Source organism: Eschrichtius robustus, chromosome 11 (genome assembly GCF_028021215.1).
Source record: "Eschrichtius robustus isolate mEscRob2 chromosome 11, mEscRob2.pri, whole genome shotgun sequence".
Classification (NCBI taxonomy): domain Eukaryota; kingdom Metazoa; phylum Chordata; class Mammalia; order Artiodactyla; family Eschrichtiidae; genus Eschrichtius; species Eschrichtius robustus.
In genome coordinates, this window is record NC_090834.1 from 94,006,209 (window position 1) to 94,078,297 (window position 72,089).

The window sequence follows — 72,089 nt, forward strand, 5'->3', positions numbered from 1 at the left end:
TTTGAATTATTTTCTATTTTATTATAGTTTGCTAGAGAAATTCCACAGAAAAACTCCCAACTAGGATAACTGAAGAAATGGAGAAAATTGAAGTGACCAGACATTTGCCAGGGTAGCTGGGGAGCTTACAGTGCAAACACAGGTCAGATGGGAAAAGAGAGCAACCAACAGTCACTCATACTCATGGAGATAAAAGAGAAGGCTGTGAAAGCAGGACTAACTCTCCTTAATTAGAAAAGAAGCCTAAGTAAGCACAGGCTTTTATTTTTTTCTAAATGGGAAAGGGGATGCCAAAGATAATTGTTTTGTCATCAAGGCAAGATCAAATTGTTGACCCTCTAATTATATTGGGCAAAATAACAACGGATCTTACTGATGGCTTTCCTAATTCTGGAGCTCAGAATCAAATTAAAATGGGAGATATTATGCTTATGGTCTAATTTGCCCAGAGTTCATTATATTGGAGGTTTACAGAGAGCTTTGTGACTAATCACTTTGCATTGTCTACTTCCTCAATATTAGAGCTGATATCATCTAAGTATAATCAAATCAGATCAATGTCAAATCAATGATCTGATAGAACCAAGAGTGAATTTAAAGCATAGCTGAGCCTGAACAAGTTTAAACATGCATACGCTTACTTGTGCTCTGTAACTTTAAATAAGATTTTGAGTTTTTCTGGAATTACAGAGTTGTGCATAGTATACTCAAGTTTGAAGAAAAATATAGTTCCTTATTCTCTGAAAATGACATATTATCTTCATGCGTACCTCTAGCCACTGTTGGGTAAGAAGAGTAAAAAGGAATCAAAGTTAATTTTTTTGAGAGGGGAGGGTCAAGTCTGGTTTAATTTTATAATTTGAGGTATACTTTGAGGCGGTTAGTTTCTTGGAGTGTTTAGGAGATGAGTTTCCCTAGGATAAGCACCCAGTGTTTTAGATTATCGTTGCTCCTGTTACAGTTCACTTTAGTGTCTGCTGGTATGAAGGGGTTGAATACACACATGCCATCAAATGAAGAGAGTCTCAAAACTGACTGAAGTGTGTTCTGCTGTTCCCTGGACCGAAGACTCTTAAAGTGTGACTGGCCCATCGTGGAGCCTCTGCTGTTGTCAGTTTTTCATATTTATCTGCTTGGTCAGGGTGGGTCTTTGGCTGTTTCACCTCCGTCTCAACTCTTACTGCTGCTGTCCCTTGGCTCCAGGTCTGGCAGTGATGTCCATAGACCCTGTCCACGTGGTCTACTCTTCAGCCCTTACCTATAAGGTCCCCATTGCCCCTCTGGAGAGCCCCCTCTTCTGCCAACCTCCTAAGCCAGATGTTGAACTAACTCCCATGCCACTATCCCTCCTAAAAGAAAATGGACACATTCACACTATATGGGAATAAAGGAAGCTACACTCAGACTCTTTTCCACGTAACAATGTCATGTCATGCCACTGAGTTTACATTAATGGAAAACCCATATCACTAGCCCCTTTGGTACATCAATATTATCTCCCAGGGTTTCATATTGGTTAAAGGGAAAAGCTCCCTGCTTTCAGTGGTCCCTCCATTTAACAGATACATGTCACCCTCCCTGGGCTGGCATTCTTATCCCTTGCTCTTTCATTCTATTCTAGGGTGCTAGCCTCATGAGCTAGTTGTAAGCATAGGTTTCTTATCTATACAATATGACATTATGATCTGGTTCCAGAATTGGTTCATGATATGCTGAGAGAATTTAGAAAATCTTCCATCTTTTTTTCAGTCTTGGATTACAAGCTTTTCTGTTTGTTGCAAGATGATTTGGGGGAATTCTAGTAGCTGAATAGCAATTCTTTATTACTCTTTGCATGTCACCCATAACAATTCTGTACATGTCTCACCCAATCCCTAATGGGGTTATCCCTGGTAGTAGGAGGGTGTCTCAAGATTACTAGGGAGAAGGTCATGTAGACAAAATGAAAAATAGAAAGACATATTAATAATTTCAAAAATCTTAATTTTTTGTGTTGTCTAATTTCCATTTTCCCCCTTCCCCTCTCCAAGCAGATCTATTTTCTTCACTTTGCTGCCCTGATTGGTCCCATCAAGAGGCTAACTACACGCTGCATCATTTATACTCTCTTGCTCTCCAATGTCCAGTTCCTTTAGGCCAATGGATGGTACCAAAGGGAGATTAGAGAGGAAAGGGAGAGAGATGTCTATTTGTTCTCCCTTCACCTGCCTTGTTCCACTATGGCTGGCAAGGTCTCCATTCCCTATGGTCAGGCATCCATTAGGCTAACTCTCTTCCTTGACTCCAGTCACAGATGTCCTTCCCTCTTTGATCCTTCCAGTCTAGAAAGGGAGATGTTTTCTCCCTGTGGCTAGGTCCTTGGTGTCTCACCATCCTCTGTTGGTTCCTTTAACTCTGCCTACCCCGTTCTAAATAGTCCCCCCACTAGTCACACTTCAGTTAAACCTTTCTGAATATTCCCATCTTACTGAAACCCTTACTGGTACCTGTCTTTAAATTATCAATTGAAATAGTTCATTTATTATTTTGACAACTATGTATGCTGAGTATCAATCCCTGTGCTGAGAAAAAAACCACCAGGTAGGAACAAAAGGAAAAGTCCTTGATCTCATGGAGCTTATCACCTAATGAAGGACACAGACAATCAACAGTAAGTTTATTATGATGAAGTGGTAATAATTGCTATAAAGAAGAATAAAGAAGGAATGGGGTGGGTAAGAAGGTGATGGTGAAGGGAGTGAAATTTTCAAAGAGTAGTCAGAGAAACCTTCATTGCTCACTGATAGAGTGATGAATGAAGAGAATAAGGGAATAATATGGGCTGAACTGTGTCCTCCCAACATTCATGGGACCCTAACCTTAATGTGACTGTATTTGGAGATAGGTCCCTTAAGGAAGTAATTAAGGTTAAATGAGACCATAAATGTGGGGTCCTAATACAATAGGACTGACATCCTTATAAGAAGAGACATCAGGAGTGCACTGAGAAAGTCCATGTGAAGACATAAAGAGAATGTAGCAGTCTACAAGCCAAGGAGAAAATCTTCAAGAGAAGCCAACTGTGTCAATATCTTGATCTTGGACTTCCAGCTGCCAGAATCATAAGAAAATTAATTTCTTTATTGTTGTTTAAACCACCCCATCTATGGCATTTTGTTATGACAGCTCTAGAAGACGAATACAAGGAACAAGCCACGGGATATTTAAAATAAGACCATATCAGGCAAAAGGAATGGCAAGGGTAACAGCCCAGAGGGAAGATCCTTGGCAGATTCAAAGGAAGAGTAAAGGGGTAATGTTCCTATAGCAGAGTAGATAAGGGAGAGATTATCAGGAGATAAGGTAAGAGAAGTAATGGAGGTCCAGATCTTTAATAGCGAGATAAGCTTTATTCCGTACACAAAGAAACTCTGATAGCTGAGATGGGACTAGAGGAGGAAGAGTAGGAGGCAGGTGATCAATGAGAGAGCAACTGCAATAGTTCAATGAGGCACATGTGGCTTGGATAAGGATGTTAAGGGTGGAGATGGTAAGAAGTGGTTAAATTTTAGATTATCTTGAAAGTGAAGCTAATAGAGATTTTTGTTTGTTCATTTATATTTGTTTAATTGATTAGATGTGTATTGTGATGTAAAGAAAGTTGTCAAGGATGAATGCCCAAGTCTTTGTCCTGAGCAACCAACACATAACATTTACACTTACTAAGATGACAGGACAACGGGAAGAATCTAGCGTTTGGATGTGGGCATGGTTAGCTGGAATCAGTATCCAAGTGCAGATGCAAAGTAGACAGTTGGAAATATGAAGCTGAAATTCAGGGTAGTGCGTGGGGGGAGGTGAAGTAGAAAGTATTTATGTGAAGCACTACACTGATATACAGTGAATGCAGCAAAGATAAATCAGATCTTGCACCTGTCTCCAAAAAAACATATGATTTTAGTAGAGAATACACATTTAGTAAAGCATTGACGATTCTATGAAAAAGTTGCCACGAGGGGGAAGAGTGTATTATGACCACAGGAATTTTCTTGGAATTGTTTGCATGTCTCATATATTCAGTTCCTGAATTGTTTTAACAAAATACAGTTGATAAAAATGTGCAATATTTGTACTTTTAATACCTATTCATTTGTTTTTCCATTATATACCTTGTTTGCTCCTCCATTGTTGGTTAAAAAAGAACATTTAAAATATAACATCAACTAAACTGTTCCATGCTGAAATTTTATATCACTTTTTTAAGACTTTTATAATATCTATATATAGTAATTACATCTACTGCATGACAATAGCCAATTAAACTAACCTAAGATGATATAATACTCTATACAGAAAATTGTCTACAAAGTATGGGAGGGAGTCATAAAGTGGGAAGATTGGTGGTAAGAATGCGATGAACAGAATGTAAGAAATACTTTCAAACTCCTAAATGTTGGCTAAACTAAAACTACATTTACCTTTGAGTTACATAGAAGAACTCTAACTAGGTTTTCAATTAATTACATTTAAGGAGACTCAGATATCTGAGATCTAATTTTACTTCCAGTAGTGATCGTTACCTAAGCTTTAGGTTTTTTTTCCCTGGTTTCTACCCTACCCATGCCCATCCTCCTTCACCAGACAGGTGTGAAATTTGCAGACCTTAACAACAGTTAATCTACAACTGGTTAGTTTAACGAAGCAAAATAAAAACTTTTCTAGTTTGAATATTTCTTATCATTTTGAAAATTATACATTTAAATTCCTAAAATTATGATGCTGCATGTATTTGACAGTAGGTATATTAGTTGGAGCCTACCTAAGAGCAAAGCCTGATACAAGGACATAGGTACAGGTAAATTATTTGGAAAGCTCTCTGCAAAATCAGGAGAGAAGGGTCAGAAAAATGAAGCCAGGGAAGGAGGATTTAGGATGTGTTTAGGGAACTGGTATGGGCACCAGGGTCTTGATTCTCCCAGTATCTCAGAGAATTTAGGATTGTTCTAAAATTGTCTGTAAAACAGCAAAGGGCTGAGACATCATTCCAAGGGAATGTGACATGTGTCATAAAAAGCCTACACTAGCTGTCACAATTCAACCATTTGTTTCATGATTCTGCTGTAAAAATAAAACTATCCTCTAGAATCACAGGAATACAAAGGATTCACAGTGAACTAGAAAAAAAAAAAAAAAAAAAATCCTCTCTAACATGGGTCTTCCAGCCTCTGGTCTTGCCCAACTAAAACTGAGTTTGAACAATTCCAAAGTTAACTCAGAAGATCATCAACATTCCTAAAGCTTTGCATATTTTCACTGTGCCACCCTAAACATGTCACTGATGACTGTCCTCCTGATCTAACTTCAGCATCTCAGGAATTGCAAGCAGAGATTTAAAGACACGGATATTGGAGAAGTATGATAGCTAGCTGTCGGATAGGCAGTTGACATTGTCTGCCACAAAATAGGTCTCACCGTATTTGTCTGTTTAATATTTCATTTAAATATACAAATTTGGCAAGGTTGAATTAGTAACAAAAAATATACTTCCATTTACAACAGATAAAATTTGATGCCAACACAAGAAATATTTACTTCTTGACTTAAAGAATCTATTCATATTTTAAGCCACTATCTTTTTCCTGTGTCATTTTCATGGATATTTTGATAGCTCTAAATCTAAATACAGATAATCCTATATGACAGATCCCAAATAAATTTAAAAGCCTCAATAGTTAAAGTTTCTCTTGCCGTTATAAATGGATGCATTCTCTGTTCATTATCCCTTCCAAGTCCCATATTAGCTTCCACCAGACATGTATATTTCAAATAAAGCTAAAGCAAAATTCTAGACAGTTATCTGCAGAAAGGATGAGCAAGCTTATTTATGATTCATTTGCCTTTTTAATCTAGGCTCTTCATTGGAAGCCTCTGATACTGACAGTTTGAAGAGATAAATAGGCCAACTATGGTCATTACACAGAGATATACTCAAGCGCATCAGAATATTCTTGTCTCCTCTTTTAATTTACATAATTTCTAAATATGCTAAGAATGGAAAGCATTGTTCATTGATGGCAGTTTTTACTACAGAAAAATCAGCAACATAAAACACATTGTGGCTTAACCAACGTTGAGAAAGTGATTGCTATAAGTTTTTTTTTTTTCATATCTCCCTTGTCAGAAACTTTTAGTTTGAATGCAGCTGTTTTCATCAAATGTTCTATCACAGGAACATTTACAAGTGGTCCTAGCAGGCCACTCTCTGAGGATCAGATTTTATATCAAAGATTCAGGGGATGCATATATCTTTTCAAATTAATGTTTTTGGTTTTTTTTGATATATACCCAGGGGTGGAATTGCTGGGTCACATGGTAGTTCTATTTTTAGTTTTTTGAGGAACCTCCATACTGTTTTCCATAGTGGCTGCATCAATTTACATTCCCACCAACAATGTACAAGTGTTCCCTTTTCCCCACATCCTTGCCAATGTTTGTTACTTGTGTTCTTTTTGATGATAGCCATTCTGACAGGTATGAAATGATATCTCATTGTGATTTTGATTTGCATTTCCCTGATGGTTAGCGTTGTTGAGCATCTTTTCATGTGACTGTTGACCATCTGCATGTCTTCTTTGGAAAAATGTCTATTCAGTTCCTCCACCCATTTTTTAATTGGGTTGTTTGGTTTTTTGATGGTGAGTTGTGTGAGCTATTTACATATGTTGGCTATTAATCCCTTATCAGTCATATTATTTGCAAATATTTTCTCCCATTCAGTAGGTTGTTTTTTCTTTTTATCCGTGGTTTCCTTTGTTGTGCAAAAGATTTAAATTTGATTAGGTCCCATTTATTTACTTTTGTTTTTATTTCCTTGGCTTTAGGAGACAGATTCACAAAAATAGATTCATGCACCCTAATGTTCATAGCAGCATTATTTACAGTTTCCAAGATATGAAACAACTTAAGTGTCCATCAATATACGAATGGACAAAGAAGATGTGGTAATATATACCCACAATGGAATACTACTCAGCCATAAAGAGAATGAAATTCTACCATTTTGCAGTAACATAAATGGACTTGGAGGGCATTATGCTAAGTGAAAAAAGTCAGACAGAGAAAGACAAATACTGTATGATATCACTTATATGGGGAATCTAAAAAATACAACAAACTAGTGAATATAACAAAAAAGAAATAAACTCACTGATATAGAGAACAAACTAGTGGTGACCAGTGGGGAGAAGGAGCAGATGGGAAATAGAGGGGTGGGGGATTGGAAAGTACAAACTATTGGCTGCAAGATAGGCTCAAGGATATATTGTACTACATGGGGAATATAACCAGTATTGAGTAATAACTGTAAATGGAGTGTAACACTTACAATTGAATAAAAATTTTAAAAATAAAAAACAATTAAAAAAATGGTAGTTCCTAGGGAAGAGGAAATATTTTGGGCTGGTGCAACAACCAGTGGGCGAGTGGTCATTATAGAGATAAAAACCTAACTTGATTATTTCCCAGATAAAAAGTGATCCAAGTGACAAATAGGAAGAGCAGAGGAAAAACAGCTTGGGAAAGACAATGTTTTTTACTGTGCAGAATCAAAAAACAAGATGCTTTCACCTATAAGGTGGGGGGAAAGAAAGAGGGAAAAGAAAGAAGGAGAGAGAGAGAATGGAGAAAAGGAGAGAGAAGGAGAGAGGATGAGATGGAAGGTATAAGGGAATGAAAGAATAAAAGAAAAATGAGGGAGTGAAAAAAAGAGTTAAAAAGGAAGGGAGAAAATGAAGGGAAGGGCACAGGCAGGAAGGAGGGGAGGATGCCAGACCTGTGCCAACATTCAGACCCTTAGGGTGCCCCGTGATGCAGGAGATAGGCAACAGCAACCAAGTTTCCTCCCTTTAATAGTATTAATGCATAATAGCTGTATGTTATCAGATGCTACTTAAATATGTCATCAAGAGAAAATGCTAGCCTAACTCAGGTTACATCTAATTTCTTTGGAAAATGTTTTCTCCAAAGTGGCTTAGAAAAAAGGATTGGTCTCAAATAGGGAAAGCTCTCTAGGTTTTATAGCTCCTCTTTTAACTATTTAAAAACCAGAGGGGTAACCTTAAATTCTCTCTCTTTAAGGGGTCCCTATTAAGGGCTATGTGGATAGGCTTTAAAGAGACATTAAGTACGGGTATTATCAGAGCTTCTAAAAAACAAGGAAATGACTCCTATACATTTAAATAAGAATGTTTGGTAACAACATTGAATGGTTCAGTGGAATAAGCATAAACGTTCAAGTCTAAATTATCTGGGTTCTTTGTGCTATACAGTCGGTCCTTATTAGTTACCTGTTTTATATATAGTAGCATGTATATGTCAATCCCATTCTTCAAAGAACACTACTCAATACTCTGTAATGGCCTATATGGGAAAAGAATCTAAAAAAGAGTGGATATATGTATATGTATAACTGATTCACTTTGCTGTACACCTGAAACCAACACAACATTGCAAATCAACTGTACTCCAATAAAAATTTAAGAAAAAAAAACAAGACTAAAGATATCTTTAAAAAAATATATCTGGGTTCTTTTTTTGGCTTGCTGTCTGGGGGAACTTGAAGAAACAACAAGGCTTTTTCACCTCTAATTACTGCATCAATGAAATAGAGTTAATACCACTAATTTCAGAGATGCTGTGGGGACTTGATATGATGTAAGCCTAGCACCCCAGCCTCTAAGCTTCAGCCTCCAGGAGTGGTTTAGTTCCATCAATGTGCAAGTTGAATATTGCTCTATATTTATCTGTTTGAGTTACAAGATGTTTATCAAAAAGTATCTAAGTTCAAATCACCATGCTAGGTGCTAGAAAGTGGCTTTGCAGACTTCACCTGGATAAATATAAAATCTTTTATGTTATTTTATGTTTTGGAGTGAGGGGTAGGACTTAATAAATGATGCTTTATACCCTAGAAATTTGTCTGCTCGTAGATTTTATTATCTCTTCCGTTCACTAACCAAATTGTCATGATCTGAATTGTGAGAGAGCTGTAGTTTAATTCACACTGCTGTGTATATATTTAAACACCTGTCTTTTCCCATAAAGTATAAACTTTTTTAGGGCTGGGGCTCTGTGTTACGGTTCTTTAAATTTCCTGCAATACCAAGAATATTATGCTACATGTAGAGAAATTGTTGATAAAGTACTAGGGAGTTCTTACTAATTCCATCTGGAATTAGAAAACCAGAGAATTTATTATTATGCACTCTCTTGGACAGTTATATCTGAATTTGGGAACAATCATAAACTAACTCCAAAAAGTCTTATTTATGGCTTTAGTTCCAATTTATTACTCAAGTGCAATTCACTCTGCCTCCTTGTAATATTCCAAATCACAAAGGAAGCATGTATTCCAACTTCAAGTCAAATTGCAATTGACAAATGCTTCTTCAGATCATGAAAGAGCTATACACAGAAAAATGAAAATTTCTGGAAATACTGGAAGGCAGATAGTTTCTAGAGGACGTTGTCCTGTCTTACAGAGGAACAAATATTGGAAATGTTAGAAAGTTCAAATATATGCCAGTCGAAACAAAGCTACAGACAATCTATTGCATTTATGAATTATAAATATATATTATAGGCTTCAATTTGTTCATGAAAGTTTTATAATGTATATTTAAATTGCATTTAATAAACAAAATTGCAAATTAAAATTCTTTTCTTTTTTATTAAGATATATAAAATTACATTGGATATTTTGTATCACTTTTATGCTATTTGCAAAAAAAAAGAAAAATCTTTTTAATTAAAAATATTAAAGTAAGTTTGTGTTGCTTAAGCTAGTATTTTTTTTTACTGATACACAATTTAATAATTACCTTCATGTAAGAAATTAAAAAACAAACAGAAAATCTTAATTTAATATATTTTAATACTTATTTATATTTTAATCTCTTGTTTCTTAATTTGCATTATAGACACTTTATGTTTCCTCTGATAATTTACCTGTCATTGTTTTTTAAGTTCAGTGATGGCATAAGCAAAAATGTATTAAAAACACTGGAAATGGAGTTCAGGAATTTTTGCTTTGAAATCAACTCTGTTGGTGATAAGACCAAATCATGTGACCTTGGGGAATTTCTGTCTACACTGAGCACAGTTTCCTCATCTGTTAACATATCAGAAAGAGTGAGAGAGCTCTGGTGGGGTCACTTTTACAAAGGCATTGTTATTGTTTTTATTATTATTTATTATTATTGATTATTGTTTCTTGCATTACCAAATGTGTGACTGAGCCTCAGATATAATTTATGATCATTAGTCAACTTAAAACGATTGACAGAATATAATAGTTCTATAAGATCAATGATTGTAATAGTGTAACTCTAGATATGGGCAGAAGCAACAAGAGGGAAAAATTTCCTGGACCATAATAGACTAGTAAGACAGGTGGTCCGGAGGTTTCTGGCTACTGTTAACAGGCATTAGTCTGGTGATAGCACATTGAGAGTCTATCAGTGAAATCCTTGCCAAAACTGGGAATGAGCATTTCTAGCACCATGGGGCAAACTGGTCACAAAATGCCTCCCAAATCTTGGTCGAAATTAAGACCAAAAGGGAAAGGATTGTAAAATAAACAATGTTGCCCACCATCCAGTTCTTCAAGAATCAAGTCATTAGCCACTGCAGTTGCTGACCTACAATACACCCCGAAAGGAATTCAGGGTGAAGATCAGGATGAAACACTCTGTTCTCTGGGGAAACTGGCAGAACAGGCCTTCCTAACTAACAGGCATAGTTAGATTTTTTCAGAAGAAATTTTTTATGAACCTGGATTCTTGCATTTCCCATACTTAGAAAAGCACTAAATTCATTAATTAAAATGTCTATTCCTTGTGTGTAGCAGCAACCTTCTACTGAGATGTGTGTTTGATTGCAGGTACCCCCTTCTCCCAAATCACATAGATACTGACCTTCCTCTCTTACCCTTTTGGAACTGTTCTCAGAGCTCTCTGAGAGATTGTCTCCTGGGTCATAATCCTCAGTTTGGCTCAAATAAAATTTTCTATTTCTTTCTTGGATTAATTAATAGATTAATTAATTTTTTCTGTTGACAAAAATCTACCAGAAATTGAAGGGATAGAGAAACAGTTCAAAAATGCAATAAAGAAACAATCAGATAAACCCACAATATGTGAGAATCTATAAAACAAATTTATTTCTCCAACAAATAAAAACTTAAGTTGAGGGGAAGAGTAGTATTATAGAGAGAATAAAGGGAACTTAAACAGTTTTAATAACCAAATGTAGTATTTGGACTTTGTTTGGAAATCGATTTGAACCAAGCAAGTGTAAAATAAATTCTGTGAGTCAGTTGGGACAATTGAAATATGGGCTTGATGTTACATGGTAGTAAGTAATATTAATTTTTTAAAGATTGATATTGTCATGTTGGTTAACAAATAAAAGAGAAGTCTATACCAGTATAAAGTCTTTATGAAAAAGTGGAAATATATGAAAATATGAGACAGTATACTGTCTGGGATTGATTGAAAATACTCTAGCACTTAAACAAAAAGTTGGGAGGGAGGGATACAGGATACAGACTGGCAAAAAGTTTATATTTGTTGTAGCAAAATGAAGTATACAATATTTCATGATAGTATTATTTCTATTTTTATATTTTGATAATTTCATTTACAAAAGGTTATGTTTGCTAAATGGCCCTAGGGAAATCTCACACACGATTTGCTAATAGTATAAATTTAAGATAACCTATGGTGAAAATTGTCATTCTACTAATACTTTATACAAACTGGATGTCTCAAGGTAATATTAAGCTAAATTATATAATTTACATATCAGCAACCCTTTGGAATAAGCCATATTATTTATAGAAACTGTCAAAATCAATAAATATAAAATCATATTCATAATTTCATTCTGAAAAGTCACATATATTTAACCTTGGCTTGCCTTGTAATGTGTACCCCAATTATAAATAATCCTTAATTTTATAGATGAAAAATTATAGATATTGATAAAAATATGGATGTGACTAATTGATAGAACTTCTCATTGATAATATATATGCAAATCTATCTAAAAGCTCCTTTTTAGAGAGCCATGGTATGTACTAATTACTCTGATAAAATCTTTAACAAAGATAATGATTTAACACTGTGCATCCTCCCAAATTTTTAAATTTATTTGACAATGGAATTCATTTTTCTCATAGCATGTGCAACACATATGTGCAAATATGTGCATGTAGTTGATGTGTATTCTTCAGAATTTTTACTCAACCAATAAATATGATTTAAACTAATATATTAGTATTAAGAAATCTTTATTATGTCAAGTCTCATCAGGTAGACTAGCTTGAACGGCTTTACTTAAAAAAAAAACTAAAATAGAAGTCACTGTCTTTTCAAGATTTAATATTCAGTCATATCAAATAATTGTTACATTACTAATATATAAATTAAAATAAAACTAGGGACATAAAAATAGAAAAACAAAATATATAGTGTCTCATTTTAGAGTCATGTTTTATATTTTTAACAATATGATATGAACTGTTTGATAATTACATTCTGTTCCATTTGATGGGTGAAGAATTTAAAGAAATCTGCTGAGATGTCAGCATATTACATAAGAAAATGAGGAATCAGAAAGATGCATAGGCAGAATGGCAATATAGGTAAAGTAGTGAATGAAAATATTTTCAATCATTAAAGGGGTAGGAGTCAAGCAAGCAACAATTGAATAGATAAAAGAGAGGTAACTGGAAAGCCTACATAAAGGTATATAATAGTAATCTCATGGGCCTTAGTAATAGGATTAACACAGGGAATAATAATAAAAATTAAAAATAAAATAAAAAATAAAAATAATGAAATTTAATTAGTGGCATTAATTAGTGATATCACATAAACAGATCCACAGATCCCAATGATACTTCAATCATAATGGAGTTCAGTAGAAGAATCCTACGGAGATTAGATCAATATCCAGACATTCACCAAATTTATCAAGTATCTGGGCTCTGAAATATGCTCACTTTCTTACTTTAGGTAAGACATTTACCCTCTGTAATATGTAATATCTAGGTTTAAGACTAGCATCTATTACAGAGTTGTAGTCAAGATTAAAGGGAATAAAGTATGTTCTATGTATGCCCAAACATACTAACCATGAAAAATGTCATTGGTTATTATGATCATAAATATTATTATTTATCATCCATGCTTTATGTTGAAGACACAGGATTATTGAAGCAGTCTTTAACACCTAGTAGATACCCAGTGGAGCAAGGGCTATATAAAAGTGAATTATTTTTAGATTAGTTTACTGAAAACTTTCAAGCTTGCTTGCATATTCACACATTCTTTAACAAAATTGAGAAATAGCCTATTTTCTCTTCTCTAGTCCCAAAGCAGAACCCTCATGGAAAGTGGGCAGAGTAAATGAATACTTTTTTGAGTTGGGTGTGTTTATGAATAGGAGAGTAATTGATGCTCCTGTGTCATAACTGGAATAGCCTGGGCCTCATTTTTCAATTATTTGAATCACCCTCCCCAGGGAAGTCACTAGGCTACACTGGGTGTAAAAGCTTATGGAGCAAAAAAGATGAAGAAGGGACTCATTGTTAATGCATGCCTACTAGAGATAAAGTGGTGTCATTAAAACTGAAGCTTTTTACAGTCATAATTTCTCAAGGCTTATCCATGATAAAAACCAACATTTTCACTTGAGTTTATTTCCTACTCATCTAGTTGGAGAGCCCTTGTAAGCGTCCATTTCTGGAGCATCTCTGATGCAGGAAAATGATGTTGAGGACATTGGGCTGTATTAGCATCCATATGAAGTTCATTTTAATTTGATTAAAGTAAACCACTCAGGCAATCTTTCTTTCTTCTTACATTAACATTACACTAAGAATATATCAAGATTAAACAGCATATACATATTTGTAAAAAGGATAGTTAGCTTAAAATATTTCAATTTGCTTCTGTGTGTGTGTGTGTGTGTGTGTGTGTGTGTGCTTGGATCTATGTTATATCAAGGAGATTTGGACCAAAAACATTCAATTTTTAAAATCAGATATTCAATGTGTTTTGTCCCCAAATTGAACCACTGCTCAGTTTTTTTCTTTGCATGACAATATTTCTTATTACTCAGTCTTACCTAATGCACAGTGCCCACTTTCAAAGGGAGATATTTCTTACAGTTTTATCAGTCATGTCTATGCTTTGTCAATGGATATTAAAACCAAGAGTTGCAAAGTGTAATTCTTGGTCCCCACCTCACAATTCTAACCACATTCAATAGAAATGTCACACTATTCAACTGAGATTTCTTATCATTTAGATGTTGGAAACAGAATTTCAAATTGGTATCAATACTGAGGACCATTCAAAGCATAAAAAAAATAAAATTTTATTTTGCCATCTTTATTGTATAGAACTGAAAGTCTCTTGAGAACCCATCTTATCCCTGGTTCCAAAGAGAAAGCTTTACAGTTGTCTCATCTGATTATCAGACACAAGAAAATGAGGGTGCTGCATATTGACTATTCTCTTACTGTGTTAGTTTCCTATACTGTCTACAAATTATAACAGACTTTGCAGCTTAGGACAACATCCATTTATTATCACATAGTTTCTCTAGGTCAGAAATCCAGGCAGGCTCAAAAGGGTCCTCTGCTCAGAGTCTCCTCAGGCCAAATGCAAAGGGTTGGATGGGCTAGTCCTTTCCACATTATCTGGAGAAGAATTGTCTTCCACACTCATTTTTGTTGTTGGCAGAATGCAGTTCCTTGCATCAGTTGGACTAAGGTCCCATTTCCTTACCTGCTGTCAGTTGGGGGCAGTGAGGTGGATGTGGGGCTCTTCCCTGATCCTTAATGCCAAATACATTTCTTTTAACATTGCTCTTTTTATCTTCAAAGTCAGCAATGGTACATCAATTTCTTTTTGCACTTCAATTCTCCCTGACTTCCTCTTCTGTCTCTGACTTTAAGAACTTGTGTGATTAAATTAGACCTAGTTGAATAATCTCCTTTTTGTCATATAAGTAAAGGGTATTCAATGAATGAGAGATTTTTTTAAAAAATCATTCAGGTAACCAGAGTCTCTATACACCAACCCTAGACTTGCTAGAATATACATTTTATCAGAATATACAATGGTTAAAATATGTATGCTCTACACATAAATGTACATATAAAATGTAGGCTTTGGAATCAATTAAGCCCAGGTTCAAGTTTAAGCTTAATTATTCAATAATTAGGTGCTTTTTGTCTCAGTTTTTTTAACCTCTAAAACTCAATTATTACCAATTTTATAGGGCTGTTGAATTGATTACATGAGATAAAGCATGGCAGTTAATACAGTAATTAACATAGAGGGAGCCCTAAATAAATGATTCTCACATAATGTAGAAATTTTATCATTATAAAGAGTATTTATTCAGCAACTCTCCCTAGCAGAGTCCATCTCATCCTTTGGTTCACTTATTTCTCTCCTAAAATGCCTTCTGTCCTCAAGCATGCACAAAAAGATGCCTAAAATATCTCTTTGTCACGTACTCCTCCAAATTTTTCAAGACTTTTTCAAGAATTCCAGTGCAACCCTACACATCTATACACAGAATGTATCATTTGTAATAAGCAGTATGCATGTCTTGCCATCTAATTTAAAAATTCACATTCCAAATTTTCCTGAATCGAAATTAGGGTGCCTTGATTACACTAAATCTTTAGTGTCAGGTATGTGATATTGAAACTGAGCAGGACCCTGCAGGGCCTTCCCAGGGACAGATCCCTGGTATCCCCTGCCTGCCTCTTGTTTGTAGAAAAGCTTTAGCCTCCTGGGGCTTCCCTGAGTTCCAAAGAGCGCATTTAATCAGAGAAGTGAGAAAATGCAGAAACAAAGGAAAACATTCATGCAAGACAAAATGATAATAGTTTAGCCATAAGACAAAAAGTCAGGACTTTTAGTTCCTCCTCAGAGGCTACAGATAATATCCCTAGCCATATCTTTGAGTTGTTTTGCAGATAATAAAATCCCCACCATGTGGAAAAAGTTAACTGCATGCTGACCACCAGCGTGTAGACCCGAAACCTGTTGGAACCAGGAGGTTGATGATGTTGACTCCCAAAATACCACCCAGTTACCTAACCACCAACCAATCAGAAGAATGTCCACAAGCTGATCAGGCACGCTGTGGCCATCTTCTTCACCTTGCCTTTAAAAAAACTTTCCCTGAAAGCCATCAGTGGGTTCAGGTCTTTTGAGCATGAGCTGCTCGTTCTCCTTGCTTGGCCCCAGGTTGGATGTCTTGCAATAAATGCTGTACTCTCCTTCACCACAACTTGGTGTCAGTAGACTGGCTTTACTGCAAGCAGGCAAGTGGACCCAAGTTTGGTTTGGTAACAATATCTCACCTACCAATAAGACAGTTGTCTATAAACTCCCATTCATTAGCAATTAAAATCTTGTCCAATAAGGAGTTGAATTTGGGAAATTTTATTTACAAAATGGTTTTTCCTTCCCAAAGGAATGGAAGGAAAACCATCAGCACCTTTCACTCATCCCCTATTCAATTCATTTCTGCATCTGGAACAAAGTAATAGAAGAAAGTGCCATTAATACAAATGCACTGTAAATCTTGATTTTCAAATACTAACTCCTGACCTCACAGGGATCATTTATTCAGCACCAGGGATCTCTCTCCTTCTCCATATATATTCTCTTTTTTTCCTGATAAGTGATCACTATTCACTTCATTCCTGAGAGGCACAATTATATTTCCCATTGCAGTCATGATTATACAGAGTATTTTAAGCTGCCAATTTAATCCAAATGTTTATTAAACTCTTTCTGGGGAAAGAAAATTAAATTATTTTAGTAAAACTAGACCTTTATTAGTACACCAGTAAGCATGCAATGTTTATTACAGCTCAGAGATTTCAGCAAATGCCTTTTAACTGAACTTGTTTTGTAGCTGTCCCCTAACAATTTTGTTAAATTCAGTGGTAATTAGCAATTAGGCACCTACATGAACTGGGATGAATATTACTGAATGATAGGTGCATGAGCTGTGTGGAAATACTGACAATGAGGTAAGGAAATGTGAATGGACTGATGAAAATGATGTTTACTTCCTGTGATCTCATCCATGCCCATAGGTTTTAATACCATCCATAAGCCAATAATTCTCAAATTCTTATTCCTTGGCAAGCTTTCTATGAGTTTCAAACTACTTGCAATCTCCTCTTTAATGTCTAATAAGCATCTCAAGTTTTATGTACAAGTCGTAACACAAATACTTTCTTCACTACATACTCACCTCTAGTCTTCCTCATCTCAAAAACATAACAAATAACACATCAACATAATTGTCTGATTGAAAATCTGTGAAAACTGGTAGATTTTTAAAGAACCACAAAACAGCAAGTTATTTTCTTGAAATTCTTCTGGCTTTATGGTACATAAATGGATACTACCTAAGTCAGATATCCTGTAGAGTATATTATTGTTAATTTTTCTTGCATATCACCCTATTTAAGAAATAATCCTAGAATTTGATTGTTTTGTGCTAATGAACTTGCAATGATTTCAAAATTAATTAGCAAAATTATTTTCTTAATATCTAAAGTACAATTCTCTTTAGGAAAATATTCTACATATTTTTGTTTGGTGATAATATGAAACAAATTTCTGAAAAAATAAAATTTCACTCTATGTATTAACAACAAATATAGGATAAAATGTAAAAACATATACCATTTATGATAGTACAAAAATATTATAAACCTGGGAATAAATTTAACAAATGATGTAAAAGATTTCTACACAGAAACCCATAAAAGCTGTGTTTCACAAAAAGTAAGATTTATCAGATTTATTGGGCAGAAGATAATATTTTGAATTTGACACTTTCCCCCAAATTTAGATTTAGTTCAATTTCAATCAAAATCCAATAAGAATTTGGGGAAATTTGACAAGGTAAAACTAAAGTTTATTTGGGAATATAAGTGGTCAATAAGAACAAAATATTTATTTTGAAAGGATAAGATGAGAAGACTTACTTTACTGAATGCCAAGACTAATTATAAAGCTATAATAAATATGGCAATACACATTGGTACAAGAATAAAGAGATAAACGCTCAGATACAAACTCACATATAAGTGGACCCTTGAATGTATTACTGCAGAGTGATAGACAAATAATAAACTTCTCAATAAAAGTTGCTGGAAAATTACCTACATGGGAAAAAAAAAGTGTAACCTAATCCTACTTCAGATTTTTTGAGAAAAAATTGTGGTAGGCTTTCAAGAGATATGTAAAATAATGTTAATGTGAAAAATAATATGTATTTTAGGAGATTATTTAGTAAAACATGCTTTTGACTTCAGGATAGGCAACACCTTTTTTTAAAATAAGCACAAAGAAAAATTTTAAACTTAAAGAGAAAAGATAATAAGCTGGGCTACATTAAAATTAAAAACTTGAATTCATCAAGAGACTGCTGCCAAGAGAATGAAAATGCAAGCCACAGAGTGGGAGAAATTATTTGCAACAAATATAGCTCACAAGCTACACACACACACACACACACACACACACACACACAATGTATATATATAAAACATACATATATATGTATATATTCCACATATCTGTAATATGTAAGTATAAATATCCCACAAATGAATTTAAAATAAAGAAAACCAGTAGGAAAATGAATAAGATTTAAACCAGTATTTTAAAAAATGTGCATTGGTATTTATAGCTACACAATATGTTTGTAATAACATAAACTGGAAGCAACACAAAAGTTCATTAGTAAGGGAATGAATAAATAGAATATTCACATATAGATATAATACATCAGGGTAAAGGAGTGAACTACCACTAGATGCAACAATACAGATAACTCTAATAAACATGTTTAGTGAAAAAAGAAAGTACAAGACCATTTAAAAATTCAAACATAAGCAAAATTAAGCAATTTTTTTAACATGCATAAAGTGGTGTGATGGTAAATTGGCTCCTCAAAAAACAAAAAGTCATGATTTTTAGTTTATACTGATTTTTGTGGTGTAAATATTGCCATCATGGCTGATTTTCTAACTAGCAACATTGCAGATCTGAAAGTGAAATTGGGAAAAGATGCAAATAATAGGCTCTTTGGCGCCAATATTCAGTGGTCCCAGCATACCACTGCATTCACAGGTGATATAGTAATTAAATATTTCTACAAAGCAAAATGCAAACTTTTAAAAAGTGTTCATTTTTTCAAAAAGTTAAAAAAATGATTTTCAGACACATATACAATGAAAACATGAGAAAGATTTTATTCAGCTCATTAATGAAGGAGGGAACTGATCAGATGGTAAACCTGGTTCAAACAAGAATTAGAAGGTAAATGATTTTAAGTCCACTGTAAAAGGCATTCTAAAGTACTCTACTTAGTTAGCAACAAAAATGATTAATGACCTACAGGACAGTACATAACCTTTGGGGTTATTTTTCTACTAGACAGAAATTATTTGCAATTCTATTGGATAAGATCTACAAGTTAACAGGTAATTTATGAGTGTGTGAGCCTTTATTTAATAACAACATCAACCACAGTTACATTTTTCTAGAGTGTTAAGTCATTTGTTGCAGAAGTTTCAATATAAATTTGAAAGAATATACTGTCCACACTTCTGCTTTATTTCCAAGTTGTAAATAATTGTTCTTAATGACCCTGCCAATTTGATAATATATAGTCTCCAAAGGTTATTCTTGATCACAAAAATGACAGTCCCTCCTAGAGAAATGGAAATAAAAACAAAAATAAACAAATGGGACCTAATGAAACTTAAAAGCTTTTGCACAGCAAAGGAAACCATAAACAAGACCAAAAGACAACCCTCAGAATGGGAGAAAATATTTGCAAATGAAGCAACTGACAAAGGATTAATCTCCAAAATTTACAAGCAGCTCAATATCAAAAAAAACAAACATCCCATCCAAAATTGGGCAGAAGACCTAAATAGACATTTCTCTAAAGAAGATATACAGATTGCCAACAAACACATGAAAGAATGCTCAACATCATTAATCATTAGAGAAATGCAAATCAAAACCACAATGAGATATCATCTCACAACGATCAGAACGGCCATCATCAAAAAATCTACAAACAATAAATGCTGGAGAGGGTGTGGAGAAAAGGGAACCCTCTTGCACTGTTGGTGGGAATGTAAATTGATATAGCCACTATGGAGAACAGTATGGAGGTGCCTTAAAAAACTAAAAATAGAACTACCATATGACTCAGTAATCCCACTACTGGACATATACCCTGAGAAAACCATAATTCAAAAAGTGTCATGTACCAAAATGTTCATTGCAGCTCTATCTACAATAGCCAGGACATGGAAGCAACCTAAGTGCCTATCAACAGATGAATGGATAAAGAAGATGTGGCACATATATACAATGGAATATTACTCAGCCATAAAAAGAAAAGAAATTGAGTTATTTGTAGTGAGGTGGATGGACCTAGAGTCTGTCATACAGAGTGAAGTAAGTCAGAAAGAGAAAAACAAATACCGTATGCTAACACATATATATGGAATCTAAGATTAAAAAAAGGTCATGAAGAACCTAGGGGCAAGACAGGGTTAAAGACACAGACCTACTAGAGAATGGACTTGAGGATATGGGGAGGGGGAAGGGTAAGCTGTGACAAAGTGAGAGAGTGGCATGGACATATATACACTACCAAATGTAAAATAGATAGCTAGTGGGAAGCAGCCGCATAGCACAGGGAGATCAGCTCGGTGCTTTGTGACCACCTAGAGGGGTGGGATAGGGAGGGTGGGAGGGAGGGAGACACAAGAGGGAAGAAATATGGGAACATATATATATGTATAACTGATTCACTTTGTTATAAAGCAGAAACTAACACACCATTGTAAAGCAATTATACTCCAATAAAGATGTTAAAAAAAATGATAGTCTTAATAGGTTTTGGCTTAATTATTTACATAAGAAGTGTTAATTAACCATATAAACCTCTTTGAGTATACAGTATTGAGCACATTCTGAAGCAAGAGAATTAATTTCTGTCTCAAAATTTCGTTAAGGAATCTCAAATTGTATAATGTGAAAGCCTTTATTATTATCTCTTTCATCTTGAAGCTAACCAAGAAAAAATATTCTCTCCACTAGATTTCTCCTATAGTGCTTTTTGACTTCAGTGATTTTCTCTCTCCTCTTTTCAACTAAAAGTATCAAACTAGTCTGATTCATCCAAGGATTCTTCTTAATGATACAAACTTTCAATCTTATATAAAAAGGTTTCTGAGCTAGCAGTTTCTGACTCTCTTTCTTTCTCGAAAGACTAATATCATCAGTGCTCAAACTCTGGACTCAAGAACTCTCTACAACTCCTAAAAAATTCTGAAAAAGTTAAAGTGTTTTCGGTGGGTTTATCTCTCAACGTTTACTGTATTAGCCATTTTTAATATTTTTTTATTAATTTATTTAAAAATAGAAATAATAAATCCATAACATAAAAATGTCTATAACACAATGTATTTATTAAACTGTATTTTCCAAAATAAAATTGTGAGAAGAATGGGATCATTTTATACTTTAATATCTCCTTAATAAAATAGATCTCCTTAATAAAATATGTATCTGCATTCAACCTGTCAAGTTTATGTAGAACATCTGTCCTCACTAGATATGTAGTTAGAAAAACAGAGAGTATTTGAATAGCTTTTTTAGATTATTGTAGATATTTTCCTTTGATACTAGTTCAAAAACATGATATGTTATTTCTAAAGGTTATTTGCAATGTGGAATTTGATATCATATCAGTAAATTTTTCATACTGTTTCTTTAAAATCCATTGATGTATTCTGTCTTTTGAATGGATCTTTTATCTGTCCTTCCTTTTATAAGATCTTCCATTGGTCATTTGGAAAATATTAGTTCACTGGATTATACAGATCTTCCAAATGTAAACACAACTGATCATACGATATCAAAAATTGTATTAGTTAATATCACCAGTGATCTCATCAGAAAAATCTCTTACTACTAGCAAGTTCTTAAGATCATGGTGACAGATACAAGTTTTCCAAAATTATAATTTTTGTTTGAAAGCTCAAAAATTTTTAATAACAAGTGCTGTCGGTCGGTTTTTCCTTGACTTAACAGATGTACTTATTCACTTTTAAGAAAATGTCTGCTAAATATCCAAATGTGAATAATTATGTCTATTTATCATTCTGTCAAGTAAAAATGGACAATGATGAGGTTATGGGGATAGCAGTAGGTACAGCTAGTAAGAGGATAATACTACTACTGAGAATATACTGAGTCAATGTCTGAATATGTATGTATTTACATACAAAAGCTACTACCTTAAAAATTCTAACAATCATAAAAACATTTTCCATTAGCTGTCTGAAAAATATTCTCATCAAATATCATGCAACATCTAGACAGATCCACTATATTCCCACAAAAAATGAGAGTAAAAAAGCATATAATGTCTTAATATTATTACGAAAATAGTTTTGACCTCATAGACAGCACACTTTTGAGAAATACTGAGCATGATTAAAGTATTAGAAATTTAGTTTATCTCCTGGAAATGTTGGAATATTTAATTTATATACATTTATTTATGAACCAATTAAAATATTCTTATTTTAAGAGAATTTTAATCTAATTTATTAATAGTTTTGAACATAGAAAACATGTTTCACATTCATACAAGGAGATATAAAGACCCTTTCCATTTACAGATGGCAGACCTACAGAAGGCTTAGAGCTTACCCTAGTCAAAGTAAACACAGAAGCATAAAAAAATCACAGTTTCATATCTCAAAGAGCCATTCTCCTTTCCAGTGGGCAGTAAATCTCACAAATAGACTAAAATGAAATAGTCTGAAAAAACTTGATCCTTTGTCATCTCTTATCCAACAAAGAATAGATCCCATCATCCACTTGACTGAGATCATCAAATGGTCACATAAACCAGGATACAATCTTTGCTGCTTCCATAATGGAATAAATTATCAACTGTGTACAAATCAGCTTGACACATACCTGCGGTGCTCTCTTTGCTATACAGGTGAGACAACGTAGTATATCCCAGGATGAGATACAGATTAATAAGTCCCTGGGCCTTGTTATGGAAAAGGCATGGACATGACCATGGGTTAGGCATGATGCAAACAAAATAACACATTCAATAAGAAAAAAAAGAAACAAAAAAAAATCAAGATTACAAGAAAGAACACAAACTTAGAGAAATAGAGTCAGTGAAAGTAAGGTCCTAGTGTTACCTGAGAATCATTTCAGGGGCTATGAAAAGATTTGCCTGAGTCCATGAAGTGTGCTTCTCAGACAAGACGATTTAATTGTCTCTGGCAGGTGAGTCCTTTGAACTCTTGGTGGGTTCTCCAAAACTGTCAAAATACAATTTATAAACACTTTAAAATGTGATTAAATATATGTCAGACTTAGGCAGTTTACTAATTAATAAGCATGTTCAAATGATATTTTTAGGAACAGAGTGTTTATAGCCCACCTGGGAAGACAGTCCAAAATATGTGTACTAAATCAAACTGGTTAATAGCTTACAGGGCAATAAAGTTGTAATGTTTAGAGTTCTATTTTCTACCAGAAAGTTATTATTTTGACTAGACAGGTCTACAAGTTAACATGTTACTTCTGTAGTCTAAGCCCTTAACAGCAAATAGTCAAATCAAATAAAGTAAACTCTCCTAAAAAATTAAGTGATTACTGGGTGCTTTAAACAATTACTCAGTAAGATATTTAAAGGTCATGCTCTTCACATTGTCCTTACTCCCAAAATTTAAATAATTTATCATACTTTATAATTTGCATATATTTGCAATAAATAGTATATTATACATTTTTTTGTCTCTAAAATATTATTTACATACCCATTTAAACTGGAATATGGAAAATACCTTTCTAATCTTTTGGGTCCAGGCTAGTGAAAGTTAAATGACAATGTATCCAATCTTTGTTTCCTTCACATTTCACAGAACCAATTCAAGTATAGTTCTCAGCTTGGAACTAGTTGAAATACTGAGTTCAGACCAACTAACCCTGGGATTCAATAACCAAAGAAAAGATACAACTTAAAAGCCTTTGACAAAAAACAGAAGAACAACTATTTCGTAACTATTGGGTGTCAAATGAGAAAACTTAAAAACAAGAATGGTAAAAATGTGCTTATAGCTTTCTATCATCTTTTTGAAGTCACTTATGCAAGTTCAGAAATCATCAGCCCCATAGTTTTAAGGACTCATAACCCAAGATGCAATTGTATTAATAATTAAAGCTTCTTACAGCTATAGAAAGTAACATACAACCCTACTTGCTTGACTGAGTGGTAAATGATTTATTATAAATGATGAGTATTCTATTTTTCTTTCCTGATTGGCTTAAGTCCAGGAAATGAAAATGTTAGTTATTGACATGTGAAGAAAATGAAATCAGTATGCTGAAGTGATTCTATTCCAGTACTATAAATACAACTAGTGTTGCTTTAATGTGTTTTAAAGCTAAGATAAAAGCCACCCCTGACAGTTTCATTTATTATCTTAACATGGAATATTCTGCAATCGAATTTATAGTGCCCTGCCACTAATAATAACCAGTGAGACATTTGACTAGTAGTTCCTCAAATAAAATCTTGAGTATAATCTTCAAACTTAAAGTCTGCAGATTCCTCAAATTCTGCCCTTTCCTCAAGTTCTTTATTTCATCTTATGCTAAGATCGAAGGCAGAAAATTGTCTCTAAATTTCTTTGCAGCTGTGAAATTTTATTCTAGAGACGGAACACCAGGGGAAAACCACCCTTCCTTTCACAGTGTTATTCCTAAATTGGCTTCAATTCAACTTAAATAAAAACATTGTATATATGAAACATTATAGATTACTTGGGGGAAAACTAAAGGAAAATATGTCTAGATACTGAGGGAAAAAAATCTTTCAAAAAAGCACAAAACTTTTAGAAGGGACTACTCACATACTCAGTTCACATCCAAACTGCATGCCTGACCTGAAGTATGTCCTCTTCTATGTTTGAGAAAGAGGACTTGATTGAAATTAAAAAACAAAGAAACAAAGAAAAAAACACCTTTCTTTTCTCAGGGTGTGGCTTGGCTCTGTAACTTCTATCAACCTCTCCTCATCCTTCGTTCCATCACCCACATCAGCAGGGTAAACCAGGACACAGTTACGTTTTCATGGCCAAGAATAGCCAAGGTATTTTTCAAGAAGAACAAAGTGAGCCAGTACAAGATATTGATTTCTATTATAGAATTATAATTTTCAGAAGAGTGTGGTAATTTAACAAGAATACACAAATTGACCAATGGAACACAATGAAGATGCATACATACATGGTAAACTGATTCATGAAACAGGTGACACCACAGTACAATGGAGAAAGGATAGTATTTTAAATAAAGGGTGAACACTCTTTGACATAAATCACAGCAAGATCTTTTTTGATCCACCTCGTAGAGTAATGGAAATAAAAACAAAAATAAACAAATGGGACCTCATGAAACTTCAAAGCTTTTGCACAGCAAAGGAAACCATAAACAAGACGAAAAGACAACCCTCAGAATGGGAGAAAATATTTGCAAAAGAATCAATGGACAAAGGATTAATCTCCAAAATATATAAACAGCTCATACAGCTCAATATTAAAAAAACAAACAACCCAATCCAAAAAATGGGCAGAACACCTAAACAGATATTTCTCCAAAGAAGATGTAGAGATGGCCAAGAAGCACCTGAAAAGCTGCTCAACATCACTAATTATTAGAGAAATGTGAATCAAAACTACAATGACGTATCACCTCACACCAGTTAGAATGGGCATCATCAGAAAATCTACAAACAACAAATGCTGAAAAGGGTGTGGAGAAAAGGGAACCCTCTTGCACTGTTGGTGGGAATGTAAATTGATACAGCCACTATGGAGAACAGTATGGAGGTTCCTTAAAAAACTAAAAATAGAATTACCCTATGACCCAGCAATCCCACTACTGGGCATATACCCAGAGAAAACCATAATTCAAAAAGACACATGCACCCCAGTGTTCATTGCAGCACTATTTACAATAGCCAGGTCGTGGAAGCAACTTAAATGCCCATCGACAGACAAATGGATAAAGAAGATGTGGTACATATATACAATGGAATATTACTCAGCCATAAAAAGGAACAAAATTGGCTCATTTGTAGAGACATGGATGGATCTAGAGACTGTCATACAGAGTGGAGTAAGTCAGAAAGAGAAAAACAAATATCGTATATTAACGCATACATGTGGCACCTAGAAAAATGGTACAGATGAACCGGTTTGCAGGGCAGAAATAGAGACACAGATGTAGAGAATAAACGTATGGACACCAAGGGGGGAAGTGGCATGGAGGTGTGTGTGATGAATTGGGAGATTGGGATTGACATATATACACTAATATGTATAAAATAGATAACAAATAAGAACCTCCTGTATAAAAAAATAAATAAAATAAAATTCAAAAAAATAAAAAATAAAATGAAGGGTGCTAGGCAAGTTGATATCCATACAGGAAATAAAGGAACTTTGTTCTTATGACAACAAAAATTCAATGCCAGATATGCTGCTGACATTGTTATGGAATGTAAATTAATACAGACTTTTGAAGAAAACATAGAGAATGTCTCCTGAACTTGGATTAGGCATAGCCATCTCATGCTCAATTTTTAAAAATACTTTTAAAAAAGGAAATAAAAAATAAATAGCAATGTATGAAGAAGATTAAGAACATTTTTCCATCAATAGATGGGTTATAAGAATGAAGAGTCAATACATAGAATGGAATAAGATATTTGTAGCACATATATTTGACAAATATCTAGTTCTCAAAAGATAGCAAAAGAAACTTTTACAAGTTGTTTAAAAATCAGTAGAAAAAAACAAACTTGAAGAGGTACTTTATAAATAAGGATGCACATAAATGGCCAAAAAGCAAATGAAGAAGTGTCCCACTTCATTTGTTATCAAGGAAATGTAAATATAAATTACAATAAAATTTCACTGAATACCCAAGGGACATTCTAAAATGTAAAAGGAATCATAGCAACAGGTATCAGGGAATTGGAGTAATAGGGAATCTCATTATACACTGCTGGTGGGTATATAAATTGTTAACAAACTCTTTAGAAAATTGCTTGGTAGTACAAACCCACACTGAACATAATCTATTACCCACTGACTCCATTTCTGTGTGTGTTACTAACAGAAATGTGCACACCAAAAGACATATATTAGTGTGTTTATAGCAGCACTATTCATAAGGGACCCTAAAATTGAAACAACGCAAATCCCAATCAAGAGTTGAATGAATCAAATACAATATAGTCAAACAATGGAATGCTCTACAGAAATGAGAATGAATGATTTACACCTACTTGCAACAACATGGATGAATCTCAGATATATTATTTTGAGCCAAAGAAGCCAGACACCAAAAGTATATGATTCTATTGATGTACAGTTTAAAAACAGGCAAAATGAACCTATAGTATTAAAAATCAGAATAGTGATTACCCTGGGGGAGAAATGAATAGATGATTACATGTTAGATTTTTCTAGGATGCTGCTAGGATGTTCTGTTCCTACATGCCAGTGCTGGTTACAGGTGTAGTAAATTTATAAATTAATCCCACCACTTCTGATTTGTGTATTTTTCTGTATATATATTATACTTCCACAAAAATGTCAAAAAAGGAGAAAAAATATCTTTAACGTTTTTTCAAAATCTTTCACCAATGCATTTCCCCAAATTGCAATGCTCAGTCTAGGAATAATATCATTTTTTAAATTTTTATTAATTTTATTTATTTTATTTTTTGCTGTGTTGGGTCTTTGTTGCTGTGCGCGGGCTTTCTCTAGTTGCGGCGAGCAGGGGCTACTCTTCGTTGCGGTGTGTAGGCTTCTCATTGCGGTGGCTTCTCTTGTTGCAGAGCACAGGCTCTAAGCGCTCGGGCTTCAGTAGTCGTGGCTCGCGGGCTCTAGAGTGCAAGCTCAGTAGTTGTGGCGCACGGGCTTAGTTGCTCCGCAGCATGTGGTATTTTCCGGAACAGGGCTAGAACCCGTGTCCCCTGCATTGACAGGCAGATTCTTAACCACTGTGCCACCAGGGAAGCCCTATCATTTTTAACATGGTGTGTTAAAGGGGCAAAGTAATTTCAGCAAAAGAGTTGATTCAGACTAGGCTATGCCACACACACACACACACACCAGAGACACCCACTCACATACATCTTCTAAGGAAATAAAATTATTCTCAGATTCAATGAGGTCTAAATCCATGTTAATAAAGAATGATCGTTTTCCTAAAGCAATAATCGGTAGAAATATGACATGCCAGAAATGAAAAAACTCCTTTATATTATTATGCAAAGCAATTTCAACCTTATTTATAGCTATATCTGGTTTTTCCAAACTCTATCCGGAGACATAATTGTTCATAATAAAGTGTCCTGTTATTGTGATTTCTCCCCCAAAACACCATTTATTTCTCTTCATTCAGACTATACAAGAAATCTGCTAAAGAAGCTAAAGAGTTTTCAGTGTTTTACTAACTCAAGATGGAAATGATTGGACAGTGCGACACACACTGCTCCCAAGTAAGTGCTGGCATTTATGACTAACTTCCCCGTAGCACCTCTCATCCGATTTAAGAGGAGTTAAATCTCCTATGTGCTCCGAGCCAGGAGAAACCTACAAATGTTGTTGAATATTTTTGGCATAAAAGAATTAAATGTATCTTAAAGAGAACATTGCAAACTAATGGAAAAGTATTTTTCTAAAATACAGTTTTTAGAAAAGTGGTTGGAAAAAATTTAGTGTGGATCTTTACATCATAGAACAACTAAACTATATGCCACCCGATAAATTTAGAAGTTATGTGTAAAAATGAGCAGTCTTAAAACACCAAAACCAGTATAAACAAAATGTAAAATGATGACGCTCTAAGGGAAAATAATCGGAGATGAATAGGGTGACATATTAAGTACACATTTTATAAATATGTTAAACCCTGAATAGTCACAGATAACATGAAAAGATTAAAAAATAAACTTGTAAATTTTGTAATAAGTATGATCGAAGTTAATTTTTTTATATGTAAAAATGTCATAAATCTAAACGTATTAACATATACAGCAATAAAAATAGAAATAGATGTGAAAGAATGGGTACAATTTTTTAAAGAAGTGTTTTACTTTAATATCGACATAATTACTTAATTTAAAATAACTAAATTCTATTTGCTGCCAAAAAATTTTTTTTAGGACTAATACTTTGTGAAAGAGGGTATGGTGTGACCAGAAATTATTACTGCTGATGAAAGATAAAATTGTGGTGCTGGTCTGGAAATGATTTTGGAAGTCTATATAGAGAGGACAAAAGTATTTTTCTATCCTTTGTGCCAGAACTAAATTCCTCAAAACTTCATTCACAGGTGTGACAATTTAGGTGAGAATATGCATTATAGAATTGTTTATAGGGGAAAAAAAGAACTAACCTACAAATTAATAGATGAGATTGTTCAGTAATTTATGTTGCCCATATCTTATAGAATGTTATTCATCAAATATTTTATACTTTTGAAGAATATTTAGTATAGCCTAATGCTAATAGCAAGTATTGAGTTGAAACAAATATACAATAATGTATTTGCAGGATAACAGTTTAATGCCAATTTTATAAATATATATCTATTTCTACCTTCATTATTTTTTATCCATCTATTTATTAATCATCTGAGTAGTGAAAAACTTTTCATCATAACAAAATATTAATCTTTGGATATTGGAATTATCAATAATTTAATCTTCTTTTTATATTCTTATATTGTCCAACATTTCTCAGGGAACACTTTTAAAATCAGAATCAAATGTTGAAAATAAATGGCCTCATTCCTCTTAAGTTTTTTCATCTTTGCTTTTCTTATCTTACTGTACAATGTACACGTACAATGTATATTTGTACAATGTAGCCAGTTGTACAATATACATGTACAATGTATATTTGTACAATGTAGCCGGCACAGAATAGCACATCATGTATAAAAGGAAATTATTTTGTTAGTCATTAATTCATCCTCTAGATCATATTGGACTACTCCTCATTATATTCCACAAATAATCATGTATTTAAACTACTAAAATTTCATCAAAAGTCTTTACTATTTCCAACCTCTCTGCAACTGATAAATCATTTTCTCAAAGAATATAGTTTTTCTGCTGATTTCTGTTTCCAAGATCTTAAAACTTAATAATTAGATCTAAATTACATATAACCATGCAAATCTGCATCTTCTCAAAAGTAGTTGAGGTAAACAAAATTAAATAGTTCTTAGTAATTGAATATAACCTGTCAAAATTATGGCAGACAATGAAACTTTTTTACATATTTCCAACCTAGAAATTTGTTTTAAGTGGCATCTGATTACCTTTCCTTTCCTTTCTCCAAGTCAAAAATGAAGTCTACTTTACTGTAATATAACCGGTCATCTGAAATAAATGCCATATTTTTTTCATAAGTCAAAACCTGTGTACATTACCTTCATGAACTTCAGCATTCAGACTCATCAACATCAGCATCAGAAAGGAATACAGGATTCCAAATTAGTATTTCAATATCTCTTTGTTAATGTGAAAATCATTTACTGAAGCCTAGCCAATCAAAACAAAAAGAAATTGGATGTACACCAGGATTGAGGATTTCTGCCAATGTTTCCTTTATGTAAATATCACCAGAAAAAGAAACAGACAAAAATATCTCCAGAATCTGCTTAGACTTTCAAATCAAGGGTCACCTGGAAATGTTCTCTCACATAGATGATTGCCAAAATTTGTATACTTATTAGAGAACTTTTTCAAACAACTAGATTTCTTATTGCACATGAACTCAGAGGGCCTCTGTGGGTTTTGCAGTGGTACTGAGCTGGACTCACATCTCTGAGTTGTCATATTCCACCGATATGACCCTAAGACTACAATGTCCTCTCTGTCAAGAATGACCTGTCTCTTCCTTTCTGTTTAGAGAATCATCTCATTATTCAAAACTCAGAAAAAAAAGAGAAGATAGCATATTTCCAGGAACTTTTGGTGTCATTGAAGGGAGAATCTCTCTACATTGAAAATTAGAAATAACTATGAACAAGCAAATGGTAAACTGATCCATACAGTATGAAACTACATAAAGTTGAGTTTGGAGATATTAAGAACGTTACTATACAAATGAAAAATGAACTTTAATATCTAGTTTGGGCATAAGATAAAATAGCTAGCATTTTATTTTCATATACAAAAATAAAAATAAAGTTATGACAAAATTAAAATTCCAAAGTAATCAAATACTGCCTTTTTCATATGTCTTTTGGAAATGGTAGGCACACAGCAGGAAAAAACAGCACTGAGTGAATGGAAACATGTAATAAGATAAAGGAAAAAAATGAGAGGATATGAGAAATGATGTAAGAAGTTACAATTAATCATGGTTTCACCAGCCTCAGAGAGACGATTTTGAAATGCAGGCTTTCACTTGACAGTAGCCCTTTTCCTCTCTGAGGAGTGGCCTTTAGAAACCCATTGAAGTTTAAGACATCATCTGAGGGTGAGAAGGACCTTTTATTCCTTATTATTTATTTTACCTTCACTTCTCACCACCCTCACATATGTGTCAGCAGGAGGAGGAGGATATTCTGCGAGGTTTCCAGCAGCCATGTGTACTTTGTGGCAGATATAGAGGGATTATCAAAGGACACTTGTTAAATTCACATAGTATTATGTATTATGAAAACCACAATAAAAAAATGTTGATTTAATTTTGCTAAGGTTCCTTTTTGTGGCCACATTTAAAACAAAGATGTGTTCATAGGTGACGCATGATAGAAAATGTGCTTTATTTACAGCTGAGCCGGATAAGCACACTGGGTTGTATTTATCACCTAAAATGACACTACAACGTGGTAAGATGTAAACACAGATTACAATTCACTGGGCTCCTTAAATATGCATAAAATGTGAACTGCTCTGTATAGGTGCATTTCCTTACTGAAAAGAATCTCATTTGGTGGTAAACTAGGAAGTCAAAATGCAATGATTAAACGTTTATATAATTAAGACAGAAAAAATGAAGACGATGGGGACAAGGGATATTTCTTATCTATCTCATTCGAAGCACCAAGCAAAGAATCAGGAAAAATGTGGCACTAAATAAATCCGTCATGACTTTAATCATTTAACAAATATTACATTTCTACTATGGCAGTCTTCTAAATGTGGGAGAGGGAGGGAATGGGATATAAAGATAAGGGAATCATATTCTAGTCATAAGGATAGTGTTTGTTGAATGAATGACTATACCCACCTGGGTAAATTCAACTAAAGAAGGGGAGAAAGTCAGATAGGCATAAAGATTTGGAAAGAGTCTTTTTACTGTATGCATATTATCTATACTTTAGATTTAGAGAACATTTATTTTATCAAAACTTTATATTTACAGATTATAATTTTACCTCACAGCAACACTCCAAGAAGGTATTAACATAACCATTTCATGGATGAGTAAGGCTCAAAGTAGTGAATTGTATTGCTTAAATTCCCATAACTATTAGGGGTCAAGTAGAATCTTGAACCCAGGTTCTGGTGGCTTCTTTTGTTCTCCTTTATGGAAGAAAGTGCATCTTCCCTACTACAGGCACACCTGAGAGATTTTGTGAGTTCAATTCCAGATCACATCAATAAATTAAATATCACAATAAAGTGAGTCACACAAATTTTTTTTGGCTTCCCAGTGCATAAAAAGTTTGTTTACACTATATTCTAGTCTATTAAGTGTGCAATAGCATTATGTCTAAAAAAACAACGTACATACCTTAATTAAAAAACAATACTTCATTGCTAAAATATGCTAACCATCCTCTGAGCCATTAGCGGAGTCCTAATCTTTTGCTGATGGAGGTTCCTGCCTTAATATTGATGGCTGCTGACAGATTAGGTGGTGGTTGCTGAAGCTGGGGGTGTCTGTGGCAATTTCTTTAAATAAAACAACAATGGGGCTTCCCTGGTGACGCAGTGGGTAAGAATCCACCTGCCAAGGCAGGGGACATAGGTTTGAGCCCTGGTCTGGGAAGATCCCACATGCCGCAGAGCAACTAAGCCCGTTCGCCACAACTACTGAGCCTGTGCTCTACAGCCCGCACGCCACAACTATTGAAGCTCGTATGCCTAGAGTCCGTGCTCCGCAACAAGAGAAGCCCGCACACCGCAATGAAGAGTAACCCCCGCTCACCGCAACCAGAGAAAGGCCGTGCACAGCAACAAAGACACAGTGCAGCCAAAAATAAATAAATAAATTTATAAAAAAAAAAAAAAAAAGACAACAATGACGTTTGCCCCATTGATGGACTCTTCCTTTCACGAAAGATTTCTCTAGCTCACAGTGCTGTTTGATAACATTTTACCTCCAGCTGAATTTCTTTCAAAATCAGAGTCAATCCTCTTAAATCCTGCTACTGCTTTATCAAATAAGTTAACGTCATATTCTAAATCCTTTCTTGTCATTTAAGCAATTTTCACAGCATCTCAACCAGAAGTAGATTCCATCCCAAGAAAACACTTTCTTTCTCATCTATGAGAAGCAATTCCTCATCTGTTCAATTTTTATCATGAAATTGCAGGCATTCAGTCACATCTTCAGGCTCCACTTCTAATTCTAGTTCTTTCCACTGCATCTACAGTTACTTCCTCCACTGAAAACTTGAATCCCTTAAAGTCATCCATGAGGATTGGAATCAACCTCTTCCAAACTCCTGTTAATATTGATATTTTAGCCTCTTCCCAGGAATCATAAATATTCATAACGGCATCTGGAATGATGAATCCTTTCCATAAGGTTTTCCATTTACTTTGCCAAGGTCCATCAGAAGAATCGCCATTTATGGGCTATAGCCTTGTGAAATGTATTTCTTAAATAACACCTGAAAGTCAAAATTACTCCTTGTCCCATGGGCTGCAGAATGGATGTTGTGTTAACAGGCATGACAACAGCATTAATCTCCTTGTACATATCCATCAGAGATCTTGGGTGACCAGGTGCATTGTCAGTGAGAAGTCATATTTTGAAAGGAATCTTTTCTGAGCAGTAGGTCTCCGCAGTGGGCTTAAATGATGTTGTAAACAGATTGCACCACCATCTAGACTTTGTTGTTCCATTTCTAAAACACAGGCAGAATAGATTTAGCATCATTTTTAAGGGCCCTGGATTCTGGGAATGGTAAATAAGACCTGGCTTCAACTTTAAGTCACCAGATGCATTAGCCCCTAATGAGAGTCAGCCTGTCTATCCTTTGAAACTTGGAAGCCAGGCATTGACTTCTCCTCTCTACCTATGAAAGTCCTAGATGGCATCTTCTTCCAGCATAAGGTTGTTTCATCTACACTGAAGATCTGTTGTTTAGCCACCTACATTAATTATCTGAGCTACATCTTCTGGATAACTTGCTGCAGTTCTACGTGAACACTCATGGCTTCACCTTGAACTTTTATGTTACAGAGATGGCTTCTTTCCTTAACCCTCATGAACCAACCTCTGCTGGCTTCAAACCTTTTTTCTGCAGCTTCCTTACCTCTCTCAGCCTTAACAGAATTGAAATGAGTTAGAGCCTTGTTTTGGATTAGGCTTTGGCTTTAGGGAATATCGTGTATGATTTGGTGTATCCAAACCACTAATACTTTCTCCATAACTAGCAATAAGTCTGTTTTGTTTTCTCAACATTTGTGTGTTCACTGGAGCAGCACTTATAATTTCCTTCAAGAACTTTTCCTTCGCATTCACAACCTGGCTAACTGGTGCAAGAGGCCCAGATTTTGGCCTATGTCAGCTTTCAACATGCCTTCCTCACTAAGTTTAATCATTTCTGGTTTTTGATTTAAAGTGAGAGACTTGTGACTTTTCCTTTCAGTTGAACACTTAGAGGCCATTGTAGGGTTATTAACTGGCCTAATTTCAATATGGTTTCGTCCTCAGGAATAGGAAGGCCCAAGGAGAGGGAGAGAGATGGGGGAACAATCGGCTGGTGGAGCAGTCAGAACATACGCACAATATTTATTGATTAAGTTGACCACCTTATATGGCACAGTTTGTGGTGTCGTGACACAATTACAATAGTAACATCAAAGATCACGGATCACAGTTCACCATAACCAATATAATGAAAAAGTTTGAAATATTGTGAGAATCACCAAAATGTAACACAGAGACATGAAGTGAGCAAATACTTCTAGAAAAAATGGCACTGATAGTCTAGCTTGAAGAAATGTTGCCACAAATCTTCAACTGGTAAACAACGTTCTACCTGTGAAGTGCAATAAAGCAAAGCACAATAAGGCGAGGTATGCTCTTACTTTCATGGAACCTGTCAGGGTTGTATTCCCATTAAGTCTCTTCCTGTGAAAACTAGTCCAGTGAAAAGAATATTGTACCTGCATTTGAAAACTCTCAGGCTCTATCTGGTATTGCTGTTGACAAGCAGCATGCCTGTGGTCATGCGTGCTCATGTTCAGTTTCTTCATTTCTGAGGAGACTTCTACAAAGCTTCTATCCCACTACAATCAATGGTCCGTCATCTAGCACAGACAGAAAGAAAAGTAGATTTTACTCTAGTTTTCCTTGTTGTCTGTTTATTAGTGTTCCTTGGGGTATTCTGCTTGTCACCCACTTTTCCCAAAGTCTTGAAGAGGAGTTCCTTAGGATCAAGGCCTTGTCTGGAACTCCTGGTCTCACTGTTTCCTCAATAGGACTCAAAATTCTTCCGACTAGTGCCATTGGAGAGGTTACTATAGGGCAAGTCACACTTTATTTACTGTTCTCTATCTTTATTTTCCATGACACTATTATATAAAACATACAGGTGTATAAGACTTAATTAAAGCCTTGAGAAAATGAAATGTAATTACAGTGTAGGAGGAGAAAACTTAGAGATATGTGCCACATAATAATTTTCTTACAGAATAAGGGTACTTATTCAAGAGGTTAAGCTTTAAGGAGGCGGGAGGGGAAGAAGGTCTCTTTATAGAGAAAGACTATTTTTATCCTAATTTCTTTCATTCAGATTTTTTTCTCTCTTCAAAAATTGATCTAACCTCTGCTATTTTGCTAACCCCCTCTACCCACAAAATTTCATCTGGTACCAAGCTCCATATTCCTCCTTTTTTTAATCAGGCGAGATTAACACACTATGGGTGTGTCAGGACAGCTTCAGTAGGATAATCAGGGCTTTCTATTTGAGAGAAAAGTATATTAATTACATTCTGAGAAGTACAGGAAATATCTATTCTTCCCTGACCGGATGACGAGAAATGATATAAATCGTCTCTGTATATAGTAACTTTAGATTTAGAACTCTTTGACTTCACCCCCTTATGCAGTATTATTTGTAATCTTAATACCACACAGTCATCACCAACTTGTACTTTCCATGGAAATGTGCTTTTTTGTTGATCTTAGAGTCCACAGAGCCAATTTTATAACTTTCAAACAGGATGCAAGTCCCTTCTCCTTCTGGTCTTCCCTTGGGAATTTCCAAGACAGATACTTTGTCAAAGTACTTACTTCTCTGCTGTCCTAACACTCCATGAAGTGCTTTTCACCTTTATCAACAGTTGTTTCGGTCATTAGCATTTGAATTGCAACAAGTTCGTGCCAGTACTCGTCATCACCTAAACTCTTGTTCAATTTTTCCTAAAGATCATTGTCTGCACTTCTCCTGATTGTCTGTTGCAAGTTCTCAAGCAGCTCATCTGGTGATACTCAGCCTACCCACAGTGCACTTCAAGGCATGTATTGTACTCTTCCAGCATCAAGTATTTCCAGCATCAAGTATTTACATCAAGTATTTACAGGTGACTACCTGACTCCTGTTCTCCAGTGTTCCTTTTTTTTTCCCAGGTAGTATGGCAATTTCTCCCTTATTTTCAGTTGTACCCACAACATAGTGGTATAGGTCCAAATATCAATACATTTTGAACTTCTACACTTAGCTCCTTGGTGGCAGGAAGCCCCTATCATATTTATTTGGATTGCTGTTAATAAAGGGATTTTCTTTTCACCTTTCATCATCCCAACCTCGGCTTTGAACTTAAGGGATGGGAAATGAGTCAGATAATGCTCAGGATATCTTTATTTTGTGCCAGGGATCACTATTCTCTTGTTATACTGTTGTGAAAATGTAAACCAAAATATATAAATTAATCAAAAAGTTGGGTGGGATGAACTGAAAACCACCAGACGAAAACCAAAGGAAATGTCTTTAGTTTGACTTGTTTCCAATTGATTAAAAGTCTTAAACTGAGTGAAGCTGTAGATTAACTGTGTTTTTTGTTTGTTTGTTTGTTTGTTTATACTGCAGGTTCTTATTAGTCATCAATTTTATACACATCAGTGTATACATGTCAATCTCAATTGCCCAATTCAGCACACCACCATCCCCACCCCACCGTGGTTTTCCCCTCTTGGTGTCCATACATTTGTTCTCTACATCTGTGTCTCAATTTCTGCCCTGCAAACCGGTTCATCTGTACCATTTTTCTAGGTTCCACATACATGCGTTAATATACGATATTTGTTTTTCTCTTTCTGACTTACTTCACTCTGTATGACAGTCTCTAGATCCATCCACATCTCAACAAATGACTCAATTCCGTTCCTTTTTAAGGCTGAGTAATATTCCATTGTATATATGTACATCTTCTCTATCCATTCGTCTGTTGATGGGCATTTAGGTTGCTTCCATGACCTGGCTATTGTAAATAGTGCTGCAATGAACATTGGGGTGCATGTGTCTTTTTGAATAATGGTTTTCTGTGGTTATATGCCCAGTAGTGGGATTGCTAGATCATATGGTAATTCTATATTTAGTTTTTTAAGGAACCTCCATACTGTTCTCCAGAGTGGCTGTATCAATTTACATTCCCGTCAACAGTGCAAGAGGGTGCCCATTTCTCCACACCCTCTCCAGCATTTTTTGTTTGTAGATTTTCTGATGATGCCCATTCTAACTGGTGTGAGGTGATACCTCATTGTAGTTTTGATTTGCATTTCTCTAATAATTAGTGATGTTGAGCAGCTTTTCATGTGCTTCTTGACCATCTGTATGTCTTCTTTGGAGAAATGTCTATTTAGGTCTTCCACCCATTTTTGGATTGGGTTGTTTGTTTCTTTAATATTGAGCTGCATGAGCTGTTTATATATTTTGGAGATTAATCCTTTGTCTGTTGATTCGTTTGCAAATATTTTCTCTCATTCTGAGGGTTGTCTTTTCGTTTTGTTTATGGTTTCCTTTGCTGTGCAAAAGCTTTGAAGTTTCATTAGGTCCCATTTGTTTATTTTTGTTTTTATTTCCATTACTCTAGGAGGTGGATCAAAAAAGATCTTGCTGTGATTTATGTCAAAGAGTGCTCTTCCTATGTTTTCCTCTAAGAGTTTTACAGTGTCCGGTCTTACATTTAGGTCTCGAATCCACTTTGAGTTTATTTTTGTGTATGGTGTTAGGGAGTGTTCTAATTTTATTGTTGTACATGTAGCTGTCCAGTTTTCCCAGCACCACTTATTGAAGACACTGTCTTTTCTCCATTGTATATCTTTGCCTCCTTTGTCATAGATTAGTTGACCATAGGTGCGTGGGTTTATCTCTGGGCTTTCTATCTTGTTCCATTGATCTATGTTTCTGTTTTTGTGCCAGTACCATACTGTCTTGATTACTGTAGCTTTGTAGTTTAGTCTGAAGTCAGGGAGTCTGATTCCTCCAGCTCCGTTTTTTTCCCTCAAGACTGCTTTGGCTATTCGGGGTCTTTTGTGTCTCCATACAAATTTTAAGATGATTTGTTCTAGTTCCTTAAAAAATGCCATTGGTAATTTGATAGGGATTGTATTGAATCTGTAGATTGCTTTGGGTAGTATAGTCATTTTCACAATATTGATTCTTCCAATCCGAGAACATGGTATATCTCTCCATCTGTTAGTATCACCTTTAATTTCTTTCATCAGTGTCTTATAGTTTTCTGCATACAGGTCTTTTGTCTCCCTAGGTAGGTTTATTCCTAGGTATTTTATTTTTTTAATCTAGAAGAGATGCCAATTTTTGTTCAGTAAAACAGATAACCACAAGGTTATCTTTTTTTTTTTTAATCTTTATTTTATATTATAGTTGATTTACAATGTTGTGTGAGTTTCGGGTATACAGCAAAGTGATTTAGTTACACATATACATATATCTATTCTTTTTCAAATTCTTTTCCCATTTCGGTTATTACAGAATTTTGAGTAGAGTTCCCTGTGATATACAGTAGGTCCTTGTTGATTATCTATTTTATATATAGTAGTGTGTACACCGTTATATTTTATTGCTCTGTGAGATATTAACAAGTTTTGTATGTAACCAGGCAATCTTATTCTAACATTACTTTCTTAAATTTACTACAAATAGCCTAGTATCTTAAGTGTTGTGTGGACAAGTTTTAACATATTCCCAGTTTCCTCATGAATTAATGAGTTAAATAAAATCTATGACAAAAGTTGTTTTTCAATGTGCCTGAAAGTCATGATTTTACCTTTTAAAAAATTTAACTTTAAACATTCTGCTCCCACCAGTGGATTTCCATTTAGGATATTCTGGTTCATCCTTGTGTGACTTCACTTGACGCTGCCATTCTGATTTCTAGTAGTACTGATGCAACGGATGATTCTACACTTAATGGGCCTTACAGATTTCCTTTTTTAAAAAATGTTTTAAATTATTTATTTATTTTTTGCTGCATTGGGTTTTCGTCGCTGCATGAGGGCTTTCTCTAGTTGAGGCGAGCAGGGGCCACTATTCGTTGTGGTGCACGGGCTTCTCATTGTGGTGGCTTCTCTTGTTGCAGAGCATGGGCTCTGGTTCACGGGCTTCAGTAGTTTTGGTGCGTGGGCTCAGTTGTTGTGGCTCTTGGGCTCTAGAGTGCAGGCTCAATAATTGTGGCACACAGGCTTAGTTGCTCTGCGGCATATGGGATCTTCCTGGACCTGGGATTGAACCTGTGACCCCTGCATTGACAGGTGGATTCTTAACCACTGTGCTACCAGGAAAGTCCACAAATTTCCCTTTAATTCACCTTTTAGAGTCATTCAACTGATGCTATTACACTTCCCAGGCCTCTGACCCACCAATTTTGATTTTTTATCAGTTAAAAAAATTCAACTAAAAATAACGTCTGATTTAAAACTTCATGAAAATATACGTAAAATATAATTTAATTCTGTGAAGCTCATATGCCCTTTTACAACAGAAGTCCAATCACATATTTTGAATACAAAGTTAGTTTCATCAGTTCAAATATTTTAAGAAAAAAGTTTATTGATCTGGATTATTGACCCAAAGTTTCCAAAATTAATGAAGATTACTCTTTATGGAACTGTAAGTTTGGAGCCAAGGGCCAGGAGAAGCAGCCATTTGAACAGATTTGTACTGGAGATACAGTGTATTTAAACTTTCATTTTAGAATTTTTGGTTACACAGTCACTGGGTGTTATGTATATATATCAGCATTCAGTGCAAGTTTTTATATGAGGAAAACCAAAATAAGTATACAGCAGAAACTAATTTATTCTGATTATTATTATACTTGGAATTCTAAAGCTCCTGCTCCAATAACATATGCATCCTTGTTACTGTAATTTTGTCATGTTTAAGAGAGAAAATTTCATATAATGGGCTGAATGTCATCCACAATACCATGAATCTCTGATGTCTGAAAGTAGAAACGTAAATGATGTGATGACATCGAGGCCTGGATGGGACTCTCAAGAAACTCGTCCTGCAGACCACTCCTCTACCTGCAAGAAGCCTTCTCACTTCCCAGTCCTGTATCACCACCACCACCCCAGGGTTACAGGAGACACAGTTGAGGATGCCTGCCTGAGAGCATTCTAGAAGCTGTATGAACTCCCATATTTTCATAGTTATTTCTCTTTTTTGTTCTCTTTCTGATAAACATGGTGGATTTACCTTTATAATAGTGATATAAAGCTTCCTCTTTAAATAAATTTAAATTAAAAATGAATTCATACAAGAGAACTGTTGAGTAAATTATAGTTCTATTGGCATATGGCTAGAACAAAGCTTGAAACTCAAATAAATGCACAAAAGTAATCTTGTGCCTTTGTGAAAATCAAAGATTGATACTTAGGGAATGTAAAATAGGGATAACACTTCTTTGTATTACTTTAAGATTTTTTTTTTTTTCAGTAAATCCCATGGGGAGGTTAGTAAACAGTATAGTCAATGGAAAATATACTCAGGCTTTTTGGTTAGGCAAACCACAGCTTAAATGCCACCACTGTTTAAGGAGACCTTGGTCTCAGGGTCCTCATTTATAAAATAGGAATCTTATCTCATGAGACTGGTGTATGGATTAAATGACATTGCACACATAAAGTGAATGGTGCATAGGTCCTACTCATTCATTACCTTTGACTCCTTCTTGAATAATGATAGTAGCTGTTTCTATTTCTTAACGGCTTATGAACTGGAAGTAGGTCATTTTACATTCCATTATTTTTTTGTAATGTGTCAGCAAAATAAGGAAAAGTCAGATATTAAAGCCCCATATTACCATGGCACAGGGAAATAAAAGTCTATGTCAATGGCAAAAAAAAAAAAAAAAAGAAAAAAAACAAAAGAAAGAGAAAGAAAGAAAGAAAATTGTATATCATCCACTGAAATGCCAGATGGACACACCTGATGGCAGCAAGTAAGCAGTAATGGCAGAGAAGTGTATCCTGTGAGAGATTTAAACCCAGGCATATCTTTTCTTGGTTCTATGAGTGAATCCCAAATGACAATAGTACTAAGATATCTGTGACTTTTTTTTTCTTTACTTCTTACTGTTTTTATCATTTTGTTTTTGTTTCTAGTTTGTACACAGACAACAAGTTATTCTACTACAGTAATAATAAAAATCAAATATTTGATTTTATGGTCTAAATATTTGATAATCTCCATCAAAAAGATTATAGAGATCTATTCTATGTTGTTTGAGCTAGGAAGGAATATATGGCTTGTTAGTCTATTTATTTGTTAGTTTTTTAAAATTGCTTTTTAGCCTGTTGATTTATTTGTGAGTGTATATCAATTAAGAATTGCATATGCACTGAGAAGGAAAACAGCTCTTTGAAATCTGAAAAGATGATTTTTCATTTGTGTTTACTTTTGACTCAGGGTTTAGTTTGTAGAATTGAAACATAATTTGTCTATGTGTCTGTAACTGAAGAAAGCTTTAATTTTGAGTGTGAAATATTTTCCTAATTCCAGAAGGTACAAAGTAGATTATAACATTTCTCAATTAAATAGATTATCTTCCAATTGTTTTATAGTTAAATGTATGCACATATAAAAATTAGAATAATTTTACATTTCACAGTAAATAAGTGCAATGAATCAATGATCCTTTAAAAGTACTAAGACATATGTTTATTACAAACACTGCTATCATAGAAACATTTAAAGAGTCCAAGATCATATAATCAATGTGAATTTTTAAATTATATTACTTAAATAATTTTATGTTTAAAAATAAATGATAACTATATGTTTGTTACTTGTTTCAACATGGCATAAAATATAAACCTTTTCTAAGATTATAAAAATATTATCTATTTTATAAGATTTATAAGAGCTTTATTTTTTATAAAATTTGGATTTGTTTTCACATAAAGAGATAAATTAGTCTGAAATTTCTAAACTTCTCATATTGGTTTACTAACATTAAATCTATATAATGTTTAGGATCATAAAATATGTAAGCATGAGGGGCTTCCCTGGTGGCGCAGTGGTTAAGAATCCGCCTGCCAATGCAGGGGATACGGGTTCGAGCCCTGGTCCGGGAAGATCCCACATTCTGCGGAGCAACTAAGCCCGTGCACCACAGCTACTGAGCCTGTGCTGTAGAGCCCGCTAGCCACAACTACTGAGCCCACGTGCCACAAGTACTGGAGCCCGTGCTCCACCACAGGAGAAGCCACCACAATGAGAAGCCCGCGCACCACAACGAGGACTAGCCCCTGCTTGCAGCAACTAGAGAAAGCCCACAGGCAACAATGAAGACCGAACGCAGCCAAAAGTAAATTTTGAAAAAAGAGAACAACTGTGAAAATGATTTTTAAAAATGTAAGTGTGGATTTAATTAAGTTGAATCATAATTCTGACAAGATTTTTTATAAAAAATATAAATATGTTTTATAGTACATCATACTGAACAAAATTTCGTAGATCTTTAGATAACCAAAATCCTTCAACTAATACTAAAATGAGTTAGTGAATAATCTTTAAATTCTTAATTTCCAAGTGAGACTGAATAGTGAACAACTGGTTACATAGCATAATTTTAATTTGATATTATTTACTTCTTATCTTCATGTGGTATGGAGTGGCTGCATCCTTGGTTCATGGTAATGAACCTGTTCTTTCTTGCCACCTAAATAAGGCAGAAAACGGATGTTTGTAGCTATACTTATGTTATATGTATCTATGAGCTGTGGTAATTTGCTAAAATTGTGCTTAGGTATAATAAAGTTTCAGTACCATCTTCCAGTTTCCTCTTTCAATAGAAGATGGTAATTTCAGTTAAAAATTATAACTAATATTGGGTATTGAGACTATACTAGGAGTAATAATCATTGAGAAAATCACTGTGTATGTAAAATTGAGGCACTTGCTTTCAAAGAAAAAAAGAGAGTAATTTTGTCTTAAAGTACAAGTTTGATCCAAAATAAGAAAAAACACAGAAAAGGAAAAAAAAAAACTTTGCTGTGTACAGCAAGTAGTAGAAGGTATGAGGGAAGTTAATTTTGTTTGCCTTGGTTTATAATACCTGGGCTTGAAAGGTTCTATGAAAAGTTTTAAATTTTGGCAAAGTTAAGTCAGTTTCAACGGACTTACTCACCAGATAATTTAAAGAGGTTGGGGGAGACTCATGAAAATTTTGCTGTCAAACATGCATTGATGCAAAATTAAAATTTGGCTCTTTTCTCTGTCAAATTGAAAACTAAGTCTTAGAAACTCTTAATGGATAACAAAATATCATTCTTTATCTTCTACATAAACTTCCCACGTAGCAGAGATGCCATATCTTATCAGAATAATATGCTCTGCTTAGGTTTGACTTTATATGCAACTGGTTAATTTAAAACAAAAAAGGAAAATATTTACTCACTTATGGAAAAAGGAAAGTTTCTTACAAAACTGTTATAACTTTTTATGTTTATTTAAAGCATTTTATCACTTTAAGTAGATAGCCAAATACTGTTTCTCCGCATCAATGGTCCTATCCTGAGTCATCAAATCTGTTCTAATTTTTTGGTTTGCCTCAAATATCAGATCCCAAATTTAGAAAAAAATAAAACAATATATTTAGGGGGTCTTTACAGGTCTTCTAGACAAGCACAAATATCTGTCGCTTTACCTTATAAAAAAAGAGATGATAGTAACAATTTGGGTTGTTTGCTGTGTTCCATATTTCATAATTAGCTTAACATTATTGTAAAATCTGTGGGGGAAGAATCATCAAAACAGCAGAAACACACAACCTTTTCCTTAGTAAAGATTATATAGGTCAAATATTATTAAAATCAGTATTTCAGAAATTATGCAGCACTCAAATAATTTGCCAGAAGACTTGCTATAAACTATAGGCTGGATTTTGTGATACTGATTTAAAAAGGCAGTCAAAATGCCTACTGAAAGGACTTCACCAGACACTCTAAATTATTGTTGCTTCAAGGAACAGATAATTAGAAGTATCTTCCAAGCTGACAACGCTTAGGAAACATTCATACAATACAGGTGGTCTGAGTCAGTAATTCTAGAACTCTTTTCTGTCTGGAAGCAGACCTACTTTATGAAAGCAGACCACTTACTCAAGATGCATAGTTACAAAAATTACAAATTACATAATGAAATGATGAAGGAAATTCAATTGTGGTGATATTTTGGAAATATTATTGGTATCATTTTATTGTTCTAATTTTATGTATATATGAGTTTTATAGACTGAATGTGTGTTCCCACCCTGCTGCCCCCAATTCATATGTTAAATCCTAATGACCAATGTGATGTATTTGGAGGTGTGCCTTTGGGAGGTGACTGAGTCATGACTGTGAGCCGTCATGAATGGATTCATGCCCTTATAAAAGAGACCCCAGAGAGCTCCCTTGTCTTTTCCACCATGTGAGGACACTGCAAGACAGCTGTCTGTGAACCAGGAAGCAGGTTCTCACCAGACACTGAATCCACTGGCACCTTGATCTTGGAATTCCAAGTCTACAGAACTGTGAGAAATAAATTTCTGTTGTTGATAAGCCACATAGTTTATGGTATTTTTTTATAGCAGCCCACATGGACTAAGAAAATGAGGAAACCCTTTTAACTCTTAATATAGTAGGTTATGCTTTTCCAAACTGAAATTAACCGTTTTAAATAAAATTTGTTCTCAATAACTCTTCAGAATTGAGAGAGAAATACTTTACAGAATCACCTTACATTTTCCAAGCAATTGCTTTATTTACATAGGCTCAATGAAAATCCATCCTCTTTTTTACCAAGGTATATAATTGGACAAATAGACTCATAACTTGTCAAACTGATTGTGTAACCAATATCACACCTGTAGTGTCATATTGGAGAATAAATCTCATTTAATAAGATACGATGAGCCTTTTCCTAAGAAACACAGATACTCCACCCAATATCAAGTAACAGTCACAGAATTTATGCTCTGGCCTAAAACAAACAAAAAATCTCCATGAAATACATGAAACATGGCTTATCAAGATACTGAACATCAGGCAATTTTGAAGTAAATTAACATGCAGTAAACCATTACCTATAACTCTATTTTTCATCCTTTACTTCATCATTCAGTTTCCAATTGCTTTTGAAACTAGCCTGTCTCAGTCTAGATTGGCTTTCTAGCAATTCAAGTCAACATTTATTCAGCTTATGCCTCCAGTACTGGTACTAGATAAAGTAGCAGTGGTATAAATTTGACATTTGATTATGACCCAGTGAAGTATATTCAAACAATTTCAAGTCCAATGGTGGATACATTTATAACAATAATCAACAACAAAAGCAAATTAAAACAAAATAAGTATGTGGTTTTAGATGAATAAACCTATGAATAAACCTTTTTACCTATGTAAAAAGTATTATATTCCAGGCAGTGTTCTAAGGTAGATAGAGAGAAATTGAAAAAATATGGATAATTATTTTATACTATAAACTATTTATATAGTTTATAAATAGTATATAGTTTATATATACTATAAACTATATTATAGTTTATAAATAGTATAACTATTTTATACTATATAGAGTATAATTTATACCCACAGCAACCTTAGGTTTTACAGGTGAAGGAACCTGGGCACAGAAATGATAAAACTGCTACATGGTAGAACCAGGATCTGCATTTAGTTCCAGTATTTCCTGTTGTATTTATCATTTACATTGATACTTTTATGTGTTGTATAAAATTTGGTTGTGCTCAATTTTACTTATTTCTAATTTTTAAATAAAATTTATTTATTTATTTATTTTGGCCATCAACAGAGGAATGAACAAATACACCATGTTATATTCATAGGATAGAATACCATCCAGCTGTTAAATGATCTAGAGCTAGGCATAGCCTCACAGATGTGTCATAAAAATATGTGTATAAAAGCAAATTGCAAATGGATATGAAAGTATTACATAGACGTCAATCATTTAAAAATTCACAAAACAATACTATGTTATGACTGGACACTGACATAGGGAATTAAAGTACTAAATTATGCATTGGAGGACTAACAACCAACCTCAAGATAACAGTTACCTCTGGGGATTGCTGACAGTGAGTGGGTGGGGAAGGAGAGAAACTTTAGAGGTAATATTTTATTTCTTTTTTAAAAAAAGAAACCTAATATAAAACTATATATATAACCTAAAATATGTATATGTAGATATGGCAAAATGTTAATACTGGTTAAATCTGAAAAAAAAAAATTTGGCTGTGCTCATTTAATGAAGTAGTTGGCACATAAAAGGAACATAATAAGCACCAAAGATCCACAAAAAGCTAAAATAGCCCATTTATTCAAGGAACCAAGAAAAACCTGGCATATCTAAGAAGTGACATATTTTGACATGTATTAGCATGTTTTCTGATGTTTCTGATCAGAAGGGCAAAGTATGAATGAGTCATTGAGGAATGGCCATTTTTCATTCATAGCCATTGCTGTTTTGGAGTTGGATTGTAGATGCTGATTATAAGAAAATATAAACTCATTCATGAGAATTGTGTTCTCTCAGACAAGCAAAAGCCTACTGCAGAATATTTTTCTTCTCACCAAAAACAGCTTGCATTAATACCAGCTTCTGTATTTTCAGTAGTGTTTAATGGATAAAGATTAAAGGATTATTTTTTTCACTCTATAATAGGTAAGGTTATATTAGAAATTAAAATTATTGATGAAATCTAAGATTATTATTCAGTGATCTGAAAATTATAATAACAAATAACAACAAAAAGGAGAAGCGAATATTCTAGAGATAAAATAATAATGAATAAGGGTAAGATACTGCCAGTCTTACACTACAAAAACAGAAAAACACTGTATGTGGCAATATATTTTTTCTGATTACCCCACCTCCTCATCTCTGTACAATTTTCACTAAAAAGTCTCAAAAAATTAGTAACTATGACTCAGATCCAAGGTAGGATGCATGCCATTAAATAAATTTTAACAGAAAAGTGACAAAGTCTTTCATCAGTAATCACTTTTGAGGCTGTCACAATTATTGAAAGAATAAAGGAGTATAATTTAGATTGGTGATGTGGTTATTTTTTAATTGCTCTGTTTTTACTTGGAGAACATTGGAAGCATTGAACTATTATACTCCTTTGTTCTCTGCATTGTTGTCCTAAAAATTAACATTTCTCTCGAGTATGCAAATACTTTGTGTTGCTAAAGAAATCTGAGCTTTGTCATAGTGAGGTTCAAATCACATCGTGTTGAATTCTAGCTCGATTTCTAGATCAAAATAGCATGAAGTTAGGAATAACTTAGTTCCTTTTAAAGCAGGTTCTAGATAAAACATTGTTCATTTAGAAATTGACATTTCTTAAATTGAATCTATAATTTCATGTTAAAAAATAATAAAGTGTTTACAATGAAGAGAAATTAAACTGAACAACACATTTCCTCAAAAATTAAATAGAACATACTGTTTACTTCATTATTCCTTATGACAAAAAAATTGACATTCCAGAAAAAGATTTCTTAAATAACATTCTAGAAATCTAAGATTGATTGATAAATTATGTAATCTAAAAATGAAGGGTACTATCCTTGTTCTGATAACCACCAGGTGACAGGTGAAGTGCTAATTGCTTTATCTAGTTTAATTCTCCTAACTCTTCTAGGAAATAGTTATCAGAAAAATGAGAAAATTGAGTTAAACTTAGTCTTAAGCTAAGATCACATAACCAAGAAATCAGCCCAAGAAGTGCTTGACACATCCATCCAGACTTATTGTTCTCAACCTTATTACTTTCCATGCAAGATTCCACAAGTATAGAAAAGAGTAATTTCTATTGTAATAATAAAATAAACCACAAAATCTCAGTAAATCAAGATTTCAATGAATAAAATGTATCGCCCATGCTTAAAGAAAAAAATATTTAATGACCCTTGTTTAAGAATTGTAAGGCACCCCTTATTCAAGGGAGGTAGACATCGAGATGGGTGTAGGAGCCACTGCAACAGGGCCTTGCCCTGGGGGAAGAGAGATGAGATTCAGCTCTGATTTCAACAAGGATAAGTGGGAACTTATAACTAAGGAGCAGGGTGGGGTGTCAGTGAATGGGAAATTACTGAGAAAACATCAGGAGTAAGAAGGAGTCTTGTTAGACTAACTCAACAGAATTCTTGCTGAAGACAGGCCAAGGTGATGAGATATTGAGGGTGGTCGGACACTGAGGGTGGACGGGGATTTTTGCTAAACTGACTTAGAAGGATTCTTCTCAAGAGCAGAGAGGGAGCCCAATGTCCACCCAGGTCCAGCAGGGGGCTCAAAGGAGCCTGATTAAAATTACATTAAGAAGAGTGTCTTTGTCATCACTTATACTGAATGTCTGCCAGTGTTCATAGAGCAATTCTGAGTTTCAGAATGATGGAAGGTCTACTCTCTGTGGTCTCACTCTCACTGTTTAGTCCCTTTGGTGGTGAGGTCAGACAATGAAAGCTGAGGGACAGGCATTTGATTTCACCAAGCTTCACAGGGATTGTGAAGTATAAGAAAATGGAATATTCGGTGACGTTACATACATTTATATGGTACTTTACAGCTGGACAGGACTTTAGTGAGAATTTAATAACATTTTTTTTAAGTTTTCCTACTGGAGCCCTTTCTTTCTTCTACCTATTAAGAAAGAGCCTAGAAATCAGATCACTCCGAAATCTCACTCCTGGCCCAATGTGAAGGACTAAGATGTATGTTTATGTGTCTAAATATGTGTGTGTATGTGTGAATGTGTGTATTTGTATGTATGAGTATGCAAGTTAAACCTTGCTTCAAGGGTGGGAATGAACTGAGTGTGTTCCCCACACCCCAAAGAAGTTCTGTCTGCTAAAGGGTATATAGAAGTCTTAGCCTAAGAGTTACGGTACCATCCCGCACTAGCTGATGATGGTTGATATTTTTCCCTGTTGTGTGGACAAGTATAACAGAGCATGCAGATAATAAGGATAAACTGTTTTAGTCAACATCATGTCAATTCCTTCCATCCCACCTTAAATATTGAAGAGTAGAGCATGCAGCAGAGTCTGAAATTTCTTTGCACTCCAAATTAAGCTATCAATATACTCATTTTAGGGGGGCTTTTAAATGTTTACATGTAATCTCTGCTTTTTGCTTTTAAATCCATCCTTCCATAGTCTCCTTTTCTGATATATTCAGTTGCCTGAGCAAAAAATACAAAATCACTTTTTTCCAATCATTCTTTGTTATGTTCCAACTTGGTTTCCAAACTCTTTCAAAAATCTTTACCCGAGTATTCGTTTATTTATTCATTTCCAAATACGTTTTTGAAATGATGGTTATATGCCTGCCACTATCTCAAATGCTAAGAATATTGAAGTGAACAAGACAGACAGTATTCTAGCACACAAGGAACTTACATTCCAGTGGTATAGATATAGATATAGGTAAATATAGAAGTAGATGTAGATGTAGATATAAAAGTAGATGTAGATATAGATATAGATACAGAAGTAGATATAAATATAGATATAGAAATAGATGTAGATGTAGAGATATATATTCAAATACATACACATATAGTTTAAAAGTATATAAACATTCAAATGAATAAAACAATTCATCAAAGAATCTCCTAACTTTCAGTACGTTTCTCCTTGAGTATTTCCCCTGGACAGCTGATTTGCATGCTCTTTTCAGTGCTACAGGAAATTCAAATGACACAGTCACATTTTTAAAGCCTCCATCTTGCTCTAGGGCATCCCATGTTGTCCTTATTTAAGATATTTACTTAACATACTTTAAATCTCAAATTTTATTAAAACAATAGTTCTATATAGGCTCTAGAAGTTTTTCTCATTTATGTAAGTACTTTTTCGAGATTTTATTTTCTTAGTCTCTTAGTATTATTTTATTTGAACGTGTTTCATCTTATCAAGTTTAGCAAGATCCACTAAGAATGAGTATAATTTTTCTGTGGGCCCCTAAGAAACACTGGAAATAGAACTGTTACTGAAATTTCACGTGGCTGCCCTCACTGGGAATCCTGAGATCTAGCAGGGAATGGCCATTCCAGGTCACAGATGATTTGCTCTTCACCTAATCATCGGAGGTCCTAAAGAAAACATCGTTATCAGTGTTGCAGGCTCTTGTTACAAAGTTAGATTATTTTCTATTCCCTTTCCCCTAAACCCTAATCCAAAAAACAAACAAAAAAAAGTATGTAAGGGTGAGGAGATCCTGTTATATGGAGGAAAAAAAAGGCGGAAAGAAGAGAGTAAAAACAAAAGCATACAAACAAACCAACCCCTGGTTTGATTCAGAAACTATTTGATTTTGATAGCCCCAGTCCTAAGCAGTAATGGAAACAGAATATCTTCATACATTAAAAACATCAGAAATTATTAGACATTTTTATCTCTAGTGTAAAATTGCATATACCTAAATGGAAAAAAGATCTTTTTAATCCAAATGATAAAAGTAAACAGGACACCACAGTACACTTCTGAGGCACTGCAGAATGTTAATTTTGCCTCAGTCTTCTAAATTTGTTCATGTACTTGTTCTCACTATTTTCTTTTTACCCCATTAATGACATAGTCATTCATTCAGTTAGCATGACTTGATTGCTGATGGTAACATCGGCTATTTTTCTTTTCCCGTTATCTATCCCATTTTACTTTGATGACAGCATCTTGATTTTCCTTTGGGAAAAATCACCCCTCCTTTCACTTCCAACACAGTTTTCAGAAGGCCTAGATCCGACCTCCTTCCTTTGGTGGTGTGCATTTGATTTTACTTCTCCAATCAGCATATTTCATTTATCTTGGTCAAGTGTTTAATTCCAAATTGCTCATTGATCAACACTGGACTTTTAATTATATAGAGCAATACATTTCTTGTTTTTTTCTTAAATTTTTGAGCTTTCTGTTAATTGCAGACAAAAGAATTCTGACCAATAAAAGTACCCATTATGTGGCAGGTATCATGCTAATTTTCCTGCATCCTTTTAACGTATAATTTCCAAAGTTATTTATATGTGGGTTTGGAAAATGACATCCATCCTCCACTTTTCTAAAATAAAACAAACTTCAATACCGTGCTGTTTGATATATATTTTAACACAATTTTAAGTTTTTCACTCTTTTTCTTTGACTGTCTTAAAATTGTTTTATAATGTCATCAGTTCTTTAATAAAGTGGTTCAGGACTTTGGTTGGCAAAGTTTTTGCAAGCATAAGTATATTACCTTTGTTTTTTGCTTCCTAACTTTAGTCTCTTTTTACCATTCATCCCCCGACTGCTCACACAACTTCTATCCTGAGCTGGCCAATGGAAATCTCTTAGGGTTCTGTGTTTGGTTCATCCAGTGTTTACATTTATTGTCAATTAATTTCAGGAATTTGATTTCAAGCACAAATAAAAGAATCCTCAGTTTTAATAAAATCAAGCACTACAAAATTATTACCATTATTTCTAACTATCCAATGGAGGAAATTTTAGGGTCAAAGTTGGGATGAAATGAGAAATAAATAAGATCCTACATAGTCATTTATCTGTTGAATCTGCACTGTTGAAACTGGTTTCAGATTCCACACTGGCCTGAGACAAGTCTCATGTAAATCTGTGGTCATAACAGGTGATTAAAAATAAGAGTGCTTCGCCTTTGTATTCCTCAGGCAGTCCACTTCCCCAGACCTAAACATAAGCATGTGTTTGCACTGTGGAGTTTTCATTTATTTCAGTGGGGATATTATCCTTCCCATAATGACTAGTTCCAATTTCTGATTGAATGTATGTCCCCCATACGGCAAGGAGCTTAACGCTGTTCTCGTCTTCAACATCTTTAAAGATTCCGTGCCCTTCCTCTCTCCTTACATGCCGTACAAACTGTTTCCTTAAACGAGCTTTAGTATTACCCAACACAGTTAGGAGTCAGCAGGATGCTTTTTCAAAGGGCTGAAGGGGAGGGAGTGGAGCGGTTCATACTTCCCCTAAGTATGTTAACTGGAAAGCTCTTCCACTCATGTGATATACCGAAGCACTTCAACAACTGCTCCTCTGACCCTGACACTTTAAGTGGAAGCTCAGCTCAGCTCCTATTAAGAGAGACACATAAAGCTGCCATTGTCACAAATTCAGCCAATAATGGATAAAGTGGTAATTAAATTAAGATGGCTGTTGGGGAGAGAGGTGGCTTCATAACAAAATCTAACATGCCTGAAATTCACTTTCCCACTTCCCATCTCTACCAATTAATGCAGCAGCTCAGGATCGAGTTATTTATATTCAGCCTTCCAAGTCACCTTGCTGTAAGAGTTGTCTCTAATTGCTAAAAAGTTTGCTAGAAAGAAAAAAAAATCATATATATATATATATATATATATATATATATATTTTTTTTTTTTTAACAAGCCTATAGCAGGAGTTTAAGAGGTCTTAGAAAAAATAACTTCTCATAAAAGAAGAAATGCTTGGAGTGAGTTCTGAAAGGAATACCAATGAGAGGGACTAGCCAAACACTCAACTGCAGATCAATTATCTTCAGTTTTGCTCTGTAACTGAATTAGTCTCATACCAAAAGAGCCAGGGATGGCTGCAGAGAAACTGACAACTAGGTACCTTTAAAATACTCATTGTTAGAGCCAGGTTTGCTCAAATCATGCACAAGACCAATGCACAAGGCTGCATATTGAAATCACTTGTGGAGCTTTAAAAAATACTGTTACTTGGGTCCAACCCCGAGAGATTCAGATTTAATTGGGCTTGTAAGCAGCCTTTGAATTGGGACTTTTAAAAACTCCACAGGTAATTTTTATATGGAGCAGAGGCTAAAGACCACTGCACTACACAGTTAAATTTCATCATAGCTTCCTCTTTGTAGCAGTTATTTTGTCTGGGTTTTAAACAGACAACTTGTGTAGCCTTAAGGCTGTAGTAGCTTAAAGACGGAGGAACTTGAAATAGGCAAACAGAAATGCTGCATCGATATTCATCTTCTTAAAACTTCTAGTTCCTGCTCTTTTGAGTAGAGCCTGAACGTGTCACTCTTATTCCCCCCATCTTAAACTTAGATTTAAGACTCGCATACCCTGTACTCTAGAAACCCCCTAACTGATGTGATAGAATCATTATTTCCAGCTAATCTCTAGGATCAGACATCTGATTTGTTATCTCCTCGACAAACTGAAATTTAAAAATTTAGGTAATAAAAGAGAATTTTCTTTATCCAGTACATCATTCTCAGCTATGGAGTCTGCCACCTACAAATATGAGGTGATTAGCAAGTAAATTTGTATCAAGAAAAACAGATAAATGTGGGTTTGTATTAAACATAAGAGCATAAATACAACCAACATAATTTCTTCCTAATTTCTCATGGAAACAAGTGTAAAGTGACTTTTTTTTTCAAAGAAGAAATAGTATATAAGGACAATTAAAGTGGCAAAGAAAATATAAGGAAATGTAAAACAGATGGCTAGTGGTAACAAATTTAGAAGACCAGAGAAAGCAGAAACTTAAGATAGCCAGAGAGAAAGACAGAGAATGGCCTGCTTTGCATTGCATTATCCTAGAAATGTGCAAGAATTTGCTGAATTCCAGACCTCTGTAAATGGGGTTAGAGAGAGCTAAATACAGGGGATAGTTTGAAAATCTATTGAAGAAGTTGTTGGACACTTTGATCTTCACTGACCTGATTCAGACTGACAATGACCCTTTTCCTGCACTAGAAAAATACTGAAGGTATATTATCTACAAAGAGTCAACAATAAATAGTTTGAACAGGAGGAACACTAGGCAGAGAAGAGGGTGATTTCATCAAAAAAGAAAGCAGGGGTGGGGGATTAAATGTATGTCTAGATAGGAAACCAGGTATATCCCATTTGGGAGTGTAGCCTTTTGAGTTGGAATCCCAGCTTTGCATGTAACATGTTCTATGACCTTGGCTAATTTAGTATTCTTCTTTGTGCCTCAATTGCTTTAACTGAAAAATGGGTACACAGTTATTAGATTGATGCAAAGTTTAAATGGGTGAATACATGTAAAGCACATATTTTAGTGCTGGGCAAATAATAAGTACTACATATGTGCTAACTACTCTTATTATCCCCCTACTCAGGATCCAGAATAATGATAGAGAAATTTATACTCTACAGGCAGAAAATGGAAGATTCTTCACAAGGGAAAAAATATGTATATGTGAATATGCATACATATATATATATATATATATATATATATATATATATATACACACACATAAACATATATATTCACAAACATACACATACAGTTCTCAAATGAAATACCCCAGGCAGATCACGTAGAGTAAAACCCACCAAGGAAATGACCTCACCAACTCATAGAGCTTCCAATCAGCTTTGGAGAGATGCCTTTCTTATTTTTATGCAGCAGCCAAATACCAATAGCTATTTGAGGAAATTACCTATTAGAACATATAGAAAACAAATTTCCAAAAAGATTTTGGAATAAGTGGAAACAATGCGGGGAGAATAAAATTGCAAAAAGGACCTATAATTAATTTCTGCAAAAAAAAAAAAAAAAAAGAACACATCGCACATATGAAAGAACAGCCTGCTATGAAAAGGAGTATTTAAAGAACAAAACCAGCCCTTGAAATTTAAAAATAAAGAAGAAATTAAAACTAAGTATAGGGGTAAGGAAATAAAATTGTGGAAACTTTCCATTAAGTATACTAAAAAATAGGTTTAAAATAGGAGAAAATAAAACAATATTAGAAGATCAGTACAAAAGGACCAATATGTGAATAATGAGAGTGCCTGCAAGAAAATCAGAAAAAAATAATAAATAAAATTTAGGAAATTACCAAAGAATTAATTCAAGAAAATTATTCAGACTAAATGAATTGCATTTGTTTTCATATTTAAAATATTTACCATACTTCCTGCATAGTTAATAAAAATAATCTACACAAAGGGATGTACTCATGATTTTCAGAGCAATGAGAGAATTGAAAAGACACTAAAATTTTCCAGTGAGAAATATTAACCTAATTGTATGACTGGTAATCATAATACTATTTTGAAAAAGATATCCTATTCGCACTGATCTAAGTGCCAAATCTGCTTTGAACAAAATTTTCATATGTACATAAATCTATTTCTGAATTCTGTATTTGAAGCATTATAATAAGACTTGTTATATCATAGAAAAGTTCCCTGATTTTTTTACAACTAAATTTATCTTTTTTGTGTGTTTTTATTGTTATTATTTTTCTTATAAAGAATTTTTGCTATTCCCAGCCCTTTGTGCTTCCATGTGAAGTTTTGCATCAACTTGCCAACTTCCATGAAAAACTCCATTACTAATTATAAGGGAATGTATTTAATGAATTAATTTTAGGATAATTGACATCTTTAAATATTACAATGTCCTATCCATGAACATGGTATAGGTACTTATTTACTTTTTAATATCTTTTGTTTTTTTAACATCTTTATTGGAGTATAATTGCTTTACAATGGTGTGTTAGTTTCTGCTTCAGAACAAAGTGAATCAGCTATACATATACATACATCCCCATATCTCCTCCCTCTTGCATCTCTCTCCCACCCTCCCAATCTCACCCCTCTAGGTGGACACAAAGCACTGAGCTGATCTCCCTGTGCTATGTGGTTACTTCCCACTAGCTATCTATTTTACACTTGGTAGTGTATATATGTCTATGCGATACTCTCACTTGGTCCCAGCTTACCCTTCCTCATTCCCGTGTCCTCAGGTCCATTCTCTATATCTGAGTCTTTATTCCTATCCTGCCCCTAGGTTCTTCAGAACATTTTTTTTTTTTATTCCATATATATGTGTTAGCATACGGTATTTGTTTTTCTTTTTCTGACTTACTTCACTCTGTATGACAGACCCTAGGTCCACCCACCTCACTACAAATAACTCAATTTCATTTCTTTTTATGGTTGAGTAATATTCCATTGTATATATGTGCCACATCTTCTTTATCCATTCATCTGTCATTGGACACTTAGGTTGCTTCCATGTCCTGACTATTGTAAATAGAGCTGCAAAGAACATTGTGGTACATGACACTTTTTGAATTATGGTTTTCTCAGGGTATATGCCCAATAGTGGGATTGCTGAGTCATGTGGTAGTTCTATTTTTAGTTTTTTAAGAAACCTTCATACTGTTCTCCATAATGGCTGTATCAATTTACATTCCCACTAACAGTGCAGGAGGGTTCCCTTTTCTCCACACCTTGTCCAGCATTTATGGTTTGTAGATATTTTGATGATGGCCGTTCTGACTGGTGTAAGGTTATACCTCACTGTAGTTTTGATTTACATCTCTCTAATGATTAGTGATGTTGAGCATCCTTTCATGTGTTTGTTGGCAATCTGTATGTCTTCTTTGGAGAAATGTCTATTTAGGTCTTCTGCCCAATTTTGGATTAGGTTGTTTGCTTTTTTGATATTGAGCTGCATAAGCTGCTTGTAAAATTTGGAGATTAATACTTTGTCAGTTGCTTCATTTGCAAATATTTTCTCCCATTTTGAGGGTTGTCTCTTTGTCTTGCTTATGTTTTTCTTTGCTGTGCAAAAGCTTTTAAGTTTCATTAGGTCATATTCGTTTATTTTTGTTTTTATTTCAAAAACAGGTCAATAAGGATCTTGCTGTGATTTACGTCATAGAGTGTTCTGCCTATGTTTTCCTCTAAGAGTTTAATAGTGTCTGGCCTTACATTTAGGTCTTTAATCTATTCTGAGTTTATTTTTGTTTATGGTGTTAGGGAGTATTCTCATTTCATTCTTTTACATGTAGCTGTCCAGTTTTCCCAGCACCACTTATTGAAGAGGTAGTCTTTTCTCCGTTGCATATTCTTGCCTCCTTTATCAAAAATAAGGTGACCATAAGTACTTGGGTTTATCTCTGGGCTTCCTATCCTGTTCCATTGATTATATTTCTGTTTTTGTGCCAGTACCATACTGTCTTGATAACTGTAGCTTTGTAGTATAGTCTGAAGTCTGGGAGCCTGATTCCTCCACCTCCGTTTTTCTTTCTCAAGATTGCTTTGGCTATTAGGAGTCTTTTGTGTTTCCATACAAATTGTAAAATTTTTTGTTCTAGTTCTGTGGTAAAAGCCATTGGTAGTTTGATAGGGATTGCACTGAAATATAGATTGCTTTGGGTAGTATCGTCATTTTCACAATGTTGATTCTTCCAATCCAAGAACATGGTATATCTCTCCATCTGTTTGTATCATCTTTAATTTCTTTCATCGGTGTCTTATAATTTTCTGCATACATGTCTTTGGTCTCCTTAGGTACGTTTATTCCTAGATATTTTATTCTCCTTGTTGCAATGGTAAATGGGAGTGTTTCCTTAATTTCTCTTTCAGATTTTTCATCATTAGTGTATAGGAACACAAGAGATTTCTGTGCATTAATTTTGTATCCTGCTACTTCACCAAATTCATTGATTAGCTCTATTAGTTTTCTGGTAGCAACTTTAGGATTCTCTATGTATAGTATCATGTCATCTGCAAACAATGACAGTTTTATTTCTTTTTTTCTGATTTGGATTCCTTTTATTTCTTTTTCTTCTGATTGCTGTGGCTACAACTTCCAAAACTATATTAAATAATAGTGGTGAGAGTGGAAAACCTTGTCTTGTTCCTGATCTTAGTGGAAATGGTTTCAGTTTTTCCCCACTGAGAACGATGTTGGCTTTGCGTTTGTCATATATGGCCTTTATAATGTTGAGGTAAGTTCCCTGTATCCCTACTTTCTGGGTTTTTTTTTTTTTTTTTTGTCATAAATGGGTGTTAAATTTTGTTGAAAGCTTTTTCTGCATCTATTGGGATGATCATATGGTTTTTCTCCTTCAATTTGTTAATATGGTGTATCACATTGATTGATTTGCGTATATTGAAGAATCCTTGCATTCCTGGGATAAATCCCACTTGATCATGGTGTATAATCCTTTTAATGTGCTGTTGGATTCTGTTTGCTAGTATTCTGTTGAGGATTTTTGCGTCTATGTTCATCAGTGATATTGGCCTGTAGTTTTCTTTCTTTGTGACATCTTTGTCTGGTTTTGGTATCAGGGTGATGGTGGCCTCGTAGAATGAGTTTGGGAATGTTCCTTCCTCTGCAATTTTTTGGAAGGGTTTGAGAAGGATGGGTGTTAGCTCTTCTCTAAATGTTTGATAGAATTCACCTGTGAAGCCATCTGGTCCTGCGCTTTTGTTTGTTGGAAGATTTTTAATCACAGTTTCAATTTCAGTGCTAGTGATTGGTCTATTTATATATTCTATTTCTTCCTGGTTCAGTCTTGGAAGTTTGTGCTTTTCTAAGAATTTGTCCATTTCTTCCAGGTTGTCCATTTTACTGGCATAGAGTTGCTTGTAGTAATCTCTCATGAGCCTTTGTATTTCTGCAGTGCCAGTTGTTACTTCTCCTTTTTCATTTCTAATTCTATTGATTTGAGTCTTCTCCCTTTTTTTCTTGATGAGTCTGGCTAATGGTTTATCAATTTTGTTTATCTTCTCAAAGAACTAGCTTTTAGTTTTATTGATATTTGCTATTGTTTCATTTCTTTTTCATTTATTTCTGATATGATCTTTATGATTTCTTTCCTTCTACTAACTTTGGGAATTTTTGGTCTTCTTTCTCTGATTGCCTTAGGTGTAAGGTTAGGTTGTTTATTTGGGATGTTTCTTGTTTCTTGAGGTAGCATTGTATTGCTATAAACTTCCCTCTTAGAACTGCTTTTGCTGCATCCTACAGGTTTTGGGTCATCGTGTTTTCATTGTCATTTGTTTCTAGGTATTTTTTGATTTCTCCTTTGATTTCTTCAGTGATCTCTTGGTTATTAACTAGTGTATTGTTTAGCCTCCATGTGTTTGTATTTTTTACAGACTTTTTCCTCTGATATCTAGTCTCATAGCGCCGTCGTCTGAAAAGACACTTGATACGATTTCAATTTTCTTAAATTTACCAAGGCTTGATTTGTGACCCAAGATATGATCTATCCTGGAGAGTGTTTCATGAGCACTTGAGAAGAAAGTGTATTCTGCTGTTTTTGGATGGAATGTCCTATAAATATCAATCAAGTCCGTATTGTTTAGTGTAGCATTTAAAGCTTGTGTTTCCTTATTTATTTTCATTTTGGATGATCTGTCCATTGGTGAAAGTGGGGTGTTAAAGTCCCCTACTATGATTGTGTTACTGTTGATTTCCCCTTTTATGGCTGTTAGCATTTTTCTTATGTATTAAGATGCTCCTATGTTGGGTGCATAAATATTTACAATTGTTATATCTTCTTCTTGGATTGATCCCTTGATCATTATGTAGTGTCCTTCTTTGTCTCTTGTAATAGTTATTTTAAAGTCTATTTTATCTGATATGAGAATTGCTACTCCAGCTTTTTTTGATTTTCATTTGCATGTAATATCTTTTTCCATCCCCTCACTTTCAGTCTGTGTGTTTCCCTAGGTCTGAAGTGGGTCTCTTGTAGGCAGCATATATATGGGTCTTGTTTTTGTATCCATTCAGCCAGTCTATATCTTTTGGTTGGAGTATTTAATGCATTTACATTTAAGGTAGTTATTGATATGTATGTTGCTATTACCATTTTCTTAATTCTTTTGGGCTTATTGTTCTACGTCTTTTCCTTCTCTTATGTTTCCTGCCTAGAGAAGTTCCTTTAGCATTTGTTGTAAAGCTGGTTTGGTGTTGCTGAATTTTCTTTGCTTTTGCTTGTCTGTAAAGGTTGTTAATTTCTCAGTCGAATCTGAATGAGATTCTTGCTGGTAGAGTAATCTTGATTGCAGTTTTTTTCCCTTTCATCACTTTAAATATGTTCTGCCACTCCCTTCTGGCTTGCAGAGTTTTTGCTGAAAGGTCAGCTGTTAACCTTATGGGGATTCCCTTGTGTGTTATTTGTTGTTTTTCCCTTGCTGCTTTTAATATTATTTCTTTGTGTTAAATTTTTGATAGTGTGATTAATGTGTCTTGGCATGTTTCTCCTCAGATTTATCCTGTATGGGACTCTGTGCTTCCTGGACTTGATTGACTATTTCCTTTCCCATGTTAGGGAAGTTTTCAACTAAAATCTCTTCAAATATTTTCTCAGTCCCTTTCTTTTTCTCTTCTTTTCTGGGTACCTTATAATTCGAATGTTGGTGCATTTAATGTTGTCCCAGAAGTCTCTGAGACTGTCCTCAATTCTTTTCATTCTTTTTTCTTTATTGTGCTCTGTGGTAGTTATTTCCACTATTTTATCTTCCAGGTCACTTATCCGTTCTTCTGCCTCAGTTATTCTGCTATTGATTCCTTCTAGAGGATTTTTAATTTCATTTATTGTGTTTTTCATCATGGTTTGTTTGCTCTTTAGTTCTTCTAGGTCCTTGTTAAAGGTTTCTTGTAGTTTCTCCATTCTATTTCCAAGATTTTGGATCATCTTTACTAACATTACTCTGAATTCTTTTTCAGGTAGACTGCCTCTTTCCTCTCCATTTGTTAGGTCTGGTGGGTTTTTGCCTTGCTCCTTCATCTGCTGTGTGTTTCTCTGTCTTCTCATTTTGCTTAACTTACTGTGTTTGAGGTCTCCTTTTCACAGACTGCAGGTTCATAATTCCCGTTGTTTTAGGGTCTGTCTCCAGTGGTTAAGGTTGGTTCAGTGGGTTGTGTAGGGTTCCTGGTGGAGGGGACTGGTGCCTGCCTGTGTACTGGGGGATGAGGCTGGATCTTTTCTTTCTGGTGGGCAGGACCACATCAGGTGGTGTGTTTTGAGGTGTCTGTGACCTTATTATTTTAGGCAGCCTCTCTGCTAATGGATGGGGTTGTGTTCCTGTCTTGGTAGTTGTTTGATATGAGGTGTCCAGCACTGGAACTTGCTGGTCGTTGAGTGGATCCTGGTCTTATCGTTGAGATGGAGATCTCTGGGGAGCTTTCACTGTTTGATAGTATGTGGGACTGAGAGGTCTCTGGTCGACCAATGTCCTGAACTCAGCTCTCCCACCACAGCGGCACAGACCTGACACCTGGCCTGCAGCATCAAGACCCTGTCAGCTCAGAAGAAAAGTGAGAAAAAAAACAAGCAAGAAAAAAATAAAATAAAATAAAATAAAGTCATTAAAATAAACAATAAAATAATTATTAAAAATAGAAAAATTAAAATGTAATAAAAAAAGAAAGAGAGCCACCAAACCAAAAAACAAATCCACCAATGATAACAACTGCTGAAAACTATACTAAAAAAAAAAAAACAAAGAAAACAACAACAAAAAAAGGACAGACAGAACCCTAGGATAAATGGTAAAAGCAAAGCTAAACAGACAAAATCCCACAAAGAAGCATACACATACACACTCACAAAAAGAGAAAAAGAAAAAAAATATATGTATCTATATAAAAAAAAGGAAGTGAGCAACCAAATCAATAAACAAATCTACCATGATAATAAACTCTAAATACTAATCTAAGATAAACATTAAACCAGAAAGGAATTAGATGTCGAAAGCAAACCCTGTTTATACAGTTGCTCCCAAAGTCCACTGCCTCAATTTTAGGTTGATTCATTTTCTATTCAGGTATTCCAGTGATGCAGGGTACATCAATTTGATTGTGGAGATTTAATCCACTCTTCCTGAGGCTGCACAGAGAGATTTCCCTTTCTCTTCTTTCTTCGCACAGCTCTTGGGGTTCAGCTTTGGATTTGGCCCCGCCTCTGCATGTAGGTCACTTGAGCATGTCTGTTTTTCGCTCAGACAGTATGGGGTTAAAGTAGCAGGTGATTAGGGGCCTCTGGCTCACTCAGGCCAGGGGGTGGAAGGGGTATGGAAAGCAGGGCAAGCCTGTGGTGGCAGACGCTGACGTGACGTTGCAACAGCCTGAGGTGCGCCGTGTGTTCTCCTGGGGAAGTTGTCCCTGGATCACGGGACCCTGGCAGTGGTGGGCTGCACAGGCTCCCAGGAGGGAAGGTGTGGATAGTGACCTGTGCTTGCACACAGGCTTCCTGGTGGCTGCAGCAGCAGCCTTAGCATCTCATGCCCATCTCTGGCATCCACGCTGATAACCGCGGCTCACACCCGTCTCTGGAGCTCGTTTAGGCAGTGCTCTGAATCCCCTCTCCTCACGCACCCCGAAACAATGGTCTCTTGCCTCTTAGGCAGTTCCAGACTTTTTCCCGGACTCCCTTCCAGCTAGCTGTGGCACACTAGCCTCCTTCAGGCTGTGTTCACACAGCCAACCCCAGTCCTCTCCCTGGGTTCTGACCTCCGAAGCCGGAGTCTCAGCTCCCAGTCCCCGCCCGCCCCGGTGGTTGAGCAGACAAGCCTCTCGGGCTGGTGAGTGCTGGTTGGCACTGATCCTCTGTGTGGGAATCTCTCTGCTTTGCCCTCCGCACCCCTGTTGCTGCACTCTCCTCTGTGGCTCCGAAGCTTCCCCCGCGCCCACCCCTCGTCTCCACCAGTGAAGGGGTTTCCTAGTGTGTGGAAACTTTTCCTCCTTCACAGCTCCCTCCCAGAGGTGCAGGTCCCGTCCCTATTCTTTTGTCTCTGTTTTTTCTTTTTTCTTTTGCCCTACCCAGGTACGTGGGGAGTTTCTTGCCTTATGGGAAATCTGAGGTCTTCTGCCAGCGTCAGTAGGTGTTCTGTAGGAGTTGTTCCACATGTAGATGTATTTCTGATGTATTTGTGGGGAGGAAGCTTATCTCCACGTCTTACTCCTTCGCCATCTTGAAGGTCTCTACTTTTTAATATCTTTTAATACAAGTTTATTATCTCTACACAAAAACTTTAATGCATTTTGTTACATTCATTACTAACTATATTACATTTTTGTCACTGGTGTAGCTTTAAAAAAATAATTTGACACAATTCTCAACCTTATGGAGAGTTTGCAAAAACTGTTCAAGGAAATTTTTTATTTTTTCCTGAATCTACTGAGAGTAAATGGCTGACACAATGTCCCCTATACCCAAATACATTATTGCGTATTTTCTACAAAGACATATTTTATATAGCCATAATACTGTGCAAGCCATCAAATTCAGGAAGTTCACATTGCTGTATTACTACTAAAGGTTCAGGTACTATAAGTAAAAATGTAGCAATAGTTCTACTATAGCTCATTGCTAAGAGGGGCATTGTAATGGTTGCGCATTTTTCTAAATGTACTAAAATAATGTGGTCTTTTATGATATAATGTGATATTATATGTTGCCTTTCTCTGTGAGATTCATAAAGAGGGTCAGTATAATTTTTTCTGAAGCCAGTGATGGCTATATGGCCTGTCTTGGAGGAGAGCGGTCACATTTCCCTAAGGTTATTTCTCACCTGCCATTTGACTTCCTCTCAATTTCTATCTACAGTTTGCTCTCTTGTGCCTTCTAATTTTTATATCATAGTAGTATATTACATATAGTGTATAAAACAGAACCATAATGAGGGAACTTTCCATTAAATATCACCAAGAATACCAGAGGAATTGTGGTTACAATGTGAAGTCTTGCCACTAGGATTATGACTTTGGCCAAGAATCATTACACTTTTACCCTGCTTTGTGCTGGCTTAATCAATAATCATGTCTTAGCACTAACACTGAATTTGGTAAATGGATTCTAATGAAAATAGACGTGGTCGGTTGGATAATTGTTGTCAGTCACTTCTGGCATCAACAGCTTTTCAATGTAACTTTTCATTTTTTTCTCTAGAGTAAGTGGACATGCTTTATTAATCTTGGATTTGCCCATGGAACTTGCTTCAAACCATGGGATGTCAGTGTTCCTGATCTGAGTAGAGGCTTTAATTGTGCATCATTTGCATTGCTCTCTTGTGATCCTATGCACTGCAAGAAGAGCATACTCCCTCCAAGTAGCTATCAGTCCAAGGACATGAAGGCATGTGGGGAGGACCTGAAAACAAAGCACATCTGGCACTAATGATACCGACCAGGGTTCTTGGCCTTCCCCAATCAATAGAAATTTAGAGACCAGACAAGAAATTCAGGCAAGGCTTTACTGGGGCCCCTGCTGCAGCAAGGGGGAGCGAGAACAAACAAGTTCCCTTGCTCACTTCTTCCCTCAGGGGGGCGAGCTTGTTCCTTATATGGGGTGAGGGTAGGGGTGTGTCCAGAGGTCGGGCCTGAGGGGTGGCTTAGGTGGTTTGCCCACCCCTTAGGTGGTGTTGTGTGCAGCGGGCATGCGCAGTACCCTACCTTTGCTCCTGACCCCCTGCTTTTGCTCCTGGATCTTTAGAAGTGGCAGTTTAGTTTTTTGGTCTTTTGTATCTTTTTGTCAATAATTTGCCCCAGCTGTGCATGCACACAATTATTTTTAGTCCCATATAGTTTCTTTATATTTTATTGCTCGAGGAGCGGTGTGTCCAGGTACAAGCATTGCAGCACTGCAGCAAAGGGTCCCAGGTCCCAGCCCATCTCACTAAGGCAAACTGATTCCAGCTTAATCAGTAGAACCACAGCATATCTGCAGACGTGTAGAAAACAAAATTGCTGTAAGTCAAATTTCGTCTTCTCTAATGATCAATTCACTTACACTATCAGAATAATAAACTTATATGTCATAGGTTATCAGAGGAAAAATTTCACTCATAATCCAGATCCACCTGAGACTGTATAAGTTAACAAGCAAGAAGCAAGCTCATTTGTCACAGTCAGAGTTTAAATATCAATATATGTGGTATTCATTCAGTGTGTGAATAGGCATTTGATATAAAAGTTTTTTCCATTTTACTCATAATTTTTAGTTAGTATTGTATAACGTGCAAATTTACACACATAATAGAAATTCTCTAGATTACTCACCTACGTGCACACTTTCAATAAACAATGTGTACAGTTTTAAAATTATGTTTTTGACCCTATTTATTTTTATTATATTTACTGAAATGTAATTATATTCCTGTTGAATTTGTAATAAAGATAAATGAGCTTCTGTTATAAATGTCTGTTTTTTAAAATTCTGTTTTATTTTTCTAGCAATTCATTCTTATTATATTTTGCAAAATGTCACAAGGGACTATGAAAATTTTTTTAAATAATCCCTCAGTGGTGATATTTGTGAAGCACAGACTTGTAGAATGAAAGATCTATGTAAATGTGGCAAAGATGTTTCATGATACAAACAGTGTAGCAAAAAGAAAGAGGTGTATGTTTACATGAAAATGCTCGTGTCAAATCCTGATGGTACAGCAGTTATTGAAGGAGGACGTGTTACTGCAAATAGTACTTTGTGCTAAAATCACTGATAACTGGGACAAAATGAAAGCCATCTAGAAAGGGTCATTATAAGACTTAAGAAAATGATTCTACCATCTCACACAGAATCTATAAATGGAAAGGGAGAGAGAGAAGGAGGGGGAGAGGGAGAGGGATATTGCTTTCTAGTGGCCAAAGCCAGGATTCTTAGCTATAAACAATAGAATCCATTCCAAACAAATCTTGCTACAAAAACACCACTGCTACTTTTATGAGCCCAAGAAATGCCAGAAATTAAAAAGGTGGTTTTTTTTTTAATTTTAGGAATCTACATATTACTTATCTGCTTCAAAATATCCGTGGCCATCAACATTTCTGTGGTTTCAACGCACTAGTCTGTGAGTTTGCCGTAGCTCTGCCGGGTCAGCTAGGCTCATCTGGACTTAGTTTCAGGTTCTGGACTGTGTTCCAGTCCACTCCAAATGTGTCCACATTATCCCTGAGCCACCAGGTATTGGAGGCATATTCTTTTTGCAACAGATCACAAAAGCAAATGTGAGCTAGTCAAACCACATAAGCACATTTCAAGCTTCTGTTCATATCACATCCACTGACATCTCATTGGTCATGGGGCCAAGCCAGTATCTATGGGGGGAAAACAAAATAGAAAGAAGTATGCTCCACTTATTCAAGAGGAAGGTACTGTAAAGTCATTAAGAAAAAAAAAACAACAAAAAACAGGGAGTGGATAATACAGGGAATGAGTAAAAAATGGCAGATGATTATCCAAAATTACTATACCTAAATATGTTGGGAAACAATCACTTCCCTGTAAGAACTGACACACTGAACTATTTTATCACATTCAAATTAGGGCAAAAGTATAGTAGTTCTTGTGTAAAGCAAAAAACCTGACAGCAAGACTTTGCTTTGTATACTCCAATCTTGTGGAATTTATAGTGATATTATATGTAAAGTTCCTACAGTTAGGTTTTATTCAGGTATACATCATGCGATATAGGAATATTGTGTACAAAGGCACTAGAAGTCATGGGAAGGCAGAATGTAGACAGAATTTAAGAGGTAGTCAACAGTGACTTCTGAAAATTAGAAAAGGACCTTATGGAAATCTGCCCACTCCCCTCCAGGCAGTACACATACCCTTACAACACTACTCATGGGCCATAATGTATACCTTAAATTTTAAAATGTGTATTTTAATAACACTCAGAGTAGAAAAAACAGATGAAAATAAATATATTGATAGGAATAAAAAAGATATTTTAAAGCAATCTCGGGATATTAATTTTGTTTCATCCAAAGTGAAGAATATCGTCGTTTCAAAAGTTAATGTTAGGGCTTCCCTGGTGGCGCAGTGGTTAGGAATCCGCCTGCCAATGCAGGGAATACAGGTTCGTGCCCCGGTCCAGGAAGATCCCACATGCCGCGGAGCGGCTAGGCCCGTGAGCCACAACTACTGAGCCTGCGCGTCTGGAGTCTGTGCTACGCAACGGGAGAGGCCGCGACAGTGAGAGGCCCGTGCACCACGATGAAGAGTGGCCCCCGCTCGCCGCAACTGGAGAAAGCCCTTGCACAGAAACGAGGACCCAACACAGCCAAAAATAAATAAATAAATAAATTGGAAAAAAAGAGTTAATGTTAGTCATTCATAAGTAGCCAATTCCAGCAACTTATTCCATAAAAATATAGCTAAATTTAAATTACATTTTCATTTTAAAAATGAGTATCAAGTCCATGAATTTTCTACATTTGAATCTTCTTTTGGTGAAAATAAAATTCAAATCATTCTACCAAATATGGAAAATGCTCAGTGATTACTTTTCCATATGTGTGGTATAGATTGATGATTGTCTTTAAATTATGGAGCATGTCATAATGATGTGTAGACACTTTGTTCTTCCAAGCTTTAACTTTTGTTTTTTCCTTTGATGTCATCTGGCATTGGGAAAAAAAAAATATATATATATATATATACATACACACACACATATATATATGCCATGACTTATAGGAAAGTTTTAAAGTCATTAAAAACAAAAACAAAAACAAAATCAGAAAAATAAGCATGTTTGTTGCTGATTTATACTAAAAGTTGGACCAAATTGTTTTCTTGTCTCTCAGGAACACGAAGCGCTTGTTGCATAGTTCAAATACGATCAGCAGAAATTTTCCTCTCAATAACCATCATACTTATGAATGTAATTCTTAATAATCAACATTTATATTATCAGATACTAAAGAAAATAAACTCTAATAGTCTTTATATAATTCACAAATCTTACTACATTGCTAAGTACAGTGGTTATATCAGTTGCCTTTTTCTTCCATCATAAAACTTTCTCTGTGAAGAAAGCAGTGAGTTGATTTACATTGTGGAGAAAGATCCTTAATCTGGGTAATTACTCAGAATGCTGTCCCATCATTAGAGCTGTACCATCAGAACATACTTCCATACCAAATTTATTCATTGACAACATAATCCTTAATAGTTTTATACAGTTCAGAACCAGTTGAGTATCTAGGCAGTAAATCTGAAGCAGAAGTATTCTTACTTCATATTATTATTATGTTCAAAGTATGCGTATGGTAAGTCATACTGGCCATTTTGTGCATTCTTCAAGTTGCAATAGAAAAGTATTTTGGTAGGTTTATATGTTCTATGATGGGATCTTCCATATACTTCAGTAATTCCTAATATGTCATGCTATGGTGTCGCTGGAGTATGGTACTTTTTTGCCCCAGGTTCACCCCCAACATTTCTAAGAAAACATTGCTGGTGCAGACTTCCAGCACCACATCAGGCATCTTGATGCAGGAGTAGCAAGCAAAAACACTGAAAAAGGTCAACAATTCTCTTTGTTTCATCATATTGGACATTTAAAAACACATATACATTAATAAGGTAGTTAGACATTAATTAACATCAAATAAATTCTTCATCCACTTACATGCACTTGCAAAAATCCCTGGAATGTGTTTTCATAAAATAATCTGCAGAAATGTTTTAGTGTAACAGTAATATAAGAAATCCATGATGATAGATTGAATGAAACTACTAAGTGATGGGCAAATAAGCCGATGTTACCTTAATATCTTTTTTAGGTTTACTTGAAATCCATGATGATAGATTGAATATAAGAAATCCATGATGATAGATTGAATGAAACTACTAAGTGATGGGCAAATAAGCTGATGTTACCTTAATATCTTTTTTAGGTTTACTTGTGTTTTACTTTATTTTTTTTAACATTGGCTAACACAACGTATTTTTTTGAACCCAATCTGCAATTGCCATTAAGTAATTTCAGTTAATACCTACAAGCCAAGAAGGTTTCTGGCAATAAAGAAACTGGAGGACTCATATAAACCATCTTAAATGGTAAAACTCAAGAATAACTTTGTATGCTTTGTGAAGAAGAGTGTCAGCATACCTTAATTAGCCAATCTTTAGAAATTGGGAAATTCAAGTTACAGAATTAAAAGCTCAGTGAGAAGTATCTAAGGCAACTATGTATAGCTACTTGAGCAAGCTGTCAAGGACCAGCTCTCACTTCCTGGATGGCTACAGAATAAATGTATGCTTTAAGAATGCCAAGGGAAAAACCTTACTTCATCCTGCTTTATTCTGCAACAGGATTTGTGGAAACTTCAACGATGAAAACAAGAAAGATTCCAGAAATCCAAGCTCACTATAGACATTTTTATGAAATGTATCATTTTGGACAAATGAGTAAGCAATCATAAAGAAAGAAGGAACCTAAAGCAACACCGGGTCTTCTAAAAAAGAGTCTTAAGACAGGATGCCTCAAAAATTGCTTATGAAAAGTATGCACCTGAATAAAATTCCATAACCCAGTGTCTTTGTCATATATACATACATAGAGTAAACCGCTTACATTTTTTTAATTTTATTGGAGTATGGCTGATTTACAATGTTGTGTTAGTTTCAGATGTACAGCAAAGTGATTCAGTTATACATACATATATTCATTTTTTTAATATTCTTTTCTCATATAGGTTACCACAGAATATTGGGTAGAGTTCCCTGTGCCATACAGTAGGTCTTGTTGTTTATCTGTCATATACAGAAGTGAGTGTATTAATCCACATACATTTAGTTCCCTGTGCCATACAGTAGGTCTTGTTGGTTATCTGTCATATACAGAAGTGAGTGTATTAATCCACATACATTTATATGCTTAACAGCTGAGGTTTTGCATTTTAGCAAGGAGCACCAACACCCGTGACATGTAGTCATTTGTAATGAAAATATACTTTCTATATCTCAGAGTAGTTAAGATTAAATAAGACAATACATGTCAAGCGTGATTTTGAATTACACTTGCTATTCTGCTGCCCCTAAGCAGGCAGAATCAGGTAGCGAGGCAAAGAGTCAGGGGACCTTGTATTATTTGCGTCTCAATAAAAACTGCTCAGACTCTCTCCTCAATGTCAAGGGACTATTGTCCTTGCACTCACAAATAGGAATTTTGTCAGCAGAACTCTCTTTGCAGGGGAAAAACAAATATCTATACAGAACTGAAGAAAACCGCCAGTATTCTCAATTAACAAACTATCACCTTGAAAATGTCATTCCTGCAGCATTTCTCACTAAGTTTTGAGCTACTGAGTTTACATCTTTGAAATCCAGCCACAACAAATGACGGATTCTGATTGCAAAGCCTGTCACATAACCCGGGGTGGGAACAAATGTATTTTTTTTAATACTTCCACACCCACTACCATAGGTAACACCTTGTCCACTCTCCGATCCTTTCAATTAGAAATTAAAGTGTATGGCATCTAAATATCCCTCTAGAGTATTTATTTGCATAATATTTATATGTCTTTTAATTTTTACAGAACTGACAGCTAGTAGATTGGAGGGAAATAATTATTCCCAATAATGCTAACCCAACAATTTCTTATCCCTATGGAGAGCACTTGTGCCAATTAATAAGAAAATTTCATCATAAAAGAAAAAGATAAAGCTTCTGGTGCTAGATGTAGGTCAAGTGTAGGCAAGAACCATCCCTAGAGAGGAAAGAATCTGAGTAACTGCCTCATGCATCTTGCTTTGTGGCTTTCATGGATTGAGCTGCCTCAGGGAAAGAACATTGTGAAGGAAAAAGAGGGGAAACAGGTCTTCTGAGAATTGCCCAACTAACCACGGTGCCCCAGTTGATGGTGTCAGAGTGTAGGTAGGATTAGAAACTCTAAATCCTGTTCCTACTACAATCACCTTTGAGAGAGATATATGTGCAGAGGAAAATACCACTAACCAGAGTTTTGATCCAAAGTTCAGGATAATTTCTTGGTGAATTTGCCAATAGTGAATGGGTACTGTGGCATCTCTGGCCAGATGTCTAAACTAACATCAAGATCAGTAGCTTCCTTGGTCATCATTTTCTCCAAGCCCCATACCCATAAGTGCTAACCATTGGAACTGTGAAAAAAAAATGTCAGAAAGAGACATAATTGTTGTTATATTTATTTTAAAACAATCAATATTACAATCTTCCATAAAAATGGAAAATAAAAACAAATTCTTAACTTCTAGCTAAGATTGTATAAGTGAACAATGACCACAGATTAATGTCTAACTTTCATGCCTAAGTTTACATCCTGCTACACCTAAGCTAATATTCAAACCCAATCTTGATCCCCAGTGCTTCACTAAAGTAAAGGCAAAACAGATAAAAGAATAATGGAATATATAAATATCGCCTATTTGCTGAGGATCCCTATTTCAGACTCATAAACTCAATTACCTATTTAACCTCTCCAGTTGAATGTGTCACATGCATCCCAATGTCAACTTGTCCAAAACTGAGTTTCCAATATGCCTACCTTCCCCTCAACTCAGCTCTTTCCACTGTCTTCCCTACCTCAGTTGACAGCATCT

At 35.0% G+C, this 72,089-nt stretch overlaps 1 pseudogene; it reads left to right on the forward strand.

Moving 5' to 3' along the window:
- The first annotated feature begins 19,108 nt into the window (after nt 1-19,108).
- Nucleotides 19,109-40,896, forward strand: LOC137772254 (AP-5 complex subunit mu-1 pseudogene; annotated as a pseudogene).
- The last annotated feature ends 31,193 nt before the right edge of the window (nt 40,897-72,089 follow it).